This window comes from Nelumbo lutea, chromosome 4, assembly GCF_056320005.1.
Source record: "Nelumbo lutea isolate HS-2025 chromosome 4, American lotus-T2T, whole genome shotgun sequence".
Taxonomy (NCBI): Eukaryota; Viridiplantae; Streptophyta; class Magnoliopsida; order Proteales; family Nelumbonaceae; genus Nelumbo; species Nelumbo lutea.
In genome coordinates, this window is record NC_142687.1 from 30,813,207 (window position 1) to 30,885,295 (window position 72,089).

General features: G+C 36.4%; 3 protein-coding genes, 1 long non-coding RNA gene and 3 pseudogenes across 8 annotated transcripts; 4 read left to right on the forward strand and 3 right to left on the reverse strand.

Moving 5' to 3' along the window:
- Positions 1-6,155: 6,155 nt before the first annotated feature.
- On the reverse strand, positions 6,156-12,401 carry LOC148854956 (phospholipase D gamma 1-like). 5 transcript variants are annotated; one of them, XM_088982082.1, is made up of 10 exons: positions 11,136-12,393; positions 10,608-10,727; positions 9,581-9,775; positions 8,301-8,564; positions 8,084-8,152; positions 7,824-7,971; positions 7,395-7,543; positions 7,135-7,320; positions 6,790-6,990; positions 6,156-6,646 (listed from the first exon to the last, which is right to left on the reverse strand). In XM_088982082.1, exons 1-10 carry the CDS (start codon positions 12,225-12,227, stop codon positions 6,347-6,349), a joined length of 2,724 nt encoding a protein of 907 aa, XP_088838208.1. In that variant the 5' UTR covers positions 12,228-12,393; the 3' UTR covers positions 6,156-6,346. The 5 variants fall into 5 exon arrangements, with proteins under 5 accessions (XP_088838208.1, XP_088838209.1, XP_088838210.1 ...); XM_088982083.1 differs by having other exon boundaries at positions 11,199-12,368; XM_088982084.1 differs by lacking the exon at positions 9,581-9,775 and having other exon boundaries at positions 11,136-12,401.
- A 1,548-nt stretch (positions 12,402-13,949) lies between these two features.
- Positions 13,950-31,833, reverse strand: LOC148854957 (phospholipase D beta 1-like). Its single transcript, XM_088984870.1, has 11 exons — positions 30,342-31,833; positions 26,467-26,492; positions 26,102-26,293; positions 22,894-23,157; positions 22,669-22,740; positions 22,419-22,554; positions 21,054-21,223; positions 15,301-15,486; positions 14,912-15,109; positions 14,767-14,858; positions 13,950-14,229 (listed from the first exon to the last, which is right to left on the reverse strand). Exons 1-11 carry the CDS (start codon positions 31,402-31,404, stop codon positions 13,950-13,952), a joined length of 2,679 nt encoding a protein of 892 aa, XP_088840996.1. The 5' UTR covers positions 31,405-31,833.
- LOC148854958 (putative calcium-binding protein CML18) lies at positions 19,453-20,525 on the reverse strand (annotated as a pseudogene).
- On the forward strand, positions 23,588-24,664 carry LOC148854959 (transcription factor MYB17-like; annotated as a pseudogene).
- LOC148854960 (uncharacterized) lies at positions 27,222-28,385 on the forward strand. The gene is made up of 3 exons (XR_016112254.1): positions 27,222-27,690; positions 27,789-27,832; positions 28,282-28,385. It is a non-coding gene; the product is annotated as an uncharacterized LOC148854960 (long non-coding RNA).
- Positions 31,834-39,200: 7,367 nt separating the features above from the next.
- LOC148854961 (short-chain dehydrogenase reductase 3a pseudogene) lies at positions 39,201-39,503 on the forward strand (annotated as a pseudogene).
- Positions 39,504-60,472: 20,969 nt separating this feature from the next.
- On the forward strand, positions 60,473-65,618 carry PDE345 (Aldolase superfamily protein). Its single transcript, XM_088941530.1, has 6 exons — positions 60,473-60,835; positions 62,043-62,312; positions 62,580-62,689; positions 62,859-62,949; positions 64,318-64,587; positions 65,011-65,618. Exons 1-6 carry the CDS (start codon positions 60,674-60,676, stop codon positions 65,287-65,289), a joined length of 1,182 nt encoding a protein of 393 aa, XP_088797656.1. The 5' UTR covers positions 60,473-60,673; the 3' UTR covers positions 65,290-65,618.
- The last annotated feature ends 6,471 nt before the right edge of the window (positions 65,619-72,089 follow it).

Here is a 72,089-nt window from a genome sequence, read left to right on the forward strand (position 1 = left end):
CCATGTCTCGAAGTAAGTTTACCTAGGGATAATAGGGTTCCCAAGGTCATCTGTAGCGAACTGGCCATGCTGAGTTGTCACTTATGTCAGGTCGCGTCCACGTGTCCCCCTGTTACGAGGTCGGATACCTCATAGGTAGCTCGACACCATAATCAGTTCGCCACCTAACCTACCCAACTCAATTCCGCTCGGCAGCCAAAGTTCTCCACTTCAACCTGAGTTACCGACCACTTGGAAGCAGACCAAATGACGAATTACTTAATACATCACTAAAAATCGATCCATCACCAATCATATATATTTCTTTTATATCAAAGAACAAAGGAGAAGAAGAATTAGATGAGCTGCCTTCTATTTGTTTCCAAAACATGAGGATCACGCAAGATGGATATCAAACTCACTTGTCTAAGAAATAAGCACAAGGTCCCAACAAAATCAGTGCAATGATGTTTCTGTACACTGTCATAACAACTTTGCTGACACCCATGTCGAGTGCAACTCTACTGATAATGGGAAATACAGCACTTATCAATAATGTCAAAACCAGAATTTAGAAGTGAAGTCAATGCTTCTCTTGTAACTATATTCATTATTGTGTTTGTCCAAATTTGGCCATTTTATATTACATTTCCAAATATAGTTTATTTTCAATATTGATTATACATTAAATAATAACTTTAACAAATTGCTTTAAAGATATTACTATATGGTCTATTTACTTTTTATTGATGGTTTACAACACATTATATAACTGCACATTGAGAATATCTGTTCCCAATGTGCAACTGGCCGGATTCTCATATTTTAGAGTGTGAACAGAATTTTTGCTTGTGGGTAAATTTTTCATTTCACAAGGTATATTTACATTAAATACTTTAATAAAATTAATGATTCAACTATGATATATCCCTTTGTCAATAATGTAACCCAGGTCGACAGGTCATTCTAGCACTCATCATTCTGTCCAAATACAATTTAAGCCCAGACGGCCAACTCCCCCTGCGAATTGGGAATGGAGATGAACTCAAATTACCCCAAAAAATTAAGCACTTAAAGATTTTGGGTAAAATCACTAACAACTGGTTAAGATTCTTCATTAAATCATGATTAAAAAAATGAAAAGTCAAGTTTAGTGATGAATTTTTTTTCTTTAAATTTCGCTGTGATGTTTAAAAGAATGAATTAATAATGTGTGGAACAATTTAATTTGTAAGCATTTTGAGCATGTTTTCCACTATAAAGTGAAAGAACTTGAACAAACTTGATGGGAACTTGAAGTTGAAACAGATATGAACAGCAGAGATTAAAAGAAGATAATTCCACACTCAATAGTGGAGTCGTATTGTATTATATATAGCCATCTGTACAATCAGTTTCGTTAGTGTACAGGTAACATTAACATAATGTACAAGAGTCCAAAATAGGGCATGACTTATCAATTTGTTGGTGCCCCTTATCACGAACTCTATATTCAGAGATGATGGAGGTCTTCACATGTTTAGGGACAATGATATCCCTAACACACCCCCGCAAGTTGAAGGTTGGGGTGCCAACTTTCAATTTGCCACGAAACCATGCAAACTGTGGGCCATCTGCAAGTTGGCCCTTGGTAGAGATAAAACGAACGACAAGGTTGTTATGTTGGACATGATGGCGAATAAAATGCACATCAACTTCAATATGCTTAGAGCGAGAGTGAAAAACTGGATTGGAAGAGAGGTACGTAGCCCCTATATTATCGCACCAAAGTACTAGAAGAGTGGAGAGTGGAATGTGAAGCTCCATGAGCAAGGAACGAAGCCAAAGGAGTACGGAGGCAGCGAGGGCAATAGTTTGGTATTCAGCTTCCATGCTAGACTTCGAAACAATAGGATGCTTCTTGGAGGACCAAGAAATAATATTGGGGCCCATGAAAACACAAAAGCCACCATGAGACTTTCTATCATCAGTGCATCTAGCGCAATCAGCGTTAGAGAATGCAGTAAGAGAAAAATCTCGAGAACTGTTAACGGTGAGGCCAAATGTAAGCGTGTGTTTGAGATAACGCAACAAGCGCTTAACTTGGGCCCAATGGGCTGAAGTTGGGCAGTGCATGAACTGGCATAGTTTAGCAACAATAAATGATAAATCGGGCCTGATGAGTAAGATATACTGTAGTGCGCCAACAACCCATCTATATTCACGTGGGTCCGAAAGAGGAGTGCCTTTAGATTAAGAAAGATGAACACCAGGTAGTAAAGGAGTGGTAACTGGCTTAGAACCATCCATGTGAGTTTGCAACAATAGATCTGAGATATATTTCTTTTGTGATAAGAACAGGCCCATTTTAGTGGGTAGAACTTCCACACCCAAAAAGTAATGCAAGGGGCCTAGGTCCTTAACAGCAAACTGAGAACCCAACAAATGAATGAGATTAAAGACAGCCTTGGAATCAAATCACGTGACAATAATATCGTTGACATAGATGAGAACAAAAAGAGAGGATGACCCGCCATGTTTCAAGAAGAGAGAAGTATCGGACTGAGAAGCATTAAACCTACAAGAGAGCAAGAAGTTGGTAAGTTTATGACACCATGCTCGAGGTGCTTGTTTGAGCCCGTAAAGCGATTTATGCAGTAAGCACACATGATGAGGATGGTGGGGGTCCTTGAATCCCAGTGGTTGGGACATATACACAGTTTCAGCAAGGTCCCCATGAAGGAATGCATTTTGAACATCCAATTGTTGGAGTGACCAGCCCATCGAAACAGCAAGGTCCAAAATGACACAGATAGTAGTGGGCTTAATAACAAGGCTAAAAGTATCTGTGTAGCCAATGCCAACCTGTTGAGTAAAACCTCGAACAACAAGTCATGCCTTGTGACGTTCAATTGTTCCATTAGGATAATGCTTCAGCTTGAAAACCCACTTACAACTAATGGGCTCAACATTGGGTGGCTTAGGAACAAGGGTCCATGTCCCATTTTTTACCAAAGCATTAAACTTAGAATCCATGGCGGCCCGAAATTTAGGATCACTATGGGCCTGATGAAAAGAGTTTAGTTCACAATACTCAGTGGACAGAGAATGCTTTGTGACAGAGAAGGTCTTTGGTTTCCATATGCCATTTTTAGATCGTGTAACCATAGGGTGGTTGTTTTGAGGTACAACGGATGGAGCTGAGGGCCCAATTAATGGAGGGGTTGTAGGCAACGACTCATTAGATACATGTGGAGAAGTTGTAGACATTGGTTCAGCAAATATGTGGGGAACCGTAATTGCAGGAGCAATAGAAGGCGATACTGAATCTGGTTCAGGTGAGGATGATGAGAAACCAAATACCCAAACTGAGAACTGTTAGTTGAAGTGGGCTGAGGGTGGGCCATTGTATGTAACCAATGCTTAGGTACCGCTAGGGGTGGCCCAAGTGAGTTAGAGCAATCAGTTGAAGCAGCAGTAGAGGAAGACAAAGAACACATCAGGTAACAATCTTCATTAAAAACCACATCATGGAAAATGTATATGCGGCCTGTGGCAACATCAAGGCATTTGTATCCCTTGTAACCATCCGGATAGCCAAGAAAAACACAACTTCGGGACCAAAACTCAAGTTTATGTTTGTTGTAGGGCCGAAGTATAGGAAAACATTGGCACCCAAAGATATGTAGCAAATTGTAGTTGGGCTTCTTGACAAACAATCTTTCAAACGGGTTCACATAACCAAGCACTATAGAAGGCGATTGACTAGGTGCATCGCTGTATGGAAAGCATCATACCAGTAATGAAGAGAAATAGAGGAACGAGCAAGCAGGGCTAATCCTGTCTCCACAATATGGGCATGAAACCCGATGTAATATGTCGTGACTAGCAAGAACACCATTAAACTTGACAAATTAAAGGCCCCCATCTATCCGGAGAATTTTGATTTTATGTTCAAGTAAATTTTCAACCATAGATTTGAACTGAAGAAACATTGCAAGTGCATCAGATTTACGAAACAATGGATATATCCATGTAAAACGAATAAAACCATCCACAAAAATAATGTAAAAATGATAACCATTAACAGATCTAATTGGGGAGGGGCCCCAGAAATCTGAATAAATAATGTATAATGGAGCATTAACAACTAAATCACTAGGAACAAATGGAAGACGATGTCCCTTGCCTTGCTGACATGGTGTAAAGAAGATAGGTTTATGATGAGAAGAAAGAGGTAATTGATAATCTGCTAACACATGTTGCAAGACCTTTATTGAAGGATGTCCAAGGCGATCATGCCAATGGTCAATGGTCATGCGTTCACCTACGCAAGCAAACTTCGAAAAAGGAGATAATAAATCAAATTGATAGAGCCCATTCCTACTCGATCCCTCCAACAGTGTCTTTCCCGAGGAACGATCCTTTACATAACACACATGAGTATGGAATTCAAAGAAGACATCATTGTCAACACTGAATTGATTATAGAACAGACAGTTATATATATATATATATATAGGGTTAAATCCACATCTAAGCTTATTAGGTATGGGGACACGGGAGTTATGGGGAAAAAACATATAACTTGTCTATTCTAGAATAGAGTGATTAGAACCCATCATTCAATGTTTTGCACATTGAATAATAATGAAATTGTCAAAAGTCAGCTTAAATCCTCATTTGAAATAGGAACCAGGAATGTGTTGTGCAGCTGGACAAATATGGTCGTACATCGGAAACATCTTTTGTACTTTATTTCACCGATATTTTGGATATGAGACTGGATAAACATGGCCATCAATGTATTGTGCTCAGAAGATCTAGACTCCTTTAAGGCAAATACTCAGTTGGTTGAATCTTTTAAGTGTTTGACCCTATCAATGTGTTACAAGCTAGATATTCCTTTTCTTTTTGTTTATTTTTTTTTTATTTTTAGCTAGTAATTCTCATTTATAACACTTATTTTATTTGTTATGATAAATCTATAATTTATGACTAATTTTCTCGCAATATTTCTTTAACTTTTAGCTTTTATTTATTTTTATCTGGTTTTGTTTTATGTCTAATTTATGATATCATTACCATTGATATGCCACCCAGATAGAAAAGTGGTTCCATTTCTAAACTGTTTTTAATCATTGAATAAAATATGAATTAGATGGAAGTTGATCTCTTCTACGAAGACTCTCTGCAACTATAACTAATATTTCTAGCGAGAGTTTAATCGGAAGATGGACTGGACTAGGGCCAAAGTTGTTGTCTCTACAAAATTAAAGGAGGAGCTTGCCATTCTACCATATATACATAAATAAGAGAATTTGAAATTAGATGCTTGTGACAGTGAGATTTGATGAGGGTGGATTTGGCCCTCCAATGACATTATGATACATGGCATCTTGGAACAGCTAGTTGACATATAGACACCACCTAAGCAATGACTTGGAGTTCCAAATCGTGGTTTCTCTTCGCCCAAATCAAGCGACCTGCCTTCACCGCCAACCTGGCGACCTCAACCACAACTCAGGTCGGCTAGAGGCACCTCGTCCTGGGCCAACCTGCAGCACCTCGTCACGGACCGAAGTGACCTTGACGCAAGGAGCGACCTCCCTCGAGGGCATGCCGGCTTGACTGAGGTCCAGGTGGTGACCTGCGAGACGTGCTCGCCAACAAATTCGGCATGCATATCCCGACACTTCCATGATTCTTGAAAGTTGGCCCACGTACCGAACGTTCTAGAGGGTGGTCAACGTGCATGATGTTTACCTCAAAGGATTTCGGACCGGTTAGGCACGATCTCCCAGAAATCTCGGATGCGGTGCATGAGGCCCACACTGAACAATGCCTATATAACGGCACCAACCCCAAAGACCTAGGGGGAAAAAAAAAGAGAGTTACGCGGGATTACTCTACTCTCTATCACTCAAACTCTTAAGCATTCAGCTCACATTTACACTTGAGGGGTGTTTTCCTGTGCCTTGACATGGCTTTCTCCGCTTGAAGAAGAAGCCCTGTGTGAGGGAGCAGATCCCAATTCACACGCATCCCCCTTTGAATTCATGCGAAGCTAAATGGACGTCCGTTAGCTCTAAATGTTTCCTAAAGGATTATCGGGGCACTTGTCGTCACAACTCACAACAAATTGTCTTCACTCACAATTTTGGGAAGAAATTCATAAAATGTCGAGGAAGAGGATATGGCAATACAATCTCAGTGAAAAAACTGCACATTACTAAACAAAGTTGGTTATAAAATATCTTCCATTATTACAGCCCAGACAAATGAACCATCTTCAAAATTGCTCAGCCTCATAGCCAAAGGTAGGGAAAGGAAGATACATGGTTTGTAAACGTTTCCCTGCAATGTTTTCCTAGAAACCAAACACAGCCTAAGTGGTAATGTTTTCCAGGAGCTTCTCAAATGTTCCCTTTATTTCCCCTCCCACATCAGGAAAAGCAGTGTAACCATCAAGACGCTTCACATTTCCCTCCATATCTACTTTGATGGGGTACTTGAGAAGGTGTCCGTTCATATCCCCAACCTCATCAGATGCTGCAGCATATTGTTTCCAATTTTGTTCCCCCAGTGCCCTGACCCTCTTTGTACATTCAAGGCTCTCTGGGTGTCCAAAACACTCCTCAAGAGTTCCCATGTGCTCTGCCCAGAGTGACATCCTGTAACCATGAACCTACACAGACAACACCCAGACACCAAACTAATTAGTTATTCATTGATCACTTCTTTAACTAATTCTCTCTGGTAAGATAACATGATCAGTACTTCAGTAGTAGTGCTTCTTAATTAATTAGCACACACAGAACAGAACCACACCTGCCCTCGTGGACCAGATGGCTTTCTTGTCCATGTATGCTGAGGCTGGTAGGCACCAATAGCGATCTCAGTATCTCTGTTGCCAGCCATGGATCGCTGGTTGATATTTGCAGAGCCCAATATCACATATTCATCATCCACTATCATCCCTTTAGAATGAACATAGATCATAAAGCGTCCAGTACTCTTCCCAGTACGTTTCTGTGTTAACATCAGAATTAGTTAATGCATTAATTTCAGTTTTGAGAGGAAGAAAATAACAACATATCTTGTAATTCACTTGCAATGGATCAACCAGTATCAGTTTCGAGAATTTTGAAACTCAAGGAGAAGAAAAAGAACTACTTGAGGGGTGTCTTCCTCCCACTTAGCAGGTTTTCCATGGCATGAAGCAGAGCCATTCTGGTCTATTTCTTCCCGATTTCCGAGGCAAAAGAAGTTCAAGTAGTCTTCGGGCACATACATCTTCTCAAGTCCAGATTCTTCCAAAGCCTTGTAAACCATCTTGTACATCATTTTCATTGTTTTGTGCTGTAGAATTTCATATTGCGTATCAGTACGGTCTCAAACATTCAATATGAAGTTAATTTGGGTTTGGATTGCACCTGCCAATAAAGAATTGCTTGCACAGGTTTTCCTGTTGGAATACCTTCTGGCCACATGGGAATAATTATATACACAGAAAACCTCTCATTCTTTTTTATCTTGTTCACAATTTTCAGTGCAATTTCCATTGGTATCAAATTGTTTGCTCCTGCACCCACATAACACATTTGCCTATATCTAAGACACAAGGGAGATGTAAATAACCTTCTTTTTTTTCGCTTCAAGTAAATAACCAAAATATTAATTGATCAGGAAGTTCTCAGCCCCACAACTTCCATTTTTTTAAATGTTCTCTTAGGTTGTGTTTGGTTTGAAAGAAAAGGAAAAGGAAGGAAAACCTCTTCCTTAATTGACTTAATTTCCCTTCCTTAGCTTATAGGAGTTCAATATCTAGTTTCAGTTCTTCATCTAAAGCTTATTGTGTGCACCTGTGTTTTGCTTTGAAGACCAATTATATGATGATCCAAGAAAGTACTGGTTCTCAATATAAATGAAGTGTTGGGCGGCTCTGATAGCTTTTACATATGCAGAATGTATGCTCATGTCAATCACTACATCTTTCCCATAGACTAGGTTCTGTCATAGTACAAAAAACAGGTGGTTAATTACTGAATTACCAAACAAAACAAAGGAAGTTAAAAATTTGGGTTGAAAGGGAGAAACAAATCGATCGTTAATGTTCTCTCACCGTTTTTGCGACTTCCGTGGGATCAGTAGGAAAATCTTTTACAGAATTTGAATCAATTGAGCGAAGAACCTTCAATTGTTTATAAGAGAAGAACAAATTAAATTATCAATATATAAATATAAAGGTATTATTTCCATCATAATTATATATGAAAGAATCAAACAGGCAATGTAAACAACTAATGTCGTCGTTAATTTAAGTGAAATTTCGTAATTACCTGCACATGCCAAGCCTCTGGATCATTCTCACTCAACCAAGGAGCATTAAGCATCCCAAGCATCTCAGGTATATTGTCTATCTTAAGCAAACTTTCAGTGTAGTGATATTTGGAACCAAGTTTTATTAATTTGTCAATTCCATTCAGTTCTGAAGCTTTTTTCCAACGCTCTTCAAAGTTAATGAGGACATCATATGCTGCTGGACCATCAACCTTACAATGTAGATCATGCCACGGTTGTCGTGGACAGTGAACAGGAGGAGCCTACTTAGGGTTAGGGAACATATAACCAATAATTAAGTCATTACTAATGCACGTTATTGTTTAATCTTTCTGACTTGGTTATCATTAACAAAGAACATAAAAGGATAGATAAGACTTGACTTTCTTCAATGGTGTTGTTATTCTTTCGGTTTCACCTTGGAATTCCAATGACAATGCATGCCTAGCTTGTATCTTCTATATCCTAAGCTTCCTATGTTAATTAATTAATTGACCATATAATGTATTTGGCTAAGTTTATATTATTTTTCTAACTCAACTGCTAACAGATCATTTTTCTCACTACCTCAACTCTTAATTGTTTGTGTACCTACCTCTATATCTGTGTGAAGGATAGATGATCCCAGTTAAGGGTGTCAATGGACCAGTTTTGGATAGGACCCATCCAGTCCAAAATAAATTTGGATGAATTGGACTGACCAACAAGATATATTGGAATTATGAAGAAGAATTAGGTATGATCCCAGCTAAGGGTGTCAATGGACCTGTTTTGGATAGGACCCATCCAGTCCAAAACAAATTTGGATGGATTGGACTGACCAACAAGATATATTGGAATTATGAAGAAGAATTAGGTATGATCCCAGCTAAGGGTGTCAATGGACCGGTTTTGGATAGGACCCCATCCAGTCCAAAATAAATTTGGATGGATTGGACTGACCAACAAGATATATTGGAATTATGAAGAAGAATTAGGTTCTGTTTGGTTCATATTTAGAATTGGAATCAAAATTCCTCAGAATCAAAATTGGAATTTTAATAGTCTATTCCATGATCTGTTTAGTTCAAATGGGAATCAGATTTGAAATGGGAATCAGATGGATTGAGATCTCATTCCCAAGAACGGGGAGAGAATGGCCTTACCTCAAATAGAGGAATGCCAATACACGAGGAATGGAAATAGGATTCCCAAACAGTTAGAATCAGAATGGGCCAATTCCAGACCCTTATTCCCACAAACCAAATGAGCCCTTAGAAGTACAAAGGTTAGAAATTACCTTGAAATTGGGGTTGTAAAAGTCATCTTTATGCACTGTTTGTTGCGTGGCAAATAAAGGATGGATTGGAGAGTCATATCGGCCTTGGCATAAATCCAGTCCTCCAATAAAAGCAGTTATTTTTCTCATATTGTTGCCAGCATCAGAATCCACAATTACAATCTTCTGGTGATGCGTATAGATTAAAGCAGCCTCCTAAAATTGAGAAAGTTGAAAATATTCCAATTGTAACAAGTCGATATAATTTTTAGATATGAATATATATATATATATATATATATATATATATATATATATATATATATGTATGCATATGTATATATATGTATGTATGCATGCACATTGTAATCTAAAATTACCAAAAATCAGCAAAAATTTTTATCTAAAATGTACTAGTCAGGACCCGTCTTTCTTAAGAGAAATTGAAGTAGGAGCTTAATTATGAGGTTTCCAATTGGTCCAAACCGATCCAATTGCATGTATATATATTATCTATATGCATGTATATTTGTACTATATATATATATATATAATTTATTTGGACTCATCTTAATTTGATCCATATATAGGGTCAAATCCACATCTAAGCTTATTAGGTATGGGGACACGGGAGTTATGGGGAAAAAGCATATAACTTGTCAGCTGTGCTAGACTAGAGTGATCAGAACCCATCATTCAATGTTTTGCCCATTGAAGAATAATGTGTTCTGCGGCTGGGTAAACATGGCCGCACATCGATTGGGAACATCTCTTGTACTTTATATCATTGATATTTCTAATATGTGACTGGATAAATATGACCAGTAATGTATTGTGCTCAGTAGATATATACTCATTTTTAAGACAAATGTTCTATCGATTGAATCATTTAACTGTATGACTCTATCAATGTGTTACAAGTCAGGCATTCATTAAAGCAGGGGCTAGCCATTCTATCATACTTACAGAAATAAGAGAATTTGGAATTAGATGTTTGTAACAGTGAGATTATACATTATAGATTAGATTTATATTTTTCTCTTCAAACCTGTTTTTTGAACATGCCGTGTTGTCTACCGGCAGCAATTCGTTTACAAAGCAGCACATTTACTGATGAATGCTTGAAAAAATGATGAATCTCTTCATCATAGGTGTCCATCTTTCCTTTCTGCAAATTGTAAAATCTTTATCAACAAACATAATCAGACCATTGTTTTAAAAACTGAGCCAGACATCAACGTAGCATGTTATATACATATATACAATATATAAAATATTTTATATAATTTATATATTTATAAATTTTATATTAATAAAATATTTATTTTTATATTTATTAAGTATCTAAAATAATTAATTAATCCAATTCAAATCAAATCCAATCGCATATTCGAATACTCAAATATTTAATCGGATTCAAATTCGGATATTAATTTTCAGTATCCGTGATTTTCTAATCTTATTTTATTGCTTCGAGTTCGATCCGTTTACCCCCTACTTCTATGACTTAACAAAGAAAAAATTAATAATAAGTAGAAAAGAAAATACGCAGCATCATGGAGAATTTCTGACATACAAATTTAAAACCAGAGAATTGCCATGAAGTAGGATCATCCCAGACAAGTAGTAGCACCCTTACTCCTTCCTCCGATTTCGTCTTGAGAAGCTCTCCCAGTGTTAGTCTACAACCTGATGTAAAACCATTCTCTCGGACTAGTCTGATTTTGTGGTTCACCGCCCAGCCCGCTATGTAAACTAGCCTCCGAGCTCCACAAATCGCCTCACAGATGTCTTCCCAACATTTCCCATGCTCGTAGTGCAACCCATGGTCGAGCTTCACCTCCGGAAGGTGGCCGTCGGGAACATGGGCATCTTGATAAAGCTTGACAATTCCACCCTTCCTGAGAGGGAAGTATGCACCTTGGACCCCTGAGCCTGAGCCATCCGATTCCGGACTAGACCGCACTCCGCGACTGTAAATTCCCAATCTCTCTATTGGGGTGTACTGAATCGAAATGCTGAGTACAGCTCCAGTCGGTTCTCTTTCTGAATTGTAGAGCGGAAAAGTTCCCTCGATCTTCACTCCTGAAACAATATGCGCTGTAGGAATTGTGACGGCCCCCACACGCTGGGCGCTAATGAGGTCGTTGTTCTCAACAACAAATCCAACTTCTCCGGCGTAATGGGCAACAGGGACACTAAAATACTGATTCCAAAGAGGATCCCAGTCGTCTCTAATCACACGACTCCTTCCGATGGCGGCCTTGGATTTCTTCTTTGCCTTTGCGTCGACCTTAGATAGCCAAATTGAGACAAAATGCTCGCTTAAATGAAGCATGTGCTTGTGAAACTCGCTCGCCATTTTGCTCCCTAATTTCTTGCCAAGTGATTCACTTGAGTCATGGATATGCAAGTGTTTTCGAAGCTTGTGAGATACTTCCTTATGAACCTTATCGATTAGCTTCCTGTGCAGGTGACGACTATGGGGAAGGTTTCTGGCTTTATCGATCCAGATATCTAGATTCCCATGCAACAACAGTTTCTCTGGAGACGGCCAGTCCTCAAAAGGTAGCGGTTCGTTGTAGCCTACGTCGTCGCCGTTGTCGAGGAAAGAGGAAGCAAAGCTTGAGTCTGAGAGATTACTTGGAGACTCGGACGACAAAGACATCTTAGTCAAGTTTTCGGTGACCTCGATAATGGCATAACCCAACAAAGAAGGAAAACAGAAGGGGGAAGGCGACGAAAGAGCAGAGGGAACTCGGATTTCCTCGCCCTGACGGAGAACTATGTTATCGACTTTACTACTTTCTCAGACGGGTAACTGAGTGACGGAGTGACCCCAAATAAATGTAAACGAGAGATATGACAGTTTGGACAAAACAGCCCTGCCCTGACTTGTACCTGTTGACTTCTCTGTCAAGTCGTTGGTCAGTGATTTGGAATCTTTGTATGAAATCCAGATCTCCTATCCTACGATGCTACCCACATCCCCATGATTGATAACATACAGATACATCAGATGTTCTCAATGTACGGCTGTGATGATGTGTAGATAGGGTTGTTATGGGAAGGAGATCCGAACTGCTTTGTCTGGTGCTACTCGAAGGGTGCAAATTGGAATCCGATCCATTTTTTTATTTATTTTTTATTTTTTTCGTTTTAATAATTTGATAAATTTTAAAGAAATCAAATCAAATTAGATCAGACTTAGATAATTGGCATTCTTAATGAATTCCACATGTTCTACACTTTCATTAGGCTATAACAGATGTATTAACATTAATTAACATTAAAGAATTTCAACTGGGTTCTGAGTTGTATTCAGGCCATTCAAAATTTAACCAATTTTCAACCCAAGTTGCAGTTGCACCCTTATTAGTTACTTACAGGGGAGCTCCCATCTTCTACCCACAAATTATTATTAAAATTTCAAGTTTCAAGAAATATTAAAACTACCAATTGAAATTAAAAAAAAAAAAAACTTCTGAATGGAGGGTGCATGAGAGAATCGAAAGTGTGACGACAGAGTTAGGTGGAAATGCCAGGGTAATAGGGTAATCCCTGTTTTGGTTACATCTACCACATGTTGGTGGAGGGTAAGATGAATTCGGATCTGTTCCCAGAAACAAGGGTGCAAGTCGGGTACCTGATTTGGAGAGGTTGCACTCCCATCTTTCACTGGGTCCGTAGAAACTTTAACAATGGAATTGGGACTGGATTTGGTAGGTACATCAAACTATGCACACTAAATGAGTATTTGATAAATATTTTGACAACTGTCAAAAGTGGGTCTTAATCTTTTTCAAGACTGGGGATGGTATTATAAAGGACAGGTGTCAAAAAAAATTTTAAATGCTTATTAAACGTGTTTACAACTTTGTGTCTATCTCATCCAGACCACAATTTTCCACCCCGAGCCCATACAAGTTGCATCCCTACTCTACAACAAAGATTTATATTAACCACCTCAGCAGAGTTCACATCTCTGCCCCCACAACGTCCCACAGTACATCCCTGTAGTATATTGAAAACATTTCCCGATGATATCATCGGCTCGAATACTATCATCAGAAAATGTTTTCAATACATAACAGGGATGTGCTGTGGGACATTGTGGGGCGGAGATGTGAACTCACCTCAGCAAGGGATTATAAGCTGAAATTTTCTCCATGAAACAGCAAGGCACATTATATATAGTCGAAAGTGTTGCTTAGCTAGCTCCTACCAAATCCTCAGAGTAGTACAATATGACATTCAAATGACCTTAGTAGCTAGCTCCTACTTTTTGCTTAAATGACGGGTTTTAGAATTCATATCTAGATGACATTCAAATGGACTTAGTAGCAGCAAGAAGTCACAGAATGATAAATTGAAACTGATTATGAGACCATCAAATGGTTAGGTTTTTCAGAGCACTGTCAAACTTCCCCTTTATATTCGCCTGCATATGATCTGGGAAAGTGAGGCAGTCATCAAGAAGCTTAATCTCTCCTTTCTCAACTTTGACAGGGTACTTGAGAAGGTGTCCCCTCATATCTGTTACCTCCTCGGATGCATATTGTTGCCAATTTTGTTCCGCCAGTTCCCTAACACGTCTGGTGCAATCAAGGCTCTCTGGATGAGCAAAGCATTCCTCCATCCTTCCCATGTGTTCTGCCCACAGTGACATCCTGTACCCGTAGACTTATACGCATTAATTGCAGACAACAGGCTCAACAGTAAGTCATCTATGAAGTTGCCAACTGCAGAAATGAGATTTTAGATATATATAGGGGTGCAAGTCGTGCGGGTTGGGCCGGGTTTATGGTCAACCCAGGCCTGGCCCTAAAATTTGGGTTTAAGGCCCTAGGTCAAGCCCGATTTTCCAACCCGAGCCTAGTCTGCCCTGTAATTTGATGCACTTGGGTTGGGTCGGGCCTGGGCCGGGCTCAGGTTGGTCAATGAACCCAATCTAAAAGTATACATATATAAATGTATTTATACAATTATGTATGTATGTATGTATGTAAATATGTATATAAAATATCTATACAAAAATTATATATACAAATATGTGTATATATATATATATATGCACAATTTACATATACACATATATGTATAAATGTATATAATTGGATTAGTCTCCGATTGGATTCGGTCTACCTAAGGGCTAAACCCGAACCTAGTCTAAAAAATAAAAAAAACACAACTTCTTGAACCCAAACCCAATCCGAGGACCAAAAATATAAGCCCAGCCCGTATAAAATTCAGAATTGAGCCAATTCGAACACAGACTAGGCCCGCCCAAGTTGTACCCCTAACACAAATAGATAAATAGACAGATGAAATAGTGATAATATAATCACACACCTGCCCACGAGGACCAGATTGTTTTGTTTCCCAGGTGTGGCTAGGCTGGAAAGCGCCAATGGCAATTTCAGTATCTCTGTTGCCCGCCATAGAGCGCTGATTGATGTTTGCAGACCCCAATATCACATATTCATCATCTACTATCATGCCCTTTGAATGAACATACACCATGAACCGTCGACTCCTTTTTGTTCGTTCCTATAGAGACACAGCTCGATCATCATCATCCACATATTTCATTAATCGTGACCAACAACAACAAGAGAATTAAATTAATTAGCACTATCTAATCTCAATCTCACTGTTATTAAATAATTAATTAATAATGTAGCAATAGAATCCATTTTTCTATTTATTAGTTCAAGCTAGATAGGGAAGGATTTACAAACTTGAGGGGTGTTTTCCTGTGCCTTGACATGGCTTTCTCCGCTTGAAGAAGCAGCCTTCTGGTCAAGCGCTTCACGGTTGCCAAGACAAAAGAAGTTCAAATAATCCTGCGGCGTATACTTCTTCTCCAGTCCAGCTTCTTCCAAAGCCTTGTAAACCATCTTATACATCATCTGCATTGTTTTACCCTGTCGAAATCATATTTCATATATCAGTGCATATTTTGACAAATATTTCAAGATTCAAATCCGGATAATTTGAATATCATAATCACTCGAATTCAGATATCCTATTGATATCATCTAAGCAATTGGATCAAATTTGAATATGATTTTATTCAATTCGATAATATTCAAATTCAACCAATTATTTAATTCTAATACATAAAACATAAATTATTTAAATATTTTATATAATTTATATACATATAATATTCAAATTATATAAATAATTTATATACTTATATACTTTATATAAATAAAAAATTTGTTTTAACATATGGTCTGATTTGATTCAAATTCGATCCATTTACTCCCCTAGTCATAAGTTATTAATTAGATCTTTTCTTGAATCCATGAACCAAATGTATATGCTCATGATTATATCATCCTGGTTAATATTGATACAATACACCCAATGCGGGGTGTATCATATTCATATCCATGCTCACTAGTACAGGTACGCGACAACTCTATGTGTATACTACCATCATGCATACCAGCACAATACGCCATTGTATTGGTGTGTACTGCACTGTATTGGTGGATAAGGTCTGATATGGAGGCATATCAGACCCTAATTTGACAACATATATATTCAAACCTTGATTTAAGATTTAATTTTTCATAAAAATCTTAGAGGAACTAAAAATTGTAAAAATAATTTATTTTATTTACCATAAATGATTTAAATATTTTATTTCACATATAAATTATATGTTAAAAGTGAAAACATATTTATTGTTTGATAAAATAGATTTATTATTTATATAAAAATACTACAAACTTTCCACAAAAATAATAAAAAATCGAAAACTATAATTATAAAATCTGAACCTAATAATATAAGAGTTAATTTTTCCCAAAATTTTAATAAAAACTAAAAATTATAAAAATAATTTATTTTATCTACCTTATATGATTCATATGCTTTATTTTAAAATTATATGTAAAATAAACAATTGTATGTTACAAATGAAAATAAATTTATTATTTTAAAAAATAGAGATTATTTATATAAAATACTAAATAAATAAATTTTCTCAAATAATTAATAAGAACTGAAAACTATAATTATAAAAAAAATGAAATAGAGTGATAATTATTATATGATATGTACAACTTTAAGATCCTGATATTGTTGATCGTAATGTTTCTCTTTCATATAATCTATTAAAGTGTGCATTTTTCAGGTATGTATACCTCATTCATAGTTAATTCAGCTTTAGCTTTATTGTTATTAACGAATTTATGTGATTTTTATGCATTTCCCTAGCATATTCAAGTGTTTTCATATCTTTCATTTATATCCATGTGTTTCCAAAGCGTATTTGTATCTAAGTTGTCTGATACGATACTCGATACCGGTAAGCATTTAGGGGTATTGTCCTTGAAGACCAAGACTATTTGATAAGCATCATGGTTTACCAAGCTGTGAAAAAACAACTGGAAAGGCTATTTTCAATGCAAAAAGACCAAAAGCTTCATCTGAAGCTTCTTGATTTTTGGTTTTTTGGTCTTTTAGTCTATGTGATATCAAACAAGAAAAGACCATCACAGACAAACAACTGCTAAGAAAAAGACACACCAAAACACTGCCCAAGTGTTTGATTGTCATGATATTTTTGCAGCATCATGTACTTTTCCCTATTAAAATTTTGGGGGTTTTAATGTTCAGTCCACCCCTAGAATTCCTAGCTACATCATATAGGTGGGGTAGGTGTCAGCTCAAAATTGATGCCAATTCACAAGTGGGTATGAATGTTATAGGTAGAGTTGTTTATAACTTTGAATTGTTGTAGGTATGCAGCTCAAATCAGAATTCTAAGGTGGAGTGCAGTCTAAAAGTCCATAAAATTTTTCACCATCTAATAAGCCTATGTCTGAATCAAGATGATGAGTGGATGTTGCAACTAAGGTGGTGTTTGGTAGCACCGAATGCTAAAAATTTCTTTTTCAGTGCTCGGTGATCGTTTGGTTACCCCCAAACGTTGCCATCAAAAACTGAAAGTAGCTCCAAATTATTCAAATCGTGAGCTAACTCATATCACATTCAGAGGTAGTGCACAAAATAACTTTTCATGCATTGTCTCTTTAAAAAATCAAAAATTTCAAAATTACCTTCGTCTTCTCTCAACCATATCTTAAAACCCTTTTTGGCTTTATCATTTTTCTTCCATTATGGAATGCAACAAGTTAGAGGTGTAAATTAGGTCGTGCCAATCCAGCACGATAGGACTTTGCGAGCCACACGTACTTTAGCAGGTCGTGTTGTGCCGGCCTATGGGCCTACGTAGGTTATGCCTGCCTCCTTCGACATCCTTAATAGGTCAAGCTCAACACGACCCATCGCATGGGCCTAGGCAGGCCTGGGCCAAGCCGTGCTGCGCCGCAGGAACCTTGGGCCAAGCCATGAAAGGGATTTTTTATTTCGAAAAAAAAACTAAAATTTTAAAATACATTAACAAAATAGACAAAAAATTGAAAAAATATATTAAATTTTATTTTATATGAATTTTTATGTATAAAATTGTTTATATATGAAATAATAAAATGGAATTAAAAAATTACAATACAATTGGAATAAAATAGTATAATAAAATTAAAAATAAAAAATTGATATACTACTATATTATATTATTTTTATAAAGACTAATATAATATTATTTTATAAATATATTATATTTGTTTACAATTTTTATTATATTTACATTTTTTATTATCATACCTTTTTAATAGTTTTTAATAGTTATAAATCTATTTAGTATATTTTATTTTCATTTTAAATTATTTTAATAATATAATATAATTTCTTTATATTTTAACTTTTTTATTACTACCATTATTTTCTTTTTTACATTTTTATTACAATTATAAAAATTTTAACTAATATATATTTTTCATTTTTTATTTTATATTATTTTTACTCTTTATTGTTTTGTGATCATTTTTACTATCATACTAGTAATTTTTTACTATATTATCTTTTTTATGTTATTTTGTTATTTAGCAATCTCTTTTAAATAATCCCTACTATTTTTATATTATTTTTATCATTAAATGATTTGTTTTATATATTCAATTTTTATCACCATCATTCTTTTATTTTCTACATTTGGTTATATCTATAATAATTTTTACTAGTTTTTCATTTTTTATATTACTTTTCATTTTTATTGGTATTATTTATTGATTTTTAACATATTTTATGTTTTATATTATTTCTGTAATATTTTTTATAATATCCTATTACTTTAATCCTTTTCATTTACTTTAATTTAAATAATGACTTTGAGGGGTAAATTTGTAAAATGAAAATTTCTCATGTGTTACAACCTTCATATTAACAAACAACCCCACTATATTCAGATGTTTGTAAAAGTGGAAAAGCAAATTTTACTCTAAATCCTTACAGAGCATTTTCAAAGGTTTTTTTTTTTTTTTTTTTTTTGCTTTCTAGACTTTGAGACTTCAAATTAACAAAATGCCAATTAAGGCCTTGTTTGATGATTAAGTACTTGTTAAAAGAAGTACTTATAGAAGTACTTATTTTAACAACCACTTAAGGCAGTTTGGTAACCCACTTTTCAAATCACTTGTTATGTTTTTAAGCACTTATTGGGATAGAGATGTTTGGTAAGCTACTTTCCTTATAAGTACTTATATTGACGCAAATGACAATTTTACCCTTCACTGTAGATTATTCAAATATCTCCCTCTCCCTCTCATTTTCTTCACCTGAACTGTCGGAACCGCTATAAGTGTAGATTGGACAATAGAAACGCTCCTCCCATCAACAACCTTCATAAAATTCTCGGATTCCCATTTCCGCCTCATCGAGCGCAAAAGAGCACATGCTTCACCAGGCATGTGTTGATGGGTATAGCTAGATATCAAGCAAGTCCACGTAACCGCATTTTTCTCCAGAAAATGCTTTCAAGTCCATGAGTTGTCAAAAGCGGCAGCAGTGATAGCTTAAGAGAATTCCTGGAAGTTAATATGATCATCGCCATTAGTGTCAGCCTCCTTAATCATTCCTATCAATTCCGTTGTCGTAAGGGCATGACCAAGCTTAGCCATGGAATGGGCCAATTCTGCCATTGTAATGTATCCATTGCCATCATGGTCAAACATCCGGAATAGTTGTTGGAGTTGCTCTTCTGTGTACGGAGATTTCATATTGAGGATCTCCGACGACACCAGGGCGACGAATTCAGAGAATTCAATAAAACCATTGTTGTTCATATTAGCCCTCTGGATTAAAGCATCGAGCTTATCCTAACTCGACTTGAGTCCAAGTGATCTCTATAATGACCAAAGCTCAAGCTAGGTTAGGCTGCCATCATTGTTCCGATCAAATGATCGAAAGATCTCCCTCAGTTCTGCAATCTGCTCATCATCGAGTTTCAATGGTTCCCCTGTTTGAATAATAACTAATCATCAATAGGGGAAGATGACAGAGAGAGGGCGAGTTTATTCCCGCTTTTGAAAACTGAAGAGTTTTGATTGGTTTATGACATCATATTCCTATTTTTGAATGGCACGGACGTTGCTGCTATTCGAACAGGCTGTTGCAATTTCTTGCAGCTATGGGAAGGAGAGAGAGAGAAAATTATGAAAAGGGATAAAAAAGGAAGAATAGATCAGAGGAGGAAGGTTATTGCCACTGCAACTCCCCTATTCTCGTCAAGAAGCCGATGAACAGGGGTGAAAATGTCCTTTTATCTCGTTAGGGAAGAGAGGGGGATGATCAGGATGGGTAAGAGAGGAGAGAGGAAGAATGAAAGTAAATGTTGTGTTGATGTCAAGGGGAAGAAGATGATGAACAGTGCTTTTTGGGTGCAGGGTATTTTAGGCATTATAAAAATTTATTAAGGACTAGTTCGTCCTATTTTTCTAGAGAAGTACTTCTTTAAAAAGTACTTAAAAAAAGCCAACTTGAAGTCACTTTTTCAAAAATGTACTTCCATAAAAAAATGTACTTCCTCATTTTCTTACCAAACACCCATAAGTACTTATAAACCACTTAATGTGTGGTCTCATTTCTTAAAAGAAGTACTTCTTTTAAGTGTTCTCAAACAAGGCCTAAGTGTCAAATAATACCTAAACATGCAGATATACATACATGATTTTGAAAATCAGACCAGACCAGACTGTTGGACTGATTGACTTAGGAACCAGTCAAGTAATTAGTTCTATTTCATCTTAAAACCGTTTTTTAGACAAAACCTATTGATTTGGTCAAAGAACTGCTGAACCGGGTGATCAAATCGTCAACTCATCAACCCAAACAATAATTTTTGGCAATTTTTATTTTATTTATTTATTTTTTTTTTTCATATTTTAAGTGAGAACAGGCCCTCCGTTCAAACTGGACAATCGGACTATTCGTCCTGCTCTCAGAACGGTTGTCTGGTCCAGTTTTAAAAAACCTTAGTATACATGCACTTCAAAATCCAATAATGGAGCCAAAAAATAATTAATAAAACATTAAATAATCTTATGTTGCGAACCTGGAGTTTGTGATAGCTGCTTACCTGCAAATATAGCATCATTTGTACGGCTTTTGATGCTGGATCGCCCTCCGGCCACATTGGAATAACTATATATACAGAAAATCTTTTCTTTTCTTTGATCTTGTTGGCAATTTTGAGAGCAATTTCCATTGGTATTAAATTGTTGGCGCCTATACAGAAATTGCTATTATCTGTAGAGAATAAATTACTATTTGATTATATGCAGAATAAAAAGTAGATAATGAAATTAACTTGTTCATTTATTGGGAAACATTCCCAACATATTAACTTTCAATATTGCAAGCTAACATGTTGGCTTGAAAGCTGGACAATATGGGATCAAAAACAAATACATGATTTTTGAAGATCGAGATAACTAATAGGCAGATTATTCTTTAACAAAAAAAAAAAAAAGATATTAGTACTTTAAGCTTTGTTTGTTTGCAGTTCAATTTCGTTTACACCAATGCAAAAGTATGGGACTATAAATGAGTTTTGTTTACTAGTGAATGACCCCGTACTAAGTATGGGGAATCAGTAATATTACATTTACATTATGGAATCAATATTGTTAAATTTATATTTATTAATATTTTAAATAATTATTAAATTTTTAAGAAATATTTATTTCAAAAAATAGGTTTTTAATAATTATTAGAATATTGATAGTTTTCTTTTATTATGATACGTAGAGGGTTAATGATTAATTAAGATTGATAGAATATAGGTAGAGAAGTGTTGTTGATAATCACTTTTGCATTTTTTTAGGAATTAATTAAAAAATTGTAATAGTGGGTTGTGGGCTTTAACAGCAACTCCTCAAAAAATACCACGTGTCTAGTTATCCAAAAAAAATGAGAAGGTCATGTGTCTAAATGGTGGGGAGTGGTAGTGGGTTATAGGTTTTAGCAGAAATTTCTCAGAAAATTCTCACGTATATAGCTTTCTAGAAAATGAAAATGCCATTTGTTTGATGGTGGTAGTGGGATGTGGGATTTAACAGCAATTTCTAAGAAAATACCATGTGTCTAAATATGAAAGATAGATAGATAGGTAGATAGAAATTAGATTCACAATGGAGACAAATGAAAATAAGATTATACCCAAAGCAAAATAAAGTAAAAATAAACCAAAGTACGTTTATAATTTTTTCACTTACATATCTATACATTTGTATTAATACAAATAAAATTGCATTGTAAACAAATAGAGGTTTAAACAAATTAAAGAAATGAGAAACAATTGAATTCTTAAACAGGGGTTCCGACATAGATTTCATTTACCCTTACTTTTAACACCTAACAAAGAAAAATCTCCATCCTTTCACACATGACATAGATTATCATCCATTTATCCATTTAAACTAAAGTTACATGTTGCGCGCACCTGAAGTCCAATTGTACGAAGACCCAATAAAATATTGATTCTCAATATAAATGAAATTCTGGGCTGCTCGAATGGCATTAACATATGCAGAATGTATGCTCATGTCAATCACTACATTCTTCCCATAAACTAGATTCTGTAAAAAAAAAATAATAATAATAATAATACAATCGACTAGTTAGTTTATTACGCACAAAAATTTGATAGACAACTGAATACGTAAGAAGATCTAAATATGGACGTCCCCCACCTTTTCTTCAACTTCAGTTGGATCATCCTTTGGGAAGTCTATCACAGAATTCGAATCAATTGAACGGAAAACCTTGAGATATGTTGAGGAATGAATCCATAAAAAAAATGAGCGTAGTTGGTTGATTTTGTAAAATGAAAAATAGTATTCATAATAACAATCAAAACAAATAAATGATATATATACTTAAGAAACTAGGACCAGCCTTTTAAGTGAAACACTTACTTGTACATTCCAAGAAGACTCAGGATCATCCTCACTAACACAATAAGAAGCGTCTAGTATGTCGGATAAAGTTTGTATATCAAGCAATGCATCATGGCGATGATGTTTTAATCTTTCAACTGTAATAGATTTTTCAATTCCAAAGGGCCTTGATTCTTTTCGCCAACGTGCTTCAAAATTATCAAGAATGTCATATGCTGCTGGACCTTCAACTTTGCAGTGCAGATCATGCCAAGGTTGTCTTGGACAACCATCAATAAAATCCTGTTCAGGGGATACCATCAAACTATTAAATCAAATAAATAAATAATGAATATATGAAAATTTTACCCAATTAAAAGTAAGAGGGAGCGTGCATTTAAGTGATAATTTCAATATAACAAAAGAAGAATATTTCAAATCCAATTTTAACTGTTACAATAAGACCTATTAAAATTATGTCAGAAGAATCTAATTTCATTAAATAGAATTTGGCTGATAAAAATATTTTTTTTTGTTGGTATTAGCAAATGTAAAGATTCATGTGGACATTATAAAGACGCGTTACCTTGAGCACTCGGAATTTCAAGTTAAGAAAGTAACTCTATAAAAAATTCAGGGTTAGGATTCATCCCCTGTACTGTGGGGTTAAAAAAATTCTGACATGTATTGATCAGTCATTCTTCTCCTTATAACCTTTCACCGATAAAAAGTAAAAGATACAGGAGAAAGGGGGACCGCTGCAAATCATAGCCAGATCAAGTTGTTCTGAAACACCCACTTGTAGTCCTTGGGTCTCGATCTGCAAACGCACGCTCCTCCCACCCTTTCCTCTGGGCTTATAGTCACTCTATCCGCATCTCCTTCGACGCGCCATATGGCACAATGGGAGAGAGCTAGGCTTGAAGCAGAGGCTCGTCTGTCAAAAGGGAATCCTTACTCTAAAATCATTCATCATCTTCTAAGAAACTCGATATTGATTACTTTCTCCGCATTTGAAATTCTGAAATTGGGGAATCATTTCAGAGGGTAAACGGGCAAGAATCATTGGCGTGTCAAAGCCCCCAGTCCTAGGCACCGTCATCAACGAAATGGGGATCAAGGTGGTACCTGCAGCTATGGTGCTTACACTTACTACAGATCAACTCGAAGGGCTGCGGTGTGGAAACAGAAAATCGGATGCGGAAGAGGTTGCAACTAGGTCAGATTGCTCGAACTGGATGAGTCACCAGAGAATTCATTGCAGCTGCTGTTGGATTTCCCGGCTAGCGATGATACAAAGCTTCTTTCAAGGAAAAATGGGCAGTTTCTCGTTGCCTAACATCCTAATTCCTAAACGAGAGCTCATTTACTTGTGCCCCTTGAATCATGACCTGGAAATTGGAGAAGCAAATTAAGGAAATTACCATATTTCGGGGTTGAAGGGCAGGGTGTGCAGGCGGGGGTTTGCGCTGCGCAATGCATTACTGCACTGCATTGCACGCTAAAACAGTCACCAACCTAGGTCAAACCCACTATGAGCTTCGTAGTTGCACTGCCGGTCATCAGCTCTCTCACTACACCTAGGGGTACAATTGTCATCAGCTCTCTCACTACGATCAGAAATCAGATCGGAGATCTATCAAGTCCGATCAGATTGAATGGGGTCCGCCATTAACAAATATGACAAATAAATAATCTTAGAGATGTGCCTAAAATTTTTTAGAAACTTTTTTCATTTTTAATATTTCTAGATTTTATTTATTTCTGAATTTTTATTGTTTAATTGTTGGCATTATGGGTTGACACATTTGACCCAAAGTGATTTAACTTCTTACCACCACCTAAACAAAAATGTGCTTTGTTTCTAGGTTGATTTTAAAATATAAGTTTTTTATCAATAAAATTATTATGCATGAATTTTATTAGTGGAATTTAGTGGTGATTAGAACTAAAAAATGACTTATATACATGATTCAATGAGAGTGAATGAAAATTAATACCTTAAATGTGAGACTAAATAATAAGAAATTGAGTGAAGATGGACTATATTTCAAAAAGAGGGATATTTTAGTAAAAACATTTCCAAAAATCTAAAACTCGTACAATATATGTATGTATCAATGTATGTATGTATATACACATACATATATACATTTTTTAAAAACTACAGATGATTGAGTTTCATAATTCAGTTATAGTTTTAGCTATTTTAAATAAAAATTTATTTAGCCCCCTCTCAAAGCAGGTCTAATAGGTGTGGCAATTTTCAACCCAACCTATAGTCCAAACCAGCCCATGTACTTAGAAGTGTATGAAAATAAGCATAAAAGTATATGTGTATGAATCCTACCCCAACTTCAAAATCATGTTGTTTCCTAATTCAAACTTGAAAATTATCTCATATTCTCAAGGGCCATTTATTAGAATATCCCTATAATTTCACAGATTTACTTAAACATACCCTATAGTTTGCATTTTACTGATACACCACTTATAATTTGCAATCTAATCGACCTTTCATTAAGAACTCTTAGTTTTGCCATCTGAAAAATAGTAGGGCATGGACCCATGGTTGTTTATTCCAAAAATACTCCTAAATTGAGTGGAAAATGTTCAAAGGTATGGATCCATGGTTGTTTATTCCAAAAGTACTCCTAACACTTTTTTTGTATAGAAAACAAAATAGACCAAATAGAGAAAATAGAGTGGTTGTCCATATTTTACTAGGGTCAATTTTTAGTTTATTTTGATTAAATTTATTCGAATGATTGTTAAGATTCAAATTTGTCATTTCCCACTTTCATCTAATGGAATGTTGATTAAGTAAATAGATTGCAAACTAAAGGGGATATATGTTTTAGTAAAACACAAACTACAGGATAGGTTTTGATAAATTTATAAAATTATATGGTGTGTTTTAGCAAATAACCCTATTCTTAATAAATAAACAGATCTACTTTACTTAAATGAAAAAAAAAAAAAAAAACCAATTAAAAAACATTGTGCAAAGGGCCAAAGGCTTTCAAGAAGAAAGGGAACTATTCTCCAGAAATCTCCATCTATCTAGCTACGTTCATAATGAAAAAACACTTTTTCCTCTCCAAAGAAGAAAAAGGCCGACATACCACATATCCAACATGCAATTTTATAAATGTGTGGTGTAATATGGTTTGTAACGTATAATAAATATATATATATATATATATATAAAAAAAAAAAGTAAGCATGTGTTAATTTGTATGTTTACCTTGAAGTTGGGGTTGAGAAAGTCACCACTATGCACTGTTTGTTGCTTACCAAATAAAGGATGACTTGGAGTATCATATCGCCCCTCAGTTAAATCAAGTCCCCCAATAAAAGCTATGATTTTTCTCTTGTTACCCGCATCAGAATCCACAATTAAAATTTTCTGGTGATGCGTATAAATTGCAGAGGCTTCCTGAGATCATAAATTTGAAAACAATCCAGTGCAAGTTTTTCACTGACATAATTTAATTAGAAAAAACTACAACACTGAATCTACCTTGTATTTGATAATTAAAAAAAGAATTGCATGATATAGGTGATGTTTGGTACCGTTTAGGTTTGTTCGGTAAACATTTATTGTGGCACCATCTCAGCATTTTCTATATCTTCCTCTTTTGCATACATTGAAAATGTAAAAAATGAACTTGGGTGTACTTGCAAGCCATCCATTTGGAGAAGTTACTTTTTGAAGCTTTCACAGATGGTCAGGGTTTATTCACTGTTCACGCTGAAGTGACACCCAATTGTCATAACCGATTGTAATTATTGCATTTCTTGGTTTTACCAGCAAATAAAGTACAAACATTTATTCAATAAATATAAAAGATACCAAAAACATACATAGCGTGCCACATGCTGTAACTCACACGGAAGCATTTCTTAAACACTCCTATTGGCCACATTTATATTCATTAACAATTTTGGCCCCCTAATCCATATTTATTAGCTTTTGACCCCTTAACAAAAAGCCCTGAGCACTAGAAGCTGTTGTTACAGGAATGATTATCATATGTCATATGTACAATAACCGTTAGTGTGTTAGGAAGAGGTGGAAATTACATATTCCTCGTAATTAAGTATAAATTGTTTTTGTCGAAAATTTGCAGGAATTTTGCCTCATAGGAACAGGCATTGCATTTATAATTGCGTCTCCACTTGGTTGAGGGCTCCACTCCCCAAAACAAGGGGTGACATTGTTTTCTGTCTGTCCATCCACGATCAAGTTGTGTCGTTTCTGCTGGTCCCACTAGATGAATGGACGGATGTTTGTTAGCCACTCTCAATTAATAAACAGAGAGAAATCTCTCAGCTCGAAGTGGGAGGTGTGATTGTGTGAACGAGTTCTAGAACGAATGCCCCCGTTTGTTCCTCTAATTTACAACCTCGTTCAAAACCTGCCATCGTCACGATACTCGAGAGGAATCAGATCCATGGATTCCCGGGTGACTCTAGGCAAATGCAAATAGTGCCGACTATTACATTCAAAAGAAAACATAAGACGAAAAAGGAAAAGCAAAAACAAATCTCAAGAACTTGAGGATTTCTCTTTTTTCGGATTCCATTTCTTTCTTTCTTTCTTTCTGTCTTGCTTCTGTATAAATTTGCCACCGAAAGACATCGTTGGAGGGAGGAGCATTTGCTCTTATATCCTTCATAGTTCTTAGGGCTTCTGCTTAGCTTCCTATTCTGAACCATTAATGGCGTTCTGGTGGCCTCTGCTCGTTCTCGGCTTCGCTTTCGCGATCTGTCGATTCTTGTTGATGCTCATACCTCCTAACGTTCCCTCCATTGACGTCGATGCTTCTGACGGTATCGATCTTTGCCTCTTCTGTCGGTTATGTTCTGTGTTTTTGTTGTTTTTTCTTCGTTTTATGCTGGTCTACTACTAAGCTTCGGTTTCATGGCAGTGCTGGATGACAGAAATCAGACCAAGGAGAACAGTTTCATTTATGTGAGTTTCTCAAAATGCTGTTCCTTTTATTACTGATCTGTTGAGAATTGAGGGGTTCTGTTGGACGAGATTCCTTGTCTGGATTTCAGATCATTCATTTGTAGAGCATTTATCGAATTCGCATTTCTTCTACTAAATTGGCATCCAATAGTGTAAGAAAAAACAAGCACGACAAAGGAGTGAAATGTGCTCTAACTAGTATTTCTATTTAGTGTATTTGCTTAAATTTATGTTTACATGCTTATTTCATCTATTTGAAGAAGCTAGGAACTCTTGGTCGAACATTTATGCTGTCGAACTCCATAGGCTCAGAATATTTCAATAAAATTCATTTTCGGCCACTGAATTTGAGAAGCTTTCAGGATAAATAGTAGATTAATCAGTTAAACCCCAGGTTCATTTATGCTAAAACTCTTATTCTTTTGCTATGCTGTCTGATCTTGCTGCAGATACCGAGGAGGGGGAAGGCAGCTCAGACGGATAGAGTTCAGTGTTACGAGCCCGCAACAATGAAGTACTTGGGATTCTTCCCTGCTTTGACTCCTGATGAGGTAGGTGGTTATATACAGTCATGTTCAGAAACAAATTGGATTTGATATTTTGACTGCACTGACCCGTTTCCTTCATTGTATATGCAACAACTCAAATACTCAATTTTGCCTTTTTGTTATTACTAAAATTGCACATCATAATTACTATTTACTCAACCAAATTTTCTTACATTTATATTAATTTCCTTTTCTCCATACACGAACCTTGTTTTGAATTAATACATCGTGTATGTATCTGTATATTTAAATCCACTAATTGGCAGATGGTTTCATAAGTTGAGGCTCCAAAAATATATTAATAACAATTTTTATAATTTAGTATTTTATCATTAGTTAGATTTAAATTATTTAAAACTCATAGTTAATTAATTAATCTATTACCCACATCTTTACCCACTAAGCACCACCAATGTATGGGAAACACCTAATATAAACAGCAAGGAGATACTCCCAATTAGACATGTTCATGGGTCAGGCCGGGCCAGGCTCGGGTTGGGCTTTCACTTTGTATTAACAGATTTTTCTAAGGCCTGCACCCGAGCCCAGTCCGACCATCGGGCCTACAACTTGGGCCCGAGCCCGGCCCTAATAAAAAGCTCGAGCCCAAAATTTAGCCCATATTTTTATTACTGAAGCGGCTGAATATATATATATATATATATATAGAGAGAGAGAGAGAGAGAAATTATAAAGAAAAGAATAAAAAATGTATATATTAAATTATAAATGTTATATTATTAATATATTTTATATAATATATAATGTTGAGTCGGGCCGGGTTGGGCTTTTTTGACAAATCCCGAACCCAGCCCAAATCACAATCGAGCTTACTGTGTTAGGCCCGCGGGCCCGATGTCAGTCCCGCGGGCCTAATTACATGACCAAGCCCAACCGAGGTGTGGGCCGGGCCGGGCCGGGCCATCGAGCTACCCGGCCCATTAACAGGTATGTTCCCAATGCACAGATTTAATGTCTCATGGGCAAAGATGTGGGAACAAGTCGTCTATAGAAGATCTTAGCCCCAATGGGATCGAGTTCAAATCAGCACCCCACAAGACTGCCCCCTACACCGTCCCACTGCACATTCCCACCATATATTAAGAACATCTTCCAATGATGATATCATTATTTCTGCTACTATCATCTGGAGATGTTCCCAATACATGGCGAGGATGTGCTGCGAAACATTGCGGGGGCAGCCTTGTGGAGTACTGATTTGATCTCACTGGGAACACAGGTGGGTGTAATGACCAATTCTGTTAGGAGAATTTGAATTTCATCCTCACGCAACCATCCTCACATCATCCGTGCATTGGAAATGAATCTATCACGTCATGGGGACGAATCCGAATTCTTGTGAGGATATCACCTAGCGTAAGTATCAGGCAGGGATAACTGTATGTATTTTATAAAGAAAAAAAATAAAAAAGAAAACTGACGATTGCAGAACAATTAAGCGACCGGCACACCATCTGCGTTCTGTGAACCCTTGGGTTGTCCTCATTTCGAACTCTCTCCAATTTTTTCATTCTCCTCCACCGATCCTAGCACACTGCATTCACCCGTGTCCTCACTCCATACCGGCGATTGTAAACGCGGAAGCCACCGGGCGAGAGGGATATCATCCGGCGTCCGACGTCCAGCGTCCGCTCTCAGGCCCCCCTTCTTCTTTTTCTTCTTCAGTGAAACAGGGGTCGGTGTGAGCGGTTCTTCGACCTTGATACCTCTCTCGCCACTGGGGGCTTTCGCATTTATGGACGCCGGTGTGGAGTGAGGATGCCGGTGGAGGCTGCTGTGCTAAGTTCGGTGGATGAGAATGAAAAAAATGGAGGGAGGAAACTTGTTTTTCTGTGTTGACGGCTAAAGTCCCGTTAACGTTACCTTTTATTCTTCCCGAGAACGTAGGCATTTCTGCTTCCTACGGGTTCACAGAACGCGGTCTCCATTTAATTTCTAACGGTGGTGCTGGGGTCGGCGGGTCGCTGGATTTATCTGCGACAGGTACAGGTAATGTTTTCTCCTATTACTTACCGTATTAAAACCGAAGATATGCCATGAAGAAGGATCATCCCACGCCAATATCACCACTCTTACACGCTCTCTTGACCTCCGTAAGAGGAGCTCCCCCAGTGTCTGCTGGTTGTTGGACTCTCTCTGCAATCTTACATTTTGGTATAACGACCACCCAGCAATGTATATTAGATGTTTAGCTTCGTCAATCGCCTCAGAGATGTCCTGCCAACACTTGCCATGCTCGTACTGCAATCCATCATAGAGATTCAGTTCCGGAAGATAACCGTCTGGAACATGGGCATCTTGATAAAGCTTAACAGCTCCACCTTTCCTAAGAGGGAAGTATGCACCTTCAATCCCTGGGAAATGAGGACCCAGATTTTTAAGGTTCAGGCGCTCTACTGGGGTGTACTGAATTGAAATGCGTAGCTCAGCCCCAGTCTCTGCTACCGCAAAATTCCCCTCCACCTTGCCTAGATGTCCTGAATAAATTTCTGCTACCGGAATTTCAACGGCCCCTGTCATCTCGGCACCTATGATGTCGTGGTTCTCCACTACGAAACGCACCACTGACGCGTAATGTGCAACCAGAACACTAAAATTCTGCTTCCAGAAAGGGTCTCTACTCTTTCTAATCACACGAGTTCTGCCAATTATGGCTTTAGATAGCCAAATTGAAACAAATGGTTCGCTTGAGTGAGGCATGCGCTTTTCAAATCCACCCGACATTTTCCGCACAAGTTCCTTGAAGGAAGAAGGTTCTTTTGAATCACGGTTGCGAGGGAGTTTTTCACGCTTCTCTGCTATTTTATCATGAACCTTGTCCAGAAACTTCCTGTGAAGCCGACGACTCCCGGGAAGGTTTTGCGCCTCCACTATGCATATATCCAGCTTGCCGTGTAACAGAACGCCCACAGAAGACGGGGTGTTGTCGTGGCCTGTTCTGTTGCCACCGGAAGACGAAGCAACGCTGGAAATATTAATTGAATCGCTTCGACTCCCATCCATCTCCTGATCAGTCTAGTTTACAAATTACAATGGACTCCGCTGCTGCAGACCCTGAATACCAAACCAGGAGAGGAATTCAAAGCAGGCGAAGGTACCAAATTAAAGAGACGGAGAAGCATTTTATTTGTAGAGACGTGGGTTTACTGCGTCTGCAGCTCATCCGGACTGATCTGTAACAATAATGGAGTATAGGAAAGCTTCAAAGTCTACGAAGAAGTTTCAAAGTCTACACCATGACCACAGAAATCTTCCCACAATCAACTTCGATGAAGCTGGAGAAAATCATAAGAATATTTTGGTGGGGAAATTCTGCCAAAGCCTCTAGTCACACAATTTCCTGGAAAAAATTTTGGAGGTCTAGGTTTTGTATTAATAAATGCCATGAATAACCATATTTTCTAACTGCTACCTCAATTATTTGGAGTTGTCAAATCAAAGCCAAGAAAAGTCGCCAAATTTATAGATGGTGGTAACACGCTTTCAAACTACATGGGAACTTTATTTATGCAACTTCTGACCCCTGGGTCCCCACCCTTATTGGACATCAGCCGTTATCTATCAACTTGGTTAGTCTCTGACCTCCTAAACCCAAATGGCTTGGGATTTTAACAAGCTACAGTAGCTTTTCCAAGATTCAACTATAAAGAATCATACCAGAGCCAAACTCCTCCCATGACACCCTGATCTGGGAAGGCAACTCCTCGGGGAACTATACTGTTAAGTCAGGCTACCGGCTCTTTACCTCTCAAGAATGCTCCTCATAGACCACATTCTTTGACTGGAAACTCATATAGAAGCTCAAACTCCCAATTCCAGCTATTTTTATGGAAACTAGTGTGAAAAGGTTTAATAACTAAGAGTAAGTGCTCTACCATCAGCCCTGCCAATGCAACCCTTGCATCAGATTATAAAGGAGTGGTTTCTTGAAAATTATCTACTCACTTTGGTAAACAGCAAGCCTTAAATAGCTTAAGCCGCTTCAGCATTCTAAGCTACATATATGGAAAGCCAGAAATAAAAACAAAAAATAATATTCGAGAACAGGTAGTCAACATGGTGGCTCAGTTCCAATACGAAGAACCAAAAGCTCAACCACATCCTACCACAGCCATTCGAGCTCCCACTGCTTCTACAATGCACTCTCTCTACGTAGATGGTTGTTTTGATCCGTTTTATGGTTATGCAGGACGAGGGTTATTCATCAACCATTCCAGTCAACAACTGGCTATCGCTGAAGGAGCACATTGCTGGGCTATTAACAGCTATGATGCCAAAGTCCGAGCACTCTTAAAAGGACTCCAAATGGCCTTAACGCATGGCATCTCTCATCTTAATGCCTATTCTGACGATGAAACTCTGGTCAATATGTCAAAGTTTGGCACGTCTATTCATTGGGTTGATCAGCTATACAACTGCCAACTTAAAAGATCAATATCCTCCTTTACCTTCGTCTCTTTTGATCATGTACATAGACAGTATAATCAAAGGGCCCATACTTTTGCTTACGGCCAGTTTAAGTTACACTGCAACTCACTCATATCACCCGATGTAACTTTCAGCGTATAATTATATAATTATCTTTTGTTAAAAAAAAAAGTCTTGAATAAATTCGATAAATAAATCAGCAATTTGTCCATACCTCCCCCCTCCTGTCATGCCCTTCTGGCCTGATTTTGACAACTTAACAACTGATAGACAATGAAGGATGTCAATGGCAACGATTTTATAAATGGAAAAGTACAGACAGGCCTAATACATAATTTTTATTTTGGACCTATAAATTTCTAACCCTGGGGTTATGGTCATTCTCCTTTTTATAAATTCTGCAAAAGATTTATAAACATTAAATGTCAAAAACCCCTACTCTATACACCTATGACCTGGGCTTAACCGTCATTCTTCCTAAATTCTATACCCTATCGGCTTCCTTACCTCGATAACTCGACTACACATCAGTGCCCAACATCACATCCCAACCCTTCATTGAGAGCATCTTCCAATAATGTCTCATCATTTTCCGTGCTGTTTTCTGGAGATGCTCCCAATATACGATTCAATTGGGATGTGCTGTCAGGCGTTGTTGTGAGGCGCTTATGTGAACCCTCATACCTCCCTCTCTGCATCTGTTATAGAATTAGTAGCTCCCGGTCCGTATCCTATCCGATCCAATATGATAGGATTATTGATAAGTCGGATTTTTGGACTAATTTTCTTTAAGAATAAATAAATTATTAAAAGAAAAATAAAATATATTAAAAACAAAAAAAAAATAAGTGTTTTTTAATTATTTTTCATCATATATATACATATTTTTATAAAAAATATATATATTATAATAAATTTATAAATAAATAAAAAGCTTATATATATATATATATATATATATATATATTTATATTTATATGTATATTTATAAACGTATAATATATATCGAACCGGATAGGGGTGATTTGATCCGATCCAATTTCTAATATAATTCTATTATCCAATCTGACCCAATCCAAACATCCAAACAAGGGGTGATCCGAATTCGACCAAATAGGATCAGATCATGATCCAATCCATTTGCACCCTTACTCCCCACACCTAAAGAGTAAAAACCTATAATTTTCCTTTTTTTCTTAACCTTCCTTATTCGACCCTATCCTACACCCCTTTGAGGGTGGGGTAGGTTTGGTTTAAAATCTATATCTAATTTCTTATTAATTTTATTATATAAATAATAAATAAATAAAATAACATGAATAAGCATCAAAATTTTTTATTATTAAATTAAAACATGTAAAATACATATAAAATATCAATTATAATTCACATAAAATTCAAAATATTATTAAATTTAACACCTAATACATAAAATTCATATGCTTCCCAATGATATACAAGTCAAGGAAGATTAGGCTTAGCCTAATACCATACCCTACTCATACCCATATGGACCGTAAAACCGCAAAACTCATCCTCACTCCCAAAATCTATCTTCCAAGCCAAAAAAAAGCCCTCTCTAAGTAGGTGCCCACCAAGTATTGTAAAAATTGTCATCCCTATTGATGGTGGCTTATATGGTAGCATCTCTATATCTAGCACCAAATCCCAGTGGCCATTGTGCAGGAGCCCAGATCTCTTGCAAACAAAAACTTTGCACACATAGCATCTAACCATACATCAATATCAGGAATATCTTCCATACATGTATGTTAAATTCAAAATCATGAGGAGATATTCCCAATGTGTGAATGGATTCTCATACTTTCAGAGTCTTGCAGAGATTTTGCTTCCAGAGCAAGTGCAAAGCCAAGTATATTGGTGGGGGGTCCTTGGTACCCCAAACATTTTGTTAAAGCCATTATTTATATGGTTACAAAGAAGAGGCTAGACCAAAAAAAAAACATAATAAAGTGGGTCTTAGGCGCCCAAAAATTAAACTAAAATGTAAGGAATCACTCTTTAACAATCCTCCAACTACCAAAAAAAAGATTTATGTTTTCTTTAAAAAAAAAAGATCCAAACCTTTTCACGCCATTTTCCCCAACCCTACTACTTTCTATCTCATTTTCTTGTTCAATTTAACCCCCCCCCCCACAAAAAAAAAAAAAAGAAATTTTCTGACTCCGCCACTGTTCCAGGGAATCTTGTAACCCCATGAAAAAAAAAACAAAGGTTTTTTCACTTTAATAAATAAATTAATTTGTCCTTTAATGGAAGTAATTAAGAGGATGGAGATTAGAGATATGCATCAAACTTTTTATGTGAGTCGAGTTCAGAACTTAGATCCTCTAAAAGTCTAAAGTATATACACACACACACACACAAATGGCCTCAAGAATATTTCTGAAATTTTCTAAGTACAAAATTTACCCCTCTACATTTAAATTTATTGATAAAAAATAAGGGCAAATAGGGTAATCAGTTCTTAATATTAAATGAGTTAAAAAGAGGTAATTTAAAAATATTCAATGCGTTCAATTCTCTCTCAATAAATCCAACATTTAATTTATTAACTTGCATTCATGGTCATCGAATCATATATTTAAGTCATTTTTGTTTCTTCTCATCGTTAAGTTTTATTAATTAAATCCATACTTAATAAATTAATAATTCCAATAGCATAAATCTGTACTACTTTAAAAGGCACAAATGGCCTCAAGAATATTTCTGGAATTTTCTTAGTACAAAACTTACCCCTCTATATTAAAATTTATTGATAAAAAAATCAGGACAATTAGGGTAATCAGTTCTTAATATATTAAATGAGTTGAAAAGATGTAATTTAAACATATTCACTGCATTCAATTCTCTCTCAGTAAATCCAATATTTAAGTTATTAACTTGCAATCATGTTCATTGAATCATATATTTAAGTCATTTTTGTTTCTTCCCATCATTAAGTTCTATTAATTAAATCCATAATAAATTAATAATTCCAATAACATAAAAGCTTATACTTTAAAATCTACCTAGCAAAAATAGTGTTTTCATCTAGGTTGTGCTAAGAAATTAAATCATTTTGGGTAAAATGGGTTAATCCATGTTGCCATGATTAAATAATAAAATTAAAAAATAGATAAAATGAAAAATTAGAATTTAAAAAAAAATTGGGAACATTTTTAACATACATATTAAACAATAATAAGTATGATAAATAAGAAATCTTTTTATTAATGATGGAAACAGAGTGTAAAATTTAAAACCAATTGGGAATAAAAATATTTTCCTATTCTCTCTCATTAAATCCTATATTTAAGATATATTTTTCTCATTATTAAATCCACAATATTAATTTTAATAGTATAAAAATAAATATTTTGAAAAGTAATTTGAAAACAAAATCATTTTCTTCCCTCCTGGTGGTGGGCAAGCAATTCGACCATTTGGAGGAGCTGAGATCCGCTCCTCACAAACAGAGAAAATTTTGGGCACATATCTAATGTTATATATTTATAAAAAATAAAATATCGGGTACATCTCTAATATTGTGCATTCATTATATTGCAAAAAAAAAAAGAAGTTTAATATAGAAGAAATAATTTTATCAGTGATGGAAATGTAATACAAAATTTAATATCAACCTAGAAATCAAACAATTTTTATTTTTAGATGGCGGGTTAGTGGTTGAGTCAAATGATACAATAGACAAACAAAAATTAAGTGTGATAAGTAAAAAATATTTTATATAATGTAAATGAAATATATAATTTAAAGGGAAAATTATAGCCAAAGTCGGTTGCAAGGTTTTTCAACCGCCATTGACCCGAACGGTCGGACTGTTCAACCTAGGAACCGTCCAAACAACTGGTTCCGTTTTACCACAAACCCGATTTTTGGCTAAAAACGTTGAAAAAGTCAACAACCCATTGACCCGTCGACGGTCCGTTCGAACCGGACGGTCTAGAAACCAACAAAACTCTAACAACTGGCTCTCTTACCCTCACAGTCATCTCTCGGTCTCTCACTCCCTTTGTCTCTCCCACTCTCTCAACTCCAGTCTGTAGCCAAATCAAAACCCCATCTCTCTCTCTCTCTATTGTCCTCCCTCAATCGTTCTCATTCTTCTCCCTCGCTCTCCCTCTCGGTCAATATCTTCTTCTCCCTCAATCTCCATCATTCTCCGATTGGTGTAAATTTCATAGCCAAGAATTTCTTGTGAATTTTTATCAAATTGGTATAGTAATTTTTGAACTATACCAAGTTGGTCTCATGTTCTTTTATACAATCTGAGGGAGAACGATAGAAATTAAGGGAGAATGAGAGATTGACCAAGAAAGAGAATGAGAGAGATTGAGGGAGAGAGCAGAGAAGATGCCGATGATGTCGAGGTGGCAAAGATGATCGAGGATATCAGGGTGGAGCAATCCCCTTCCCCCTTGGACTTGAACTAGTCATGCTACTCTCTCTCACCTTCCGTCGCCACAATGGAAGACAACCTCACCATTTATTGATAATCCATTTGTTTTTTATTTAAAAATATTATTAAAAGTCATAAAGTTTCAATCGGTTGCAGGTGATGGCCAATTGAATGAGATCACATTTTCGCCCCATAATGCCCCATAGCAGATCCCCACTGTGTATTAGAAACATCTCCCAATAATGACATCATCAGGACTGGTATTATCATCGGGAAATGTTCCCATTACATGGCGGAGATGTGATATGAAGCGATGTGGGGCTGAGATGTGAACTCCAATTGAACAGAGATTGACGTGTTAAAATTTTAATGGACTCGAAAATGGACTGGATCCGGAGTGAGGTAAATGACTCGGCTAGGATAATGGGGAGAGAGTGTGATTGCATCGAGTGCGCATTTCAAATTCTAAGGCTAATCAATTCAAATCCCTTTTCCTATAAAAAAGATCCCACCATATTAACCCATGTCTTCACCTGAATCTCTTGAAATTTTTGGGTATGACCGTGATCTATTGTTTTGTAAAGATCAATGTTGATATGCTACACTAAAATATGCAAAGGGATCAGATGGAACCGGATAAGATAGATTCAAATTTCATTGAATAAAATTTATAAAGTAAATTAAAATTATTAAAATATTATATATCTATACTTGTCTTGATTTTAATGCAAATAATAAAATTTAGATTTAACAGCATATTTTTAACTTATATTTTTTAGTTTTAGTTGTACATGCCCATACCAGGTGCCCCTGGTTGGAAATTTGGAATAAATTTAAGAAAAATTTTCATTTTAGTATCCTAAATTTTGGGGGTAGTGTCTAGTTAATACCTGAACTTTTAAACAGGTCATTGCAGTACCAAAACTTTCAAAAAGTGTCAAGTTGGTCCCTGTCGTTAACCGATCATCGGTTTATTTATTAAAAATGTCAAAACTACCATTCAAAAGAAAACGTTGTTCATTGTCTTCTACCTCAAGACCAAACCGCTTGAGGTGTTTGAGATTCTAGACTAATGAAGTTATTGTCTTCTACCTTTAGATCTGAAACACATTATCTTTTTCTTTGAAGAAAACCGGTTCAATCTCAAGGTAGAAGACAATAAATAGTGTTTTCGTTTGAAGGGTAGTTTTGCAATATAACTGATGGTCAGTTAACAACAGTGACCAACTTGACACTTTTTTGAAAGTTTAATTACTATAGGCTTAGTTTGGAAGGAGTACAAATGCAAATATGTACAGTGCAAATACATACAAAATACAAGGTTTTGCACTCTACAAATTTGCATCTGTACTCCTTCCAAACTGAGCCATGGTTTTCAAAACTGGACTGGAACGGAAAATCGGACCGGAAAAACCAGTAACCGGTCAGCCCCCAGGTCCGGTTTTACTTTAAAAATCGTTGAAAAAGTTAGAAAACTGTTGACCAGGGCGGTCGGACCGCTAAACCATTCAACCTGGGCAACGGTTCACGGGTTACCCTTTTATTTTCAATGTTTTAAATTAAAAAAAAAAACAAAAAATAAAATACCTTCTCCCCAACCTAGTCGAATGTTTAGTCCCTTTAGCTTTAGGATTTCCCGAGTTCCCTCTTCTCAACCCTCACACCCAATCGACCACCTGCGGCAGCCAGTACCTCCGGTGATCGACGATGGTGAACTTGCAGGCAGCGGGCAAAACTTGCAGCCAGTAGTAAGAGTTGGCAGGCCTTGCGGCGACTAGCACTTGTAGCGGCGGACGGCTAGCTTGCCTGCGACCAAATTTGTAGCGGCGGCCGACGATTTTGCAGCAGCGAGTAAGGGTTTTTAGCGACAATAATAGTTGCAGCCACTTGCAGCAGCAATCACCTGTGTCAATCAGTAGGGATCTTGGGTCCTCTAAGTAGCATTCTAGAGATGTATATGGAAGAGTTCGATAACACCATGTTCACGAATGTGCGAGGGGTGGCATCAATGATTAAGCACGCAGATCGGGCTATGGTGGAGAAAAAGATATGCGGCTCAATCGTCTACACTGAAGCTGTGGCAGCGGCCTTGAGTGGCTCTGCTCCTCGTTCATACACCACTTCTAACCACACATTGGTGGGGCTGGTCCGATCAGCCTGTAGTGAGCTAGGGCTCATGGCATCAAGGTCAACTGCATCTCCCCTTTCTGAGTCACTACCCCATTGGCCTGCAACTGGAAGGGCACTGTGTTAAAGCCCGCCCATATAGCAGAGGCTGCTCTGTTTCTTGCTTCAGACGAAATAGATGGAGTACACCACCATCCAACGAGAGAGAGAGAGAGAGATTTACTATTGAAGTTTTATGGTTTTATTTTTCTGTATTTTTTGAATTTTTTGTGTTTCTTTTTGTATTTTTTTTATTTTCTGTATTTTATTTTTATATTTTTTTATGTATTTTGCACTGTATTGTTTTTTGTTTAGATAATTTTATTTTTTACGGTTGAACCACTTAACCGGAAACCGATCCCCTAACCGATTCTGTTTCAGATTCATTTTTAAAAACCTTGAACTGAGCCATAGTGATACATTTGAAAACTGGGATACTAATTGGACACTACCCTCAAAATTCACAATACTAAAGTGGAATTTTCCCTAAATTTAAGTTTAAAAAAGTTTTGAAACTTCAACGTATGGGTGGATCGTCGAGACTCTCATTGATCCATTGATACACTCTATGATATAGTGCCTTTTGGCTCTCCTTATCGAATTTTTCTTCATCCATCCAAATACCTTGGTAAATTTTCTTTTCAGTGGCTAAATCCCCATAAATTTGGAGGAGAAGAGATAACTTGCAGCACCTGTATGAGCTTTTGACCTCTTCGGTTTTAAAAATAATGAAACTTGGAATCTGAACATACTAAATTTTCATGTATGCACTTCTAAAGATAAAAAGAACATGGGAGTCAAGTCTCAAAATTAATGTTGCGGGATGCAGATATCTACAGCAACGTAACTTACGACAAAATCCTCTGTGCATCAAATGCACCATAAAGCTTGAATTTCTAAAAGTTAAATACATCAAAAGTTAAAGATTATATTTTTTATCAAATGTAAATCAATGAATTATAAGTATACCATGTGACATCTTTGTAACTTTTAACAACCCAGAAATCTTATGGGGCTAAATTTCACTCCAATATTCCACATGGTCAAACTAAGTGCCTGTTTGGGTATGGCTTTTACGCAACAGCTTCTGGCTTTGTAAGATAAGCATCACATAGAAAGTATAAAAATTATGTTTGGTATGGTTTTTAAAATCAAATCGATGATTGAACTGATCAGGGGTCCGGTTATCGGTTCTAACAGTCCGATTATTCGACCTGAACAGTCAGCCTATTCTAACAAAAAAATATAAAAATTGAAAAACGATCAAAATCGTTTGAATGATTAATCGGCCGGTTCAGCGATTTACTGACCAAAATCAATGGTTTGGAGGAAAAAAGCGGTTTCAGGTAAAAATGGAACTGGTCAGGTGACCGATTCCCGGTTTTTCCAATCTGGTCCGGTTTTGAAAACCATGATGTTTGGCAAAAAAAACATAGAGAGCTTAAATACACTTTCGTTCAGCTAATAACTTAGCTTTTCAATAAAACTAGCTTTAGTAGTTTCTTAAATGCTGCTCAAAGCTGAAGCCTTCCCAAGCAGGCCCTAAAGCATTTTTTTCTTTTTGAGTGGGGTAGTAATTTTGTAAATTTATTTGAAAAAAAATGCAAACTTTAACCGAGTTTTCAATACATTGTGAGGTGGAAAGGAAATAGGAAGGAAAACAAGGCCAATGGAGTAGAGCTAGCAGGAGTGATTCAACGAGGGTTTTAATTCAAATCAAGTGATTTATTTCAAAAAAAAAAAATCTATTGATCAATCAAGTTAACATGCCTTAACTATATCAACCAAACAAGGTTGGCTACAACGATTCCTAACTCCGATTTGCTCAAAGACATTTTACTTAAAATCTCTAATGTTCAATGATTTTAAGTTTCTAATGTTTATTTGATATTTTGAAGTTCGAATCTATATCTATTTATATTACTTATAAATGTGTTAATGTTTGGAAATGAAGCAAATAAGTGTGAATGTAAATATGTAGAGTGTAATACAGTTCATATAAATTGTAAAGTTGGATTAATTTTGTACGGACAAATTTACCTTTTTACCAAACAGACTTTTAATTGTAATGGATGCAAACAGGAATTCCAATAAAGCATTTTTTTTTATATCAAAATCCCACTTGAATGCAAATTTACTTCTTTTTTATTGATGTACTTTTACATCTTACTATTAATGTAAATATGCATTGGTCTGTCATTTGTCAATTCCAAAATGTAATGTTGCCAAACACAGACAAAAAATGAACTAGAGTGCAAAATTACCCTAAACAACACAGCCTAAGGCTCAATTTGGAAAGAGTACAAATGCAAATATGTACAACATAAATATATACAAAATAATACAAAACATAAGGTTTTGCACTCTACATATTTGCATTTGTATTCCTTCCAAACTCAGCCTAAAGGACAAATTTGCATTTTGATAGAGAAAATTTAACTAAAACAGTTGAGATTGCAGTGATTATCATGGCAAAGGTCACATAAACACGCCACTTCATTCTCCCACTAAAACCCATCTAACTAAAAAGATGAAAATGCCCTGCATACACCAAGATATTAAATGACCGTAAATGGATAGAAATTGTTGAGTCACCTCATCTCATTTTGTGGTGACTAGGCTGAATATTTTAGGTAAAGCATACAAGTTTCTTTTTTTTCAAGACTTCTTACCCCTACAATACAACTAGCTTTGATGTATTTCTAATGATCAAGATCCACGATCATTGTTATATATATATATATATATATATATATATATATATATATATATATATATATGTGTGTGTGTGTGTGTGTGTGTGTGTGTGTGGAACTTTTGTTTGACTAAAATATCCCTTTTTTTTTAATTTGGGCTTTTCTAATTGTAAGGACAAAAATATAATTTGAACAACCACTATTTGCACATCCAAATCCCTCTCATTAAGCCTTATTTTTAAAGTATTAATTCTCATTAACATTCATTGAATCATATTCTTGACTAGAATACCCTTATTTTTTAATTTGGTCTCTCTCTAATTAGGAGGGCACAAGATGTAATTTGAATTATTACATTTCTCCTTATTCAATTCTCTCTCATTAACTCTTATATTTAGGATATTAACTCTCATTCTTTTATTGAACCCTATATTAATTAACCTTATTAAATAAAATAAGTGGGACAAATTATAACTATTTTTATTGATAATAGAAATAAAATACAAATTTAAAACCAATCCAACAATGGAGTTATTTTCCTCTTTGATGGCAAGTTAACAACTTAATCCTTTGGGTCAAATGTATCAACCCTTGATGTCATAATTAAATAGTAATAAAAATATAAAACAAAATGTTGAAAACATTTGGGCATAGGTCTAATGTCATATATTCATCACAATAAACAAAAATAAATGTGACAAATAAAAATAATTTTTATAGACATAAAAATATAAAAAATATAGAAAATTATAAAAACATATTATTTACTATCATAATCAAGAAACATATTAAACAAAAATTGTCATATGCAAAGAGCACGCGCATATGCCTCACCTCTTCAACAACTAACTACCTTAGCTTTTTAAAACCACCTTGATTTTTACCCTATAAACGAGACTTAATTCTATACAAAACTAGATATTGTTAATTAGTTTTAAATATCACAGTTAGATAAAGCCAATCTGATGCCACTGAAGCATTAAAAAATAAAATAATATACATACTTTTCGTTGAAAAGTCAACTCAAAAAATCCTTCTCCCAACTAGTTAGGTCAATTATAAGAATCCTATCAAAAGCCCAGAGAAGAAAACAAGAATGGCTAGGATATAATCATAGATGATAATTGATAAATAAAATGTAAATATAGATTTTATAATAATAAGATGAAATTAGTTTTTTTAAGAAATAAGATTAAATTAGTTAAGTGCTTAGTATTGTGTTCAACTATGTTACTCAAAAAAAAAAAAAGTATTGTACATGTTCAATTATGGACCGTATAAGAGAAGCATATCTGACTTGAATCAATCGTTAATGGCCCACAACGAAGTTGCCCATGTGATTTCTCAAATTGACCCCCACCGGCATCAGAGCTATGTGACTTAGATTAACACCGAAGTTTGGCCTCCCACCGGCATCAGAAAGCTTTTTCTCGGCACCCGACCGAGCTAAGCCCTCCACTTCAGAGCTTGATACACTATGGTCGAATATCACAGTGGCCTCAACACCAAAGCTCGGCCTCTCACCGGCATCAGAAAGCCCTTCCTCAGCACTGAGTCGAGTTAAGCCCCTGACTTCGGAGCTCGGCACATCATGGCCAAGCATCACAATGGCCTCAATACCGAAGCTCGACCTCCCACTGGCATCAAAAAGCCCTTCCTCGGCACCTGGCCAAGCTAAGACCCCGACTTCGGAGCTTGGCACAACATGGCCGAGCATCACAGTAGCCTCGACACCGAAGCTCGGCCTCCCACTGGCATCAAAAACCCCTTCCTTAGTACTCGGCCGAGCTAAGCCCGAGACTTCAAAGCTCGGCACACCATGGTTGAGCATTACAGTAGCCTCAACACCGAAGCTCAGCCTCCCACCGACATCAGAAAGCCCTTCCTCGACACCCGACCAAGCTAAGCGACCATGCACCGTTTCAGCCAAGGAATGAGAGCCCTTCCTCAGCTCCACCAGGAAGACAGACCTCAAAGCTCAACTTGACACCTCGGCACCCTGTCGAGCTACACGACCGCGCAACACTTTGGCCAAGCACTCCCCCTCCTAGGCTCCAAATCTAGGGGAGAGGTGTTCAGATTCCGAAGTTAGAATTCTTGGAGTTCTACAATCGACGATTGAAGTTCACTCATATCAAATGGATCAAATGCTCAACCAGACTTTAACTAGACTTCAACCTGGAGTTCCTTAGCCGAGGAACAAAGCATCCTGCTGCACTACACCTCGGCTAAACACTTCATGCCTCAACTTCAAAACTGGGGGAGTGGTGCTCAAGTCATGGCTAAGCTAGACCTGAGAGACACGTGGCCACCCAGTCATCGCCCAGTCAGCTCGACCACATCAGCATAGCTCGACCAACTCTGCAGCGTACGTGGCCTCTGCGACCTAGGTCGGGCTATGCTATCACAGTGGCCCCCCATCATATCCTCTCAGTCAGGTCAACTACACATCATGCGGATGAGCATAACTACGGATAAGGGAGGAGTAAAGAAGACAACTCCGTCGGGGAATAGGACTCTATCCCAAATACCTCAGCGGCCAACCTCATCCCAATAACCCCGGAAACCTAATCCGACCAGGACACGAACCTTCGGCTATAAAGAGATACTCCATGCTCAAGGTAAGGGATTCCGACTTCTGACACCAATACTTCCTCTTTGTTCAGCCCAGCACTCTCCTAGCTCGCCTAGCCTTCTGCTACCTCCTACTAACTTGAGCGTCAGAGTACCTACCCGGGGTTAATTCCCCGGGCCTCTGACTTCTCCTTTCTTGATCATAGGTCTGGAAGCGCGGCCTCATCCTTGTAGCTTAGCATCGCCCTATTGGCAAAGACTATCTGGTTGCTCTCCTCAGTTCGTGCACCACCTCGGATTGAAAAACATCAAAAGGGTCTTCTAAAATAACTATTTGCAACTAATATGGATCAAGTTTATTTTGGCATATTCAATTTATTAGTCCGGTCATGTTCATTGATTAGTCTCTTTCCTCCTACACCACACTATGAATAGAGTTTGAAGTTAGCAGTTAGCACAGGCCTTAAGGAAGGTTGTTTTCTTATATTTTCCTTCATAGGTGAGTGGATTTAAAATCTAAGGGCTACCGGAATAGGGGTATAGAATTAGAATCAGAATTCATTATTCCAATTTCAATTGTTTAGTTGGCTAGAATCAAAATTCTATTCCCATTTCTAGTATAATGGCATTCTCCCATTTGAAGGAGTGATCATTCTCTTCCCCCTCTTGGAAATAACATCTCATTCTAGCTGATTTCAATTTTCATATTATTGCCTGAACCAAAAAATAATGGGAATAAACTAATGCAATTCTGATTTCGAATGCAAACCAAATAAATCCTAAGTAATACATATAATTGAATTAAAATATACAAGTTATTCTATTTGGGGCAAGTTTTTAAAACACGAACCGAAAACAGAACCATTTTGATCACAAGTTTCAGGATTAGCAGTTTGACCATCCAGGTCAAACAGTTTGGGTGATTTGACTTGACCTTTAGACTGAAATTTAGGGAGTGTTCTGTAGTGTTGTTGAGAAATTGGTGGGTGTGGACTGGTCCACACCACACCTTGTGGCAAGGACCAATCCACACCACACCACAATCCACAATTGTTCTAAACTGTGGACAAATTATGTGGACTGGACCAGTCCACACCCATAGTGGCGTTCTATAGGCGTGGTGTAGACTATCCACACCACACTTTTTGATTCCATGTATCTCATATACATTATGAATGATCTACACCAACATTTTAAAAAATGACCCAAAAACGGAACAGTTCGATCGCTTTGGTCAACGGGTTGTTGACATTTTCAACTATTTTTGGCCAAAAACCGGGTTTGGGGTAAAACAAAATGACTTGCCTGGACGGTTCCCAGGCCGAAGGGTCTGACCATCCAAGTCAACGGCGGTTCAAAAACCTTGATCTACATAGTTAATCATAATTATCTAATTTTTGCATTTTATATGATAAATATATTAAAAATGCATCAATGGATTAATGTTAACCAATAAATATTAATTTTTTTATAAAAACAATAGTAAAATAACTAAAATTTTAAAAAATATATTTTAAATATTTAAAACAATATTTTATTGATAAAACATTAAAATTTTAAAAATATAAAATTAAGTAAAATAATTAATATATTATTAACAAAAATATTAAAATGTGAAACAGACAATAGGTTTTCAATCTTTAAGGGAAAGTATGAAGTAGGGGATCAAAAATCAAGTGTGGGCGGTCCTAACCACGAGATTTTGTGGTGGATGAGAAATTGGGGTGTGGGCGGGACCGGTACACAATATAGCGTGGACCGATCCCATCTACAGCCTGCAGAATGAGTGTTCATCCCGTCCCATCCACGAGATGATCACGGTGCCAAACACCGCCTTAATATATTAGGGTTCTAACTCCTTTTATGAGAAAAGAGAGAATTAGAGCTCTGTGGACATTAGTTGAGAAAAGAAGGAAAGAAAGTAAAGGAGGCAGGAGGGAAAGAAAGAAAGAAAGAAGAAAAGAGATGACATTCACCTGTGACGATGACAACGAAGGCAACAACAACCTCTTTCTCTGATCTCCAATCCCAGATCTGAGATCTCGTTTATCTCTTTCTCTGAGATATAAGATCTCACCTCTCTCTCTCTCTCTCTCTCTCTCTCTCTCTCTCTCTGATCTCAGTGATCTCATATCTGAGATCATGTCTTAATCCTTCCCCCACCTCTCAATCTATTTTTTCTTCTCTATTAATAATCTTAAAAAATTAAATATTTTTAGTAAACCACAAACACTGTCCAAGTCAAATGGTTTAGTGGTTCAACCATCTAGGTCAATGGTTCTCTCACCAATTCAATGGTGTTTTTTTCAAAAAAAAAATTGGTCTAATCTAAAACCATACACAAATGCACAACCAATTCCTGGGTCAAACAGTTTGACCGTCCAATCTAGTCTGGTTTTTAAAACAATGATTTGGGGTGCAAAGCTTCTTGATTCAATGGTCCATATGTTATTTTACACCCTAATGCAAAGATATTGCTAGCTAGAAGATAAAGGAACTGCTTGCCACAAAATTTTTAAAACAAAAACAAAATAGAAAAATGTCTCACCCAAAAGTCTTATAGAGGGAAAGTAAGAAGGGCTTAAAGGCGAATGGTTAGAAACTTAAGTACTGAACTATTGACCATAAAGGTGTATTATCTTTTAGGCTATGTTTGGTTTGAAACAAAAGGTACATTTCTCTTCCTTTTCCTACCTTTTCTTTCAAACCAAACACAGCTTTAGGTTTCTCCCGTGAGTACTTTTACAACAGGAAATGTGATCAATAAAGTCCAACAAGTTGGATCTCAAAATGAAGCTATAAAGGAAAGAAATGTCTCAATAAAAATGCAAGAAACTCATATGCAAATATTGGCCTACAATCTAATCACTTAAGTTTTTACATTAAGGGGTTGTTCTTTTTTTGGATTTTGAGAGGGGGGAAAGTTGGTCAATGGGATTTTGGTTCCCATTGACCAAGAATCCCATGTTCATTTTTCATATTTATGTGGGGACAGGGAAAGTTTATTTTTAGATTTATGTAGGGACCAGGTAAGTGATACCCATCTCCTAGGTGGGTAAATAGCTTTCCCACCTAGGGGGAATGTTGTTAACACTTGAATGAGACAAAAATGCTCCTTCTAATAATGGATTTTTATAATCATTACCTTATTTACCTAGTTAAAAAAGAACATTGGTAAATGCACTTACCCAGATAAGTGTTTCCCAAGAAAAACTTGCCCAAGTAATTGCATTTACCCGAGCAAGTAACTTACTAAAAGTGAATGGGTCCTAAAAGCAATGTCCAATTATTTTATATAAATCTTATGTGTATATGCAAATTCCTCGTCTCTAACAATACCCCTCACTAGAGACAGTGAGGGAGAGATCTCACACAAATGATTCCCCTCACACAAGCAGTTTTTTGAATTCAAATGACAAGGGTTTGATCCTCTTAGAATCCAAAGATGTCGGCATTGATGGAGGCCCAGAAGGGACAAATAAGTGAAGGAGGACAATTTGCCTTAAATATTCCTCTGCTTCCAGTGGACCCCACAAGTTCAAATCAGCAATTACAAGATTCTGTAGTGGACCGAAAGAGGAAGCCTGAATCAGATTTGGAGCCCAACATGGAAATAACAGAATCCTTGTTTACAAGAACCACAATTGCTCACTTACGTTTGGAGAAGGCAAGACTCAAAACTCTCGACCAACAAATGAGTGCGGGCACTAGTTCTTTCTTTGTAGGGGCCAAGGTGGCAGGCTATGAAATGCCACCACAACAGCCATGATTGTCCTCTCTTGGAACTGCCCATCGGCAATTCGCTATTTTAAATATCTCCTCTGCAGAGCTAAACCAAATTTATTCTTTTTGAGTGAAACTAGATGTGATGAAAGTAAGCCTGAGAAAATCTTAAGCACTATATGATTATAATTTCTTTTATTTGGCATCTAAGGGTCAATCTAGGGGACAGTGGTTAGGTTGGAAACAACATATTACTCTTTCTATTAACTCAAGCAACTCAAATTATATTCATGCTTTAATCTCAAATTTCCCACCTCACTTTAACTAGAATATGCTTGGAGTTTATACAAGTCCTACTAAGGAACTTAGACGCTCTATTTGAAACTATTTACAAGAGTTTAGCAGACCTATCCAAAATCCTTGGTTCATGATTAGAGAATTAAATGCCATAGCCCATGAAGGTGAAAAGTTTGGAGGGCAAAGAGCTGATAGAAATCAAATGCAACTTTTCAAAGATTTAATTCATACCTGTGGACTAATTGATATTGGTTTCCATGGCCCTCCCTTTACCTGGTCAAATGGTCGTGATAGTTCATACTTGATAATGAAAAGGTTCGACCGTACATTATGTTGCTCCAAATGGTTGGAAAAATACTCAAATTCTCATGTACAACATTGGACATCAGCCAGAAGTGATCATTTGCCAATTGTTTTATAAACAAGTTCTAATAGAACCAATTATGCGGGCAGCTCAAGGTTTGGACTTTGGAGCAATCTGGACTCAGGAACCCGGTTTTAACAGTGAAGTTGATTCAACTTGGAAGCAAGAGATAGGTTCCTTCTTACAAAATTGTATGACTTGTAAAACCCAAATAACACAATGAGGGAGGCAGATTCTAGGCAACTTTCTCTAACGAATCCACAACATTGAAGAGAAGTTACGGGCAATTAAAAATAAAAGTGTTGATGCTCCCACAAAGATGCGAGGGTTATCTCTGAGAGCTGAACTTAACCACCTGTTAGAAGTAGAGGAATTGTATTGGAAATAGAGATCCCATGTCACCTATCTCCAAGAAGGGGATAGAAAAACTTATTTTTTTCACATCTCAACCTCCGATAGAAGAAGAAGAAATAGAATTCAGTGGCTACAAAACAGTACAGGGTCATGGACAACAAATAGAGAGGAAATTGCTGCAACTGTGAGGGAGTTCTATGAGCATCTCTTCAAATCTTCCCACCCAACCCTCCCGCAGATTGAAGATGATGTCATACTTAGTACAATAAGTAGTGAAGACAATGTATCTTTGTGCAAAGTACCCTCCTTTGAGGAAGTTAATGATGCACTTTTTAGTATTGAACCTCTTAAGGCCCTGGGGCCGGATGGACTACCAGTTATTTTCTTTCAGAGGAATTGGAATGAGATAGGTAGTGATCTTGTGAAGTTTGTTCAACAAATTTTCATCACTCCAGAGACTGTCATAGAAGTCAATGACACTCTTATCGTCCTAATCCTGAAAAAAGATAGCCTCCAAATAGTGAAGGATCTATGCCCCATTCGACTCACTAATGTAATTTACAAAGTGGTGGTCAAGATTATACTTAATCATTTAAAGCTTGTTGGGTTATGAATGGGAGTAGAACGGTTGAGACTTGGGATGTGCTAAATTGTAGAAGGAAGGATTGTGTAAGGGTGTAAACTTGGGAAAATAAGTAAAGTGTACGGAAAGAGTTGAAGACTAACTTAAGACATTGGGAAATTTGATGCTTGGATTGCTTGCTTACAAATGCACAAGCCTAGTCCTATTTATAGTGGAGCAAAGCCAACTTACATTCTAGACATCTCTCTCTAGAATTTTACATTCTCTAGAAATTAACCTTTAACATCATCTTCTAGAGCCATACAATTAGGCAGTTAATACATTCTAGAAGTTAGAACTTCTCGAATGTGTATTACTTTTCAATACTCTTCCTTAATACACTTTCTTGTAACTCCTAGTTGTTCACGTAGCAACTCGAACTTTAAACACAGTAATGCTTTTGTGAAAATGTCTGCTAATTGTTCTTTAGTATTGTAGTACTTGAGCTCAACTTCTCCTTTGCTAATTGTCTTTCGTAGAAAGTGGTACTTAATTGCAATGTGTTTTGTTCTATTGTGGTATACTAGATTTTTTCCATTGCTATAATAGACTTGTTATCGCAATAGAGCATTGTCGTTTCCTTCTACTAATCACCCATGTCTTCAAGTATTCTTCTTAGCCGTATAGCTTGACTTGATTTAACCGATACTGCTATGCATTCAGCTTCTGCTGATGATTGTGCTATTATGTCTTGCTTCTTCAATGCCCAAGAGAATATTCCAGATCCTTGTGAGAAAGCATAGCTTGAGGTACTCTTCATGTCATCCACTGATCTTGCCTAATCACTATTAGCATAATCGACCAGCCTTGAGTTAGGTGGTGGATTTGTACCAAATGCCGCATTCCTTTTTTCCCTGCAAGTATCATAGTATCCTTTTTGCCGCCCCATAAAGAACTTGACTTGGGATTTGCATGAATCTTGAGATGACTCTTGTTTTGCTGCTACTTCAAAGATTTCAGGCTCCATAGTTACAAAGTTGCATGTCTCATATATCTTACTAAATGGCCTCGTCCTTCTTGGTGGAGATTCTAGAGATGACTCTTCTTATTCTTCTTCTATTGTGGTTGATGATGGAGTTGATGGTGATGTTGTAGATTGAGGACTTTTTAATCCTTCCTCTCCTTCATTACTGAGTAGACTTAGTCTTTGTGCTTTTGGTACCAAGATGCTATGTTTTTCCACTTTTTCTTCTTTCTAGTTCCATGTAGCATCCACATCTTGACTAATAGTCAGATTCTTGCTTTTTATGCTATAAAATCTATAGCTTTTTGATTGCGCAATGTATCTTAGAAATATTCCCTTTTATGTCTTCTCTTTTAACTTGTTCCTTTTTTTCTACTATAACGTGAACATAGCAAATGCATCCAAAAACTCTCAAGTGTTGTGTTGACGGCTTCCTTCCGCTCCAAAGTTCTATAGGAGTCTTGTTTTCTACTGCTCTTGTTGGACATCTGTTAAGTAGATAGACTGCATCTGACCTCTCACACATAAAATAAACCTAGGTATTCTTGTATAATCATCAATGAAGAGAGTGAAGTACCTGCTTTGTTTGAAAGATATCGTTCACATTGGTCCACAAACATCTATTTGTATGAGCTCCAGGATTTCCTTGGCTCTCCATGCACTGCTCAATGGAAACGGTTTCGAATGTTGCTTACCAAGAAAACATCATTCACATATGTCGTTCATCACTTGAATGGATGGAAAATCCTTCATCATGTTTTATTCATGAAGTACTTTTAGTCTGTGCACATTGAAGTGGCCAAATCTTCAATGCCAAAGCCATGATTCATCTTCCTGAGCCTTCACCATTGTCTCGATGTATTGCCATATAATTGGAAAATTCCTTTGGTGCTGCATTTTTACCTTAGAAATCTCCAAGTTTTTATTTTTGTTGTTGTATATCGTGCATGAATCTCCTTTAAAGAGCAGAGAATATCATTTTTTTCACCATTTTCCCAACACTTAATAGATTTGTCTCCAATCTTAGAACTAATAACACATCCTGTATGAATTGTGTCCCATTCCTTGTCTTAACAATGATAGTTCCTTTACCTTCAACCTCCACTAATTCAACCACGCTTTTCTATAATATCTTCTCCATAGGCTCTTAATTGATTGACAATTTCTCTCAATCTAGAATAATAATCTTTAATAGTCTTAGAATCCTTCATCTTCATATTCTCCAAATCCCTTCTAAGAATTTGAAGTTTAACAATACGTAACTTGGCATTGCCTTGAAATTCCTCCTTCAAGGTATCCCATGCACCTTTGGCACTTGTAGCACCACTAATTCTTGGAAGAATCAGTTCCATCATTGTCAGTTGTATGTGATAGAGAGCAAAATTATCCTTCTCCGTATTCTTCAGTAATTTCTCTTACTCCGCTGCAAACAAAGTAGAACTGCTTTCGGGGATAGTAAATCCCTTATCTACAATTTCCCATACACCTTGGGACATGAAAAATGTCCTCATTTTAATGGTCCAATAGTCATAATTTTCTCTAGAAAAAATGGGGATTGGAATTTGGATATTAGCTAGAATGGTGGCCATGATAAGGTTTAGGATAATAGGGAATTTTATCTAAAAGGAAATAACGCCCAAAAATAATCGAACGGGCTCTGATACTACTATTGGGTTATCAACGAGAGTAGAACGGTTAGGACTTGCTGGTTTGGACTTGTATGCCTTCTGTGATTTTTACAACTTCTTTGGCTTATAAACTTCTATCCTCAAAGGATTCAGGCACTTCTTCCCAAATTGAAGCCTTCGCCGAGGTAAGCTAGAAAGTTTTTTGGAAGTACAAGAAGCTCCCACAACAGGTTCATGTTTTTCTTTTTTGTGGCATTGTATTAAGAACACTTTACCTCTTGGTGCAACCCTTATTGCAAAGTAATGCCAAAGAGTAAACTCAGTTTGTTGTGTGTGTATGGAAGCTAATGAAACAATGTCACGTAGATTTTTCATTGCCCTTCCACGAGAGCAGTCTGGTTTGGCCTTCAAGTCCAATTGATTTATGTTAATTCCCAACATGAAGTCAAGGGTTGGTTAGCATCTTGGTAGACTGCAAACAACAATCACTCACTTATAGGGTTTGACAAATTTCTTATGGGGTCTTTGGTATTACAGTATGCCTAGAAAGATCACAATAAAAAGGTTTTTTAGGGTAAAAAGTTTAACCCCACTTTAGTCTTACAAGAGGCTACAATGCACTATGAAGAATTTTGGAATTTATAGTGCACGGACCAAGAACAGACCCCTTCACTCCCCATGTCCCACCCAAGGTCATAGCTCCCCGTCCCCCCAATGTACTAAAAGTGAATGTTGATGGAGCCATGGGTCCGCTTTACTCTAGTATTAGAGTTATCATTAGAGACTTAGGAGGAAAGTTTTACATGGCTAAAGCCATGAACATTGAAGGTGGTACCTCAAAACAGATTGAAGCTCTAGCTTTCCTTGAGGGCATCAAGCTGGCCATTTAATTAAGAATCTCTTCCATCATTTTAGAAGGAGATGCACAAAAAGATAGTCTCTCCCCTGTTGAACCCCTCCTTAATGGTTCCTTGGTGCATTCACCACTTGATAGCCGAGTGCAAGAGTCTTTTGCGAATGTTATATCTTTTTTTGTCTCATTTGTCTATCGTACAGGTAATTGTGTGGCTCATTCAATTGCAAAAAGGGGTTGTTCTTTGTCTAGGCCAAAGACTTGGTCTACCCCACTTGATTTTCTACATGTACTATTGAAAGATGCACTGAGATGATTCAGCCTACAGGCTGTTCAAAAGAAAAAAATTCCCCTCACTACACAAACGGTAAATGATCTCTGCTCATTACTTTTATTTAAGACCCACTATATAGCAAATTTGGATTGGCTGATGTGGCTATCTCTAATTTGTTTTAACCATCAAAAGGATACACTATTTTTTTCCAAGGTGAAGCAAAATTCATCTAAGGAGATCTGATCTAATTGGTCTCTTCCAGTATTGTACCCATCAAAATTCATCTAGGGAGTTCACTTTTGATTGGTTATGTAGCCCATTGTACAAGTCATTATTTGTTTGTCTACATCTTCAAACCTTTTTACCATACTAATTTTAAATTAAAATAAAAGTAAAATTATAGTTTACCCCACCTCACAAATTTTTATTTTTTTATTTTATTTTACAAAACCCCACCTATGATACACATACCCCTTGTATTATATCAAACCCCCACTTGTCAATGGTGACAAATTCATGAGGTGGGGGAATCAATAACGAGCATCACACCCAATTTTTGAATTCATGCTGCCCAACCTGGGCCTAGGGCTGGCAATCTTGACCCCAACCATTTGACCCACCCATACAACTCATTCTATTGGCAGGTCAATATGGGTCGAGTAACCTATTAGGGTTGGTGGAAAAGAGTTAGGGTGGGTTGAGTCGAGGGTACCCATTAGGGTCAGGATGGGTTGGGTCGTGGGGATTAGGATGGGTTGGATCGAGTGTATATCTATACTCGCCAAGTCTCAAAAAACAACAATTGAGGTAACTCGAACTCAAGCCTCCTAGCGCGTCCACATCTCATTAAAAAAGTACTTTTACACAAAAGTGCTTTTACAAAAACACTTTTATGAAAGCATAAAGCACTTTTACAAAAGTACTTTACATGAAAGCATTTTTATAAAAGTACTTTTATGAAAGCATAAAAACACATTTATAAAAGTATTTTCACAAAAGCAATTTTATGAAAGTACTTTTATAAAAATGCTTTTACGAAATCACTTTTATGAAAGCACTCTTATAAAGGTTATGCTTTTTTGCATTTTCTATTATTTTTCTACTATTTTCTACATTCTTTGTAAATTTTTTTTGTTTTTTTAATGCATTTTTGCAATCTTTTGTTATTTTTCTACATTTTCTGATATTTTCTGGTTTTTTGCATTTTTTACGATTTTTTGGTGTTTTTTGCATTTTTTTAGTGTTTTTTTTTTTTTTGCAATTTTCAGGTATTTTTTGCTTTTTTTTTTGTCTTTTGCAAAAGTTCTACATTTTTGCATTTTCTGGAATTTTTTGTTATTTTTTGCATCATTTTTGCTTTTTTTGTAATTTTTTTTCAATGTTTTGCAATTTTTATGCTATTTTCTGCATTTATCTACAATTTTTGCAATTTTTGGCATATGGGTTGACCTGAACCATTTTTATCACATGTTAACCTTGAGAGATAATTCTCTCAAAAAATTTTTTTGGATATACGGGTCAACCCAACCCGTTTTTGTCACGTGGCAGTCTTAAGAGATATGCTTTTCCCAAAAATGTTTTTTGAGCATACGGTTCAACCCGACCCGGTTCTTTCACGTGGCATCCTTGAGAGAGATTATTCTTCCTAACATTGTTGTTTTCGAGCATATTGATTGCCCCAACCCATTTATGCCATGTGGCAGCTTTGAGAGAGATGTTCCTCTCTACAATTTGTTATTTTTTGGTATATGGGTCGATCCAACCCCTTTCTTCAACGTGACAGCCTTGAGAGAGATGTTCCTCTTAAAAATTATTATTTCAAATACATGGGCCATTCCAACCCATTTCCATATTTATAGGTGTGTGTAGGTGAATCAATATGGATGATGATGAATAAAGATCAATATAAATGGGTCAAGAGGGTCAATATGAGTAAATCAGGATTTGGGTGATTTATCATCCTTTTAACAATCGATGATAAATCATAATAGATTGATAGATCAAAAAATTAATATTCAATCCTTACCAAACCCAGTCCACTTATTTGCCACCCCTACCTAGGCCCAATCTAAGAGTTAACCATTATCTAGAGGTTACGAAATGTCGAGCCAGTGAATAAAAAACAAACATTAAACTATATTAAATTACTAGCCCAAGCATAAATATTTCACATGTCTAAGATGTCAAAATCTAACAGCTGACCTTACGTGTCCATTTCCCTCTTCTGTCATAGATTAATGGAAATCATTTAAAACCCGTGCCGCTACTCGTCATCAACAATCCAAGATCCACTGAATTCTCTCTGATTATTGATTTTATTTATATTTAATAACCTAAAAGGAGTTCTATTTATTTGGATTATTCCACATCAATGGTTAGATGGTTAGAACTTGGAATTCATTAGGGTTTTTCTGTTCCTTTTGACGTGGAATCCATTAGTTGCTTTTTTATGGTGAACTCGATAGCGATGGTTTCAAACCATTATTGGCCCACTTGTCAAACCGTGAACCACAAGGCTGACCAGGATCTTGGGTGCTTTTGATAACATTGTCTTTGAATTTTGATCATTTCATTTAATAAACTGCCTTGTTGAACCGTTCAGCACACGACCAACCAGTTAGCGCCCGGTTGGATTCTTAAAGCAGTTGAAGAGTTGGAAACATAAAGAGAGAGAGGGGTGAGTAGTACTGAAAGTTGGCCGGCTTTGTTAGGTGAGACGATTCAATGATTCATCCCCCACCATATGAGAGAGAGAGAAAGAGAGAGACCAAGTTTACGGAAACACCCCCGTCAGAGACCAAGAAGCATTTTCCCGAGTCCCGACAAAAAAGGCAACCTTTTTGTCTTTTTGTGAATACTCACGTGTTGCTCGGCAACTCAGGATATTTAACAATTGACCAACTGCTACACGTGTTATTCTTTCAAACTTGCACCGTTGCCCAGTGCCTACTCAACCCGATCTCAAAAAAATTTAGTTGGGTTGGGTTGAAGGAATCCGAATTTGGTCCTTAAAACAATTCGAGATCGGCTTCCATCAGTCAAATCTGCGCCTACACCATTTTCTAATTTTGCATTGGAAATATTTTTCCATGAAATAAAATATATAAATATCGAGATATTTTTCCATGAAATAAAATATATAAATATCGAGATATTTTTCCATAAAATAAAATATAAAAATATAGAGATATCCGAATAGACTTTTGCCCTAATCGAAGCCAAACTCAAACAATTCACATCTTTACATTGTGAATATATTTGCATCAATGAAAATATACAAATATGGAGATATTCTTAAGGCTGTGTTTGTTTGCAATGTGAATGTATTTGTATTGATGCAAAATTATGATAATGCAAATAATTTTGATGTAAATTATAGTTTATTTTTATTTGAAATTTTATTTTTTATTTGATTGCAGTACAAATGAAGTAAAACAATACTTGAAGTAAAATAAAGTAAATACGGTGCAAATAAAATAAACCTAAAACAAAATTAAACCAAAATTTACATTTTTTTATTTGCATTCCCATGCATTTATATTAGTGTAAATTTCACTACTATAAATGTTATAAGTATAGTGTGAAAACCATTTTGTGAAGATGAAATCTGGATTTAGGTTGAAAACCTTTGTTGTCAAATTAGGATCAGATTGTCCAACTGAAACGGTGATTCTTGTTTGTGTGGTAAGGTTCTAACTTCTATCAATGTCATTGCTTAAGACAACTTTTCACAAAATCCTAAAATTTAAGCCCTTTTTATAGTCCACTCTCTCTCCGAATTCATTTATTAATTTCCCAAATTTATCTATCTCCACCCTCTTATAGACGAAACCAGATTCAATCAGTGCAAAACCCGTTCGAATGCCCATTATAGCCTTCTATTGGAAATATCTCCCCATGAAATAAAGAAAAGAAGTGCCGAGATGTTCCCGGTGCAAGGCTGTAAAGGCTGCTTTGCACTGACTGAAACCGATCTCAAACCAACATCCTCATAAATTGGGAATCTTCCCCCCGACACTAACCTGAATTGTGGGATTGTATTGTGAATTCTGAGGTGGACTGAATTAAAATTACCCCAAAATCTAATGCCTCCCACAAAATTCTAGACAGAAAGATATCATTGTTTTTAAAGAAACATTAAAAAAGTGTTAATGCTATGTTTTGTTTTGTGGGAATTTATTAGAAAAATGTCACTACATAGGCATTGACATTTATTGTGCATAAAACCACTGTTTTATTTCAATGCTCATCATATAAATACTAGAAATACAGATGCTTAGAGTTGCGTGCACAAACCATTGGGAGATAGAAAATTTTGAAGTTTCCCCCAATGCCCCAACATTTATTGAAATGAAATGTTTGTGTATTTTAAACTTAGGGGGGGCACCCCTAGAAATCTAGAGCACCACTCTAGGGGTGGACTGAATCCTGAGCTACTAGTAGAATAGGAGGGGGCTGCAAATCTGATTTACGAGGTGGATTGCAATCCAAAAATCCCTAAAAAATCTTGGATTAGGCTGAATTGAGGTTTCGAGGTACATCTAGTTGTGTAGGTTAGGTTTGGCCTTAACCCAATCTGAGTTGATCCCATAACAAAAGTCAAGGTCCGAAGAGCCAATCCAATTAAGGGCGACAATTTTTTGACCCAACCCGCAAACCCACCCATTAATTAACGGTTTGGATTGTAACCATTTATCTTGGGTCACTAGCGGGTTGGTTAATCCAATAAAGTGTTATTTAATGGGTTGGGGTTGGGCTGGGTTACAGTTAGGGGTGGATTCGAGCCAAGCCGAATAGTTAGCTATTTGAGCTCGACTCACCAAGGTAGTATGAGGCTCGAGCTAGAACCTTGAGTTTGAGCACAGCTTGAGTCAAAAGCTCGTAAACTCGAGCTCGACTTGAGAAAAATGTTATATATATATATATATATATAAATTAAGAATTATAATAATTAGTTGTTATTATATATAAAAATAAAAATATTATATCTATAATATATATATATATATATATATATATAAATTAAGAATTATAATAATTAGTTGTTATTATATATAAAAATAAAAATATTATATCTATAATATTTTTATTATATATATTATTTTCTATCATCATCATCATCATCATTATTATTATTATTATTATTATTATTATTATTATTATTATTATTATTATTATTATTATGGAAAATCACTATTCCCCATAGGCCTCTCTCTCTCTCTTCAACACCTCAAAATGCATTTCTCTCTCTACTCATTTTAATTCTACAACTATACTCTTTCTTTCTAGGCTATAATTAAGTCCTTTTTTTTTCATTATGCACCAACTCCTCTCTTACTAATCAATTCCATCCGAACATCAAAAAAGAATTAAAAACAACAATTGGAGCATGTGAAGATGAACAAATTTTCACTCTCCCACTTTTTATATTTTTATTATATTTCACTTTGAATTACACAAGAGTAGAGGTGTAAATTGGACCATGTCGGGCCAGTACAGCACGACTTTACTGGCCGCCAATGTTTAATAGGCCTATGTGGGTTGTGCTTGCCTTCTTTGGGATCCTTAAGAGGTTAGGCCTGACATGGCCTATGGCACTAGCCCAGATGAGTCTGACACAGGCTTTGGGTTAGGCCATAAGAGGCATATTTTTTTAAAGAATTGAAAAAAAAAGTAAAAAATTTTAAATAAATTATAAAATAGACAAAAAAATAAAAAAAAAAAATCTTAACATTTTATTTTATATGAATTTTGATGTATACAATTATTTATATATAAAATAATAAAATAAAATTAAAAAATTTACAATGCAATCGGAATAAAATAGCGTAATAAAATTGAAAATAAAAATTTACATGCTAATATTATATATTATTTATAATTATTATTACATATACATATATACATGTATATAATATAATTATATATATGGTTGTGCCAGGCCATGCTACGAGCCCCTGGTAGCATGGACCACTTTGTTGTGACGTGCCATGCCAGCCTGCATGCCTAAAAATTGAAGTCTGGCACGACCTGGAGGTATGGGTTGGGCCACTACATGGCCTGCATTTTACAATAATGAGTTGGGCTCGACACAACCTGATTTATACATTTATGAAAGAGTCTTCATCAATTGATGTTGAATAGAGCTATTCATGGGGTTGCATTTTGTTGGGCTTGGATCAAGATTTGCCTCTTTATTAACAAAAAAATGTCTAGATCTGAGTTCGAGCCTAATCCTTATATAAAGCTCAAAGTTCATTTGAACATAAAAACTCTTACTTATGGTGTATTTATATAGTTTTTGTTATTTTTATTTTCTGTTTTTTTTTAATCTTTGTTATATTTTCATATATTTTTTGTTATTTTTCATTTTCTTTATTTATTTATAACTTGTATTATATTTTCTTGTAATTTTTTTATGTTTTTTATAACTTTTGTTATATTTTCTGTAATTTATATATATAGGATTAATGGGTTGGGTTAAGGCGGTTATGGGTTAAACCCAACCCATTTAAATTTTACTGACTGGGTCATTTACGGGCCAAATCCGCCCAATTGCCACCCCTAGCCCAGTTAAGCATTGGATCCGCTTTCCATCGATCGGTAGCCGCTGCCACGTTGCACGTGTACCGAACTTTCAGGTGATGACGTGTCATCGCCTCAAAAGCCTTTGATTGTAGGGATATTTTGGTCAAGTAAAATATCTCAGGAGGCACTATTTAGTAATTTTATCATATTACTTTCCCAGTTCGCTGCAGAGTGCGGACTAAACAAGAGAGAAAGAGACGAGGCGTTTGGCTCTGCTTCGTCTCACGTTATAAAACAAACAAGCGTTAGACTCTCTGAAAGGGAAAGGGAAGAAGAAATCTCTATCTGGTCTGTTCTTGTCGTCGTGAGCACTGAACAGCCATGGCGTCTGCAGGTTTGGTGAAGCTGAATGCCTCCTCTTCGCAGTGGATCGGACAACAGTCCTTCAACCAACGCCCTGGATCGTCTCTTCGCTCGGCTCCCCGCCGAGTCGCTCTGCCCATCCGTGCCGGAGCGTACACCGAGGAACTTGTTCAAACCGCTGTGAGTTGTCTAATTTCTTTTTTTTTTTTTGTTTTTGTTTTTTATCAACAGTAAACCTTATTGGTTTAGCCTTTTAGAGTCTCAGATCGTTAGATTGAGTTGAAGAATAGCTACTGGAATCGAGTTCTATTGGTTTTTATGGTTTGGTTGTAATTTTATATGTGTGTGGCTGGTGGTTGTTGGAAAGTTTTATACTTTTCTTATTGATCCTGTTTCGGTAGTACTTGATGATTTTATTTTATTGTTTTTTCAATTGGGTTTCTGTTTTCTTTTTTATTTTAATTTCTTCTTTGGAATTATGTAGAGAAACTAGAATTGGAGCTTGTTTCAGGTGGTTTGATGAATGACCCAGATAAGTTTAGTTTGTTCCGTTGTTTTCTCTTATGTTGTATGTTTATTGAAATGCTTTGGTATTAACCAGAGTTTGATAGTCGCAAAATTGAATCCAGTATCGAGTGTTCCATATTATTTATTGTCCTTCTGGTATTTTTCTTCTTCTGTTTCTTCTTTGGTTTGAGAGCTCGATTTAGCAGATGAACGGTTGGAAGTTCTGGGATTTTATATAAGAATAAACCGTAATTTAACCCTATATTTTCTTATTAGTCCTTTCCCTTTTCTATTTTCAGTTTCCTTTCATTTGGGAGACCGATTTGAGAGCTGAATGATAGTTTGAGGTTTTCCAAACTTCAAAACCTAGCTGATCCTCTGCCGTTTTATAAATCGAGTTTCTGTTTCCTTTTTTCATTTTGCTTTTACTTATTTTCAGTTTTCTTCATATGTTTGCTTTCTTTCTACAATGTTCTCTTAGCGTATAGATTCGTAGTTCTTACCATAGGAATATAGGATACATTCTTTGACTTCTGCTATATGATTGCTTAAATGTTTCTATACACAATTGGTATAGGACTGGAACAAGTTCATCTGTGATCGGCCATATTCTTGTATATTATTTGTATAAAGGGCCTTTTCAATTTCTACACGTAATTGGAATTTATCCATCTTTCTTATATTAATACAGCTCTTGCATTAACACAAACTTTTACATTTTGACTTACCCAATCCAAGAAACTATGTCATGGTTTTTGAGGCAATCAGGATTGCCAGCTATAGTTCCAAAAACTCCTATTAAAAGACTGCTTATTTTTCTTCCCTACACATTTCTTCAAGCTCTTTCTTCTCCCTAACTGCTTCAGTGCATATATTCCAGAAATCTATTGCATCTCCTGGACGTGGTATCCTTGCCATTGATGAATCAAATGCAACCTGTGGAAAGAGGCTAGCATCCATTGGTTTGGACAACACAGAATCCAACCGACAGGCTTACAGGCAACTTTTGCTGACCACTCCTGGCTTGGGTGAATATATTTCTGGCGCCATTCTTTTCGAGGAAACACTATACCAGTCAACAACATATGGAAAGAAATTTGTAGACTGCTTGCGTGAGGAAAAAATTGTGCCTGGCATCAAAGTTGATAAGGTATTTGATTGGCATGTTGTGTGTGTCCCTTCAAATGTTCATCTTTTGAAACTTTTCTTATTTTTATTCTTCTTACTATAACTATTATTTTTTATGAATGTATTATAATAATAATTATTTATTATTATTATTATTATTATTATTATTATTTGTTGTTGTTGTTGTTGTTTATATATTAATGTATGCTGAGCAGTTGCCAAGCATGTTTGTTCTATATATTAATGTATGCTGATTTGTTTGTCATGTTGATTTACTTTCTCTTCCAAGGGTTTGGTTCCCCTACCAGGATCGAACAATGAATCTTGGTGCCAAGGATTAGATGGATTGGCTTCAAGATCTGCTGAATACTACAAGCAAGGTGCTCGTTTTGCAAAATGGTGAGTCTTGATAGTCTTTTGTATTAAACCAATTAGACTCTAGATCAATGGCAAATAGCCTCGTTAATATCTTTATTTTCTGTGGCAACTGTCAAGTTCCATCTATTTATTACAAAAGTTTATCTTGTAATTTCTTCTTCACTAATGAGTGTGGCTTTCAAAATTTCAGGCGAACAGTAGTTAGCATTCCTTGTGGTCCTTCTGCTTTAGCAGTTAAAGAAGCTGCATGGGGACTTGCACGTTATGCTGCTATTTCTCAGGTATGTGTTAACCTTTCAGTACCTATCTATATGATAAAGTTTAAAATCATAGTCTGTTGATTGTTCTATACCTATCTACATGATAAGTTTAATGAACAAGGCTTCTTAGAGCCCATAATCATAATTGTTAGTTTGCTACATATTTTAGTACAGGTAAGATTCTTGAAACCCAATGGAAAGTTGTGGTTCTCAATTGTGTTGGATAAAGCTTGTGTAATTGGAGAAACAGATAAAAGGATAATCTGGGAAATCAACATCAATATCTAATAGAATTAGGAATAACAGTCGAGTTCCTCCATGTATACCTAAATGCAATCTTTTTAAACGATGCATGTATTCTCGCTATGCATTGCAATATAACTGTAGTGCAATGTATGCATCTATTAGCTTGTATATAAAGGGAGAGCTTGGCCACTTTTCATCTCTTCCGGCATCATTTATTCCACCCAAATCCCTCTTCTTTGGTACCAGCACCCCAACCCCAATTTGATGGCTTTATGTATCAAACCCAGAACCAAAGCAAATGTAAAACATGTGACTTATTGTTTAAACCCATTTTGAAAAGGTCATAAAGTCATATGAAATGAATTAGTATCTAGATTTGGGTTTATTTAGCATCTTTTTGTACAATTTTAAGCCCACTTACAAGAACCTCTATGATGTCCAAGCAGTTAAGGTGTAAGAACATCTTAGGGTACTTTGGACATCAACAAAGAATATTCTTGCAGGACACAATTGCTTATTATGTTAAATAGGCTAAAATTTGTCTCCTGTCAGAGGTAAAGAGTTCATGTGGTAGAGCAGACAAGCCAAAGGAGTAGATCAAGAACTATCCTATCAAGTTTTGACTATTATAGGTTGTTTATCTAATAGGCATATAGACATAGGCTGCCCTAATCTTATTGCCAATAGCTGCAGGTGCCTCTGGCTTTAAGTTGGAGGTCATGTGTGCATCACAACACAAAGCAGTTCTAGTTTGATATTCGCTCAAAGACAGTATTCCAATATTGTTTTACGGTATCACTAGTTTTTTTTTTTTCTGTCATCTTAAGTTTCAATAATATCATATCAGCATGTGTATGTTAGAGGATTCTAGTATAACTTGATTTTTCTCAAGGGAACTGCTCTAATTTCAACTGAGTTCAGGCAGTTTGCAAGGAAACTTTTTCCAGTCAAATCCATTACAATTCTTGGAAATTGTCTGATACAAACTGTAGTAGTAAAAAGGCTTTAATGAAGTAATCAATATTTAAAATAGTTATACTGAAACACTGTTATGGGCCTTGTGGAAATGATTGGTTCCCTTTTTTTTTTGTGAGCTGCAGGCCGGGGGGTCATTTATTTATCCTGATTCATTTCCTTTTACAGGACAATGGTCTTGTTCCTATAGTGGAACCTGAGATTCTCCTTGATGGTGACCACTCAATTGAGAGGACACTAGAAGTTGCAGAGCATGTATGGTCAGAAGTCTTCTACTACTTAGCACAAAACAATGCAATGTTTGAAGGTATCCTGTTGAAACCCAGCATGGTAACTCCAGGAGCTGAACATAAAGAGAAGGCTCCTCCAGAGACTATTGCTAAATATACACTCAAAATGCTTAGGAGGAGAGTCCCCCCTGCGGTTCCTGGTATCATGGTATATACATCCATCTCCAGCGTGCTTATATATTTCATGTGTTTCCCATGCATTGCTTTCATGAAAGTTAGCCCCAGAGAGATCTGGTTAAAAAAATCTAGTATGACATATTTAACAGATACTGGATTTTGTGGACTATTCTCTATACGTTCCTACACTGCCAACTAGTTAAGCAGATAACCTAGTTCCAGTATGTTGTTAATATGGATACAATGTAGAATATTTAGTCCTCTGTTCAGCATGTAAGGATAAGATTCACAACCCCAGATCTTGGATTGAGTTTCTGTGGATATATTTCTCTTCACCTTTATACTTTCGTATTGTGATTTTCTGTTAGTTTTTAAGCATTTTACTGTACACATACTATGAACCTCTGGAGAAAGAAGCTAACAAGCAGAGAACATTGATTTTCTTGGTGCCCAGTTCTTGTCGGGAGGACAATCTGAAGTTGAAGCAACACTGAACCTGAACGCCATGAACCAAAGCCCCAACCCATGGCATGTTTCGTTCTCATATGCACGAGCGCTGCAGAACTCTGTGCTGAAGACATGGAAAGGACTGCCAGAGAATGTAGAAGCTGCTCAGAAGGCCCTTCTGGTGCGTGCGAAAGCAAATTCCCTTGCCCAACTTGGCAAGTACACCGGTGAGGGTGAGAGTGAGGAAGCCAAGAAGGGAATGTTCGTTAAGGACTACAAATATTGATGCAGAGAGGTCATCATAAATCACATCTCTCAACCATATCTCTTAGAGGTGCGCTAAAAGCCAAGAATTTCACTAAATGTTATTTTGTTAGTAGTTAACGTCTACTAATCGGATTCAGGAGCTTTCTTGTTTTTGTTTTTTTTTTTTTTTTATCTTTCTTGTAGCTTTTCTCTGCTAGAAGTGCGATGCTTGAATAACCAGTGAGAGAATCATATGAACCCCTTTTTTTGAAATATATATAGCCCAAGAAATGGGTTTGTATTAGAAGGGAAGTAAGTATACATGTAGTTTTAATAATTAATTAATAATTCTTATTTATGCGTCTTAAAGAGGCACTCCATGGATGATTTTCGTTCCTAAACCAATGAATGCTGTCGTTGCTTAGTCGTAATGCGCAGATCCAAATTTAATTCATTAATATTTGGATTGGAGTCGATTCTTATCTTGAGTGACTCTTTGATGAGATATGTCTATAATGCCTGATTTTATTAACTCTTTACTTTTGGATGAGATGTAATCCTTTTCCAGTAGAAACGAAAGTGCCTTCTGGCTTAAAAAAAAAAAAATCTTAGAGTGACTCTTGCTTCTTAACTTGAATATTTGAATTATTCAGTGAACCTCCATGCGTTCCATAATATTGAATTATTTGAATTATTGATTTTGTAGCCACTAGAATAAGTCTGGATGTGAAGTTCTAGTTCCATGAAAACATAATGGCTTTTAATTTCTTTTGTATTGTAAAAATTAAAAAAAAAATAATTAGCCTTTTAATTTCTTTTGTATTTTAAAAATTAAAGTGGTGGAAGATTAAATCCAAATCTGATTTTAGTCGATTAAGATTTGAATTCAAATCTGATCAGATTCGGATACAAGTTTCAAATAATCAAATCTGATTGAGGTTTTGCTAAATCCACTCTGAATCCAATTCAATTACAGCCCTATGCAAGTGGTAATTGAAATGCCGGAACCTATTCTAAAAGCTCTGCTAGCATTTTAGAAAAAGGGCAAACGACTGAGTATATCTAATACTTGACTTCTACCATTTTGGAGCACATGCAACCTCCGATTTTTAGATCTGAACCCTCTTAAACCCTAAAATCTGAATTCTAATTGTGTATACCCTTAAGCCCCTAAATCCTAATCCAAAGTCTAAACCTTAAATCTTAAACCATAAAATCTAAATTTCAAATCCTAAACCAAGGTTTTTAAAACCGAATTGGACAATGAATTAGTTAAGGGTTCGGTTGGGTCAAACAGCCCAAATGTTTAAACCGAATGAATGGCTCGTTCTAACAAAATAAAAAAGAAAATTTTAAAAAAATAAAAAACAGCCAAAACCGTTAGACGGTTTGAAAGCCCGAGTTAACGGTTTACTGATCAAATCAATGATTTTTGGCAAATAATGGTTTTGGGGTAAAACAGAATTGATCACTTGACGGTTTCTGGTTTTTTGGTCCAACCATCTGATCCAGTCCAGTTTTGAAAACCATGCCCTAAACCCTTAAATCCTAGGGAATTTTGGACTGCATTCACCCTCATAAATGGAATCTGCAGTCCCCTCTTAGTCTATTAGTAGCAGCTTCCTCTCCCTATAAACTGCATCTTACCCGTGAATCTGGCATCAATACGTGGCAGGAGTTCTATAATACAAGATTTCCAAATTTAGGTGATAAGTACTGAAGACGATGAACCATCATCGGAAGATATTTCCAATATAAGGCCGAGATGGGCTGTGGGGCGCTGATGTAAACCTGTACCATTCCGTACATTGAATGGTCTTTCCATTTCATGATACCAGGTTTATCTTTTTGGATGAACGACGCTGGTTTTTTTAAATCTCACAATGACAAGGAAAAACCGCCTGAATATCGAACATGGTATTAGGCTTTAGGCAGACCCAGATGACAACAAAACCAGAGGACTCAGGCTTGGACGCTTTCATTTTGATCTACAGAGATAATGATTTGATTTTCACCAACGCATATATGTGGCCAATCTAAGGCTAAAGAATTACCAGATAGAATGGTTACGTCTTACGTAGCAAACAGCTATTAACCGCAGTTTAAGCTGTCAACAGGATCGAAGATCTGCTGAGTGTTGATTGTTTTCAAACACCATCAGTAGTTCGGTACTTAGGTTGAACGGAATGATCAACTCCAAGCAGGAATAACACCTTCAAAATATTCGCAGATCGCAGTCCATGTTGAGATAATGGCATCCAGGTTTCGCCACATGTTCAAGGAAAAAAGATGGCCAATCAATTGGACCATCCTGCTGTTTAGATGGGAAGGTAAATTTCCAACCAACCAATCAAGGAAATGGAGAGCGGGTATACTTAACTCAGTCAACCAACCAATCAAGGGATGGTTGATATCATTGCCGTTTTTTCAGACAACGGCCATACCAATAGCCACGTTATTTCCTTTACAAGAAATTTCCAAGTATAATCATCTAACAAGCAGGAAAATCTTGTATCATACACCACAAAACATAAATGCAAAAGATACAAATTTCTTTTGATGGCTGCCTTAATTGAAGTATCATAAAGTATTATACGATATTTATGTTATTTTTAAATGCAAACTTTTTTTAACTTGAAATGATTAGGGGTTGAGCATAAAACAGTTGGGGCAAAGTACCCCTTTCTGAAAAATAGGCATGCCCAAATAACCATCACCACCAGAAAGAATAATAGAAAACCAGTTTTCCTTCCTAAATAATATTATAGATGGCACTTATTAGAATGTTAGTAATCAAAGCTTTATGACTTTATCAAGGATTGCCTACCGTTTTGCGAAACCTCACAAACAAGTCGAGAGAAATTGGGTCCCCTTAGGCTGAATTTGGGCGCGATGTAAATTAAGAATAAATGCAAAATTTATATCAGTTCAATTTTGTACTTGTTTTGGAAAAAGGGTATAATTATTATTGACGTAAAACTACACTCCCTTTCAGTTTTGCATACATTTGGATGGAATGTAGTTTTATGTCAATAATCGATGTAAAACCTCATCAGCTAGTTTAAAATTGACAATCGATGTAAAAAGCAGCGTACAAATTTTCTATTTTCAAAAAAGCAACGGTTGCTTTTTGATTCAGTATTTTAAACTGATTCCAAACGCAGCCTTATATATTCACCAAATGCACTTAAAGTGACACCGTACAAATTTTAAAGCTTTGATGTCTTAAAATGTGAGGTTAACTCCGTGAGTAAAACCCTATAAGAAAAAGCATCAACATATCTGAAACCCTTTCTTCTACAACTGATCAACGTACAGAAAACCATGCTTCAACAACTCCCAACCTTAATTCTTCCTCACAAGCCAACAATCAACCGCTCATGACTCATGTAAATAAGGTTAGTAACACCAATAATATACTTGTAGATTGCCACTCTTGCATACATCCTTAGAAATAAGCTAGTAAAGAACCATGATAGTGCCACTAATTTTTTATTCCTTGAAATTCACCACGGTTGCGATTCACCTAAAAAAAACGAATCATTATGGTCGTAAAATTTGCAAAAGTCCAATTTCTGGTTATTTATGTCTAGCCATGCTGCACTCGAAAGAGGACAATTAGCAACTCTCCTAACACACACGATGCATATTAAAGTCTTAACAGCCTAAACATGATCTAAATAAAAAAGAAATTTTATTAAAAGAAAAACAGGGGTACAAGAAAGGTGATAAGATACCACCAATAATCAATCAAAAAATAAAAAGATCCCATAAGGCTCCCTCCACCCAACTCAATCTATCCAAAGCCCAAGCAAGAAAAATAATCTCACAAAAAATACAAATAAAACCTCATAAAAAGCATGCCCAAGGGGTAAGATCAGCCCTCCAACGAACCCTTTCAACCCTATACACATTCCAAGAGCTTCACAATATCCCCCAACCCAAGGTTCAAATTTTCGATACAATACGCCCCCTATCATATCAGTGGCTTCACGATATGCCTATTTACAGATGTTTCAGGACTCCCCCCCCCCCCCCCCTGTTTAATAATAAATATGGTTAACATAGGCCCAAAAACCAAATTTTGGAAAAAAAATCAAATAATCACGATATGACTATTTACAGGTGTATCGATATTTTGAACCTTGCCCCAACCTGAAGACCCAACAGCTTCTCTTTTTGATCAAGATTTCTCATCAATCTCGAACACAATGCTCTCTACTCCCTTGTGTTTCCTCAACTTTTTTGCTTTCTTTAAGGGTCCGATCCCAAATAATCCCCATCTTCAATCTGGCAAGAACCTTTGCTACTTAGGCAGTAACATTGATACAACCCTGTAGCCTGTGCTCCCAGTAGTAAGGATATTTGTAAACATAAGAATAAAGCCAGTACTGCACTACAACAACTCACCCAGTGATCAGTCTAACTAAAGAACAAATCACTGAACCAATTGCAGCATTATTCTTAATTTGAAAACGTTCTTTCGAAGGTATGCTACTTTTGGGATCAGTAATAGTGATCAGAGGGCTTTATTAATGCCATGAAGATGGAGGCTCTACAGCTGACAAGCATCAACAGTAGAGAGCACAATAGACAATAACAGTCATGATAGGCAAAGCATATAGCTGACTCAACAAATACCAAAGAGAGAATGAAACACAAATTTGCTCTCGAGGTTGAAACCTATAACCTGGTGAACCACACTAACTCAGCTCTGGCACTCCTCCCCAAGCAAGAACATCAATCAATTTATCTGGGAATCTTGAAATCCATCTTAACAAGCAGCTGAACTAAATCCTAGATACTAATACCTTGCATCTCTTATGTGGCATCTAAGAGACCATGGTCCTGATGCATTTGCTACTTCTGTGGCAGTCTTATTAGTGAAAATGCTCACTTTAGATTTTCCATTCAAGTATTCAATGTTTATCATTAAGAACAATAAAAAGAGATCATTGCTTGGTGCAATGGAAAAATCTTGGGCTGGGCTGACAAGCGTGACAATGTAGATTCAAGTCTTAAAGCAGCCACTTCGTTCTAAAATGCGAAAAGTTAGGTCTGCATCCAGTCCACCCCTCCCAAGAACCCAGGTAACTGGGACCAGCATTCGGTAATGGCCTTTTCTAATGACAATTAAAAGTACTAAGAGCATTACTAATTCAAAAACTCTTTTATAAAATAGATTTTAATAGCTGCAAAATGGACCCTTAGCCTAGGCTCTACTGTTCAGCCAGGGGTCTGCCAACAAGATCCTGTCTTCCAGCCCCAGTTCTAGCAATGAAGTCAGCCAATACATTGACCTAATTCAGAGTCCACACGAATTAGCAGTTCAAGTGAGTGGCCAAAGGTTTGGCTTCTTATAGGAAAAATCCGAGGTTCCAAGGGCCTTCCTCAGCCAGGGAGATCGAACCAATCAATTTCACTATCACCTAGATCTAGAATGCACCACAGCTGAGGAATATGCCAACTTTAGGCCTTCTAAGAGAGCCAGCAACTCTGCTCTTAGGGAACTCCTTGCTCCACCACCCACCCCAGAAGGTCTGTTGATAGCTAAAGAGCATCCACCAAAATTATATTTGATTAGTAAACTGTGAACCCAAGGGTTGAAAGGTGCTAATTTGATCACTGAGCAAACATAGCACCCAGCATCAGTGGCAGTATGGATTGTCTATGTAGTTCGAGTGCATCTAAGAAGTTCCGACACTATTATGAAAGCATACTGAATAAATAGATGACACTTGGGACAGGAAAACGAAACATTTAGTTTCTTTAGCCTAACTGTACACCAATGTGTATCTTAAATGGAAGGACAAATTTGATCATTGTAAACTCACAACAAACCACAGCTTGTATATGATTTTACTAACCACAATCACAGGACAACCATAGACCCAATAACTTCATATTTACACATTGTAGTTAAAACACAAAATCAAGAATAACATTCCTTATAGAACATACAAGGTCTCATGCTTTAATTACATATCAAATAGGGCTAGCCATAGAAATGGTAGTTTATGAACATGAACAGTCTCCAAAATCGAAATCTAATGGGGTTAGCCTATAAGACAAGAGATTATCAAACACGGCAATACCTAACATCCTAACCATGTGACTGACATTGAGAAATGATGGCAAAAGGATCCATTAAATAATGGATGAAATGGCTGAATTGAATGATTTATTGCTTTTTTCATAAGTTGAATGATTTATTGCTTTGTCCTATAGTGAATAATTAATTAATTAATAGGTTTGAGCTCCTTCATGGCTGAATGGAATATTTGGATGATTACTTCATCTGCTATTAAACAGCCCCTAAGTCAAAGCCCGTAATGATTTCTCAACATCCACCCTTGCCACTTGGTCTGGGAAAAAAACTTGAACATTCAGTCCATAAATGTTTGTGCACCTAAGAGAAAGGTACATGGCACACATATTAATTAATTATGGAGATAGCCTAGCCAAGCAAGGGGTACATAGAGCACACATGTTTTGGGCTCAAATGTAATTTGTATTGGGGCAGTTCCTAAAGCTGGTTCTTTCACAACTTCTTGTTGTGATCCTGATTTCTTTTAAGTTTTAATTAATGAAATCTTTTTCTGTGTTGCTGATAAAAAAAATGTTTGTGCACCTCACTGTGACCACTTAATTGCATCTATACTCTCATCTAAACACAGGAACCCTTTTTTTATCAGTATACAAACACAAGAACCTTGAACTTTCCTCCTCGAGAAAAAGAACAAAACCTTGCTTGGCAAATCAGCTCTAAACCAATGAGCACCAATGAGAGAAAAGGAGGGTGGTGTGTTTTCCATGTCTGCAAATGTCAGCCCCATGACA

Bases quoted from the DNA above. Each gene is read 5' to 3' on its own strand.
- LOC148854956 (XM_088982082.1), bottom strand. From the start codon at position 12,227: ATGTCTTTGTCGTCCGAGTCTCCAAGTAATCTCTCAGACTCAAGCTTT. The intron at 7,544-7,823 runs GTGCACACAATA...ATGTGGGTGCAG, and splicing joins GTCTTCAAAGCAAAACACAG to GAGCAAACAATTTGATACCA. The intron at 6,647-6,789 runs GTGTGGTTCTGT...TTGTCTGTGTAG, and splicing joins CATCTGGTCCACGAGGGCAG to GTTCATGGTTACAGGATGTC.
- LOC148854957 (XM_088984870.1), bottom strand. From the start codon at position 31,404: ATGGATGGGAGTCGAAGCGATTCAATTAATATTTCCAGCGTTGCTTCG. The intron at 21,224-22,418 runs GTGCGCGCAACA...TATTCTCTACAG, and splicing joins TTCGTACAATTGGACTTCAG to ATAATAGCAATTTCTGTATA. The intron at 14,859-14,911 runs GTGTGTGATTAT...TATTTGTGTTAG, and splicing joins AATCTGGTCCTCGTGGGCAG to GGGTACAACTTGGGCGGGCC.
- PDE345 (XM_088941530.1), top strand. From the start codon at position 60,674: ATGGCGTCTGCAGGTTTGGTGAAGCTGAATGCCTCCTCTTCGCAGTGG. The intron at 62,313-62,579 runs GTATTTGATTGG...TTCTCTTCCAAG, and splicing joins CTGGCATCAAAGTTGATAAG to GGTTTGGTTCCCCTACCAGG. The intron at 64,588-65,010 runs GTATATACATCC...CTTGGTGCCCAG, and splicing joins CTGCGGTTCCTGGTATCATG to TTCTTGTCGGGAGGACAATC.